The following is a 72,089-nucleotide window of genomic DNA, read 5'->3' on the forward strand; positions in this document are numbered from 1 at the left end:
GTCGCCAACTCACAGTAGTCCGAGAAACTGAGCACTAACACAATAATGGTTCAGCAGGGTCAAAAAAATCTATTACTTTTGACTACACAGCTGCCGCCATGGTAGGGACAAGTTCAGCTTTGATCATAGTATTCTCTCCGAGTCAGTACTGCTGGCCAAGGACAATTTAATCTTCAGGTCGGGAGGGCAGCTGCACAGTTTTGGGCTATATACTGAATATACTTTTTCCTCAATAAAGTATGAAGAGTGGACTTTATTATCAATAATGTATAATTATTGTCCTCTCTGACCGCACATACATTATACCGCCAATACAAATTGCAAAATTATGGTTCATTGAATTTAATCATTGTGCCTAATGATCCAAAAAGCACAATGGTGTCTAAGGGTGAGGAAAGGCCTAAAATAGAAGCCATAGACAGAACCACAGATAAACAGAAATCGGTAATTTATTGTCTGAAAAACTTGTAATTTATACAAGTGATTGGGAGATTGGTTTTTACATTTGTTGAATATAAATTTCAGTTTGTGTTTGTGTCGAATTTAGTGCCCATAACTTAATACTAATACTCGTTTCTGAACAGACATTGTATAGCAGTCCTTGGTTACATACAGTACTCATACAGTGAAGTTTTCACCTATAAATCAAAGCAATATACCAAAGAATATCTAACATATATCTACTAACATATACTGTACCTCCCATATGGGTTGGGTAGAATTTCTTTGATTTGATAACGGAATGACTGCTCAGAATGTAGTCTTTGACACACTTTTCACAAAAGAAATTTCCATTAGGAAGTGACAAAATAATAATAATAATAATAATAATAATAATAATAATAATAATAATAATAATAATATGAATAAACAAAGACATAACAGGAGTGAAACATATCTGTTATGTGATAAATTGGAGGTAAGTCCTATTGACTCACTATATAAAGCAGCTTATGGTACCATATCAGTGTACTGCTAAGATACAGTATGTAACATCAAGCAGGTGCCTAAACTTTTGCCTTGAAGGGGGTTATCCTGTTAGATAAACACATTTTAAATATTTTGTTTATAACAGAAGAACAAATATTGTAGCGGCACTCACCCCATCTTTTCTTCTATTTTTATTGAAGTGCAAACAACATGTAGTGTGTGCCACTCGGCACACAGGTGAGAGAGGACAAACACAACGATACACAGCGTCGGACCGTTTCGTGCGCATGGGCACTTAGTCTACGGCTCAACGGCACTTGTCTATGGCTTGGTGTTAAGTCATATATGTGCGCAGGAAACGGTCCGTTGCTATGTAGCACTGTGTTTGTCCTCCCTCACCTGTGTGCCGACTGGCACGAGCTACATGTTGTTTGCACTTCAATAAAGATAGAAGAAAGGACGGGGTGAGTGCCGCTACTTTATTTGTTCTTCTGTTATAAAGAATTTTGCTGGATTTTCTACTTTTTACATGCTGAGCACCGCCGTGTGTCTCTTGAATACTTGAATACAAGTAATCATGTACAGTGGTGCATTGGATTACGAGCATAATTCGTTCCGGGACTGTGCTTGTAATCCAAATCCACTCTTAAACCAAAGCAAGTTTTCCCATAAGAAATTACTGAAATGCAGACAATTGGTTCCACACCCCAAAAATTGTGAATTTATATTCTGAATAACATGTAAAACAAATGAAACAAACATTTAAAAACAGCTGAATATGTCCCATTATAATTTACTGTACAGTATGGAAATCAGTATGTGGTGTATAATATATTATAGAGTAAGTGCAGAAACCTGAAAAACAGCCGCAATTTGTAGATACAGAATGGAACTGCAGATGCCCATAATGCAGGAGCGTAGTACAACAGGCTCGAATAGAGAAGCAGGGCTGCTGTCAGAGGTCTGTGTGGTTACATGACAGCAATGGGAAAGGGGGTATTTTCAGCGTGGACCAATCAGAGCTGACAGAGACTGCAGGGAGCATGAAGGAATAAGCAGGGCAGCTGTGGGCACATACATGCAGCGCTCTCTGTCCGGGGAGAGAGGGGTTACAGCTATGAAGAGATTACCTCCACAGTCTTGTCCCCTGATGTAAGCCCCAGCCTGAAGTGGATCTGCTATGATTTGGAAGGTGAGGGAGACTTCCTGGGTCAGAGTACAGTGCTGTAGACCCCACTGTGCATGCCAAGCCCCTCCCCCACTCGCCCTCCCGCCCAGTGCAGGGAGCTCTTAAACCAAAACAATGCTCTTAAACCAAGTCACAATTTTGAAAAACTGTGAGCCCTTAAACCAAAAGGCTCTTAAACCAAGTTACTCTTAAACCAAGGTACCACTGTACTGGGAAAGTTGTTTGCCGCGTAGTGAGTATAAGGTCCCCATATTGCACAGGAGACGCAGAGGAGGAAGGTATGTGTCTTACCTTTCTCCTTGGTGCCGATCCTGTGCAGTTAGTTGTGTGTTTCACGGTCCAGTGAAACTGTTAGGAGCCCTGGGGCATCTGTTAGGAACACAACCCGCCCCTCACAGCGTCGATCTGGTCCGCACCTTTCATTATCATTAGAAGGTGGTGGGCAGGCTGGGAGGGGATCAGTGCTATGGGGGCGGGCAGTGCTCCTAATGGGCACCCGAGTTCTCCTAGCCGTCTTACCAGACCATGAAGCCCACAAATAACTGCACCAGAATGGCGCTGAAAAGGAAGGTAAGAGAAGCACATCCTCCTATGCAATAGGAACATATCACCAGGTTAGATTCATCTAACCTCCTCATAGTTCCCCTTTAAGTCCCAGCAATGTGTGGGCAGAGAATTAAACATATGTCAAAGAAACTCATTAGTATGTTAAAGCATCTACTCAACAAGCCAAACAACTATATTAAGTACATATACAAATCAAAGTGACAAGTGCTGACAAGTGTCATAAATAATTTAAATATATGCCATTTCCTGAAATGAGTAGAAATTAATTCAACCAAAGCAGAAAAAGAATTATATAAAAATGTGCTTTCGTGGATCAGTTTATCTAATACAAGATAGTTAAAGGTTACCCATCATGATGTTTACTCACCCAATCGGTGTGCAGTCGCCGAAAGTTTGGGAAACTATGGATCGAAACATTTCCCATTCAGTTCTGTGCACAAGCCCTATTGGATCACAATAGAGCTTGGGCACAGTACCGACCCAGCCTGATCACATCCATAGTTACCCAAACTTCCAGCGGCAGGAGCAACTGTACACTGGGTGTGAGGGAACATCATGACGGGTAACTTTTAAAAAATAAATAAGTCACAGTATAGTTAAGTATATGTTACTAGCACAATACAGAACTATCATATCAAACTCCATATATTGCTTGAGTAAAGGAAAGCTGTGATCACATGTAGAATTTTGATGAGTATTTTGGTCAGTATTTTTAGCCAAAACCAGGAATGGAACTGAGAGAGAAAAAATTTAATGGGAAGGTTATCCCCTTTTTCCTGGTTTTCATTAAAAATGATAAAACTTAAGGGAAATATTCCCAATATAACAGAGAGGTCATGAAATAACAGAAGAACATTTAAAAATGTACAGACCACAGGATGGCTAGATGTAATGTATCCATAGTAATGGGTTTTTACTAGAGATGAGCGAATAGTGAAATATTCGGTTCGATTGGATTCGATTTGAATAGCTCCCGATATTTGACTATTCGATCGAATATCGAATCCCATTATAGTCTATGGGGGAAAAATCCTTGGGACCTGGAAATCAAGATTCGACGAATTGGAGGTCACCAAGTCCAAGACATCTTTAGAAAGTGATGCAAACACCTGAGGAATACATCTGGGAAAGCAGGGAAGCAGTATTACATGAATCGGTATTACCGGGGTTAGCGATCCCCGGCAATAATGCCGATTCCTGTAGTAGTTAATATTTAGTTAATTAAAAAAAGTTTTGTTCTAAAAATGTTATTTTAGTTGTTCAATGGCTTAATTAAAACGAATCCATGCTTTTGCAATTAAATATACTGTTAATTTAAAAAAAAAAGTATATTTATTTATTTATTTACAGTAAATTTAATTGCAAAAGTATGTATTCATTTTAATTAAGCTATTGAACAACGAAAATAACTTTATTAGAACGAAAATGTGTTTTATTAATTAAATATTAACTACTACAGGAAGCTCTATTGCTGGCAATACCTATTGCCGGTAATATACAGTAGCTGAATGTAATAATTAATACAGTACTTTAACTAAAACAGCAAATGTTTCTTCTAATAATGCTATTTTTTTTATCACAATAGCATTATTAGAAGAAACGATTAGAGTCGACATATAAAGAGCCGGTCCCATCACACTAAGCTCAGTGTTCCGGGGACCGGCAAAGAGAGAAGATAGAAGAGAGAAGAGAGAAGATAGAAGATATAAGACATCAGAGGGTGAGAAGAAAGCTCCCCCCCTGCACTATACCCATCCCAGCAAGGAAGGGGGGTCACATAACCCCTTCCTTGCTGGTATGGGTGCAGTCTGACATCAGTCTGGACCCCTAGGGGTCAAGTGGGGACCCTTACCTAACCCCCTGGGGGTCAGATTGTTCAGTATGGCACCCAAAGGTTTAAGGGGAATGCAATGCATCCTCCCTTAACCCCTTGGGTGCCACACTGTAAGCAGCAATCTGTAAATATGCTGCATACTGTAAGGTGCACAACACCGCTCACAATGATTGGTGTTGTGCTCCTGTTTGTGTGTTTTTTGTGTTTTTCTCCCTTTTTGTTTTTCAGATATCGGTATTCTGTGGATTACAGCGGATTCGATGGAATACGCCGATGACTAGCGGTTGTTGGGATTTTTTTTTTTATAAAATGATCAACAAGGGGTGTTTTTATTTGAATAAAAAAAAATTCTCATTTGTGTCGTGTCTTTATTTCTTTACTATATAGACTTAGTAGTGGAAGCCGTTTAATAGACGGAATCCATTATTAAGTCGGGGCTTAGTGTTAGCCGGTATAAAATGGCTAACACTAACCCCCCCCCCCCATTATTACCCCAGTACCCAATGCCACCAGGGGTACTGGGAAGAGCCGGGTGCCAGTGGTCCCGGAGCATCAAAACTGGCGCTCCTGGACTGGGCGGCAGCAGGCTGTTAATATTAAGGCTGGGGAGGGCCAAAAACAATGGCCCTTACCACACTGGTGTTACTAGGCTTCTGTTGCTTGGTTTTTAACCCAGCTGGTTATGAAAATAGGGGGAACCCTACGTGTTTTTTTTTTATTATTATTATTTATTTAAAGAAAAAAACATGTAGGGTTCCCCCTATTTTCATAACCAGCCGGGTTAAAAACCAAGCAACAGCAGCCTAGTAACACCAGGGTGCCATTGTTTTTGGTCCTCCCCAGCCTTAATATTACCAGCCTGCTGCCGCCCCAGTCCAGGAGCGCCAATTTTGACACTCTGGGACCACTGGCACCCGGCTCTTCCCAGTACCCCTGGTGGCATTGGGTACTGGGGTAATATTAGGGGGTTAGTGTTAGCCATTTTATACCAGCTAACACTAAGCCCTGACTTAGTAATGGATTCCGTCTATTAGACAGCTTCCACTACTAAGTCTATATAGTAAAGAAATAAAGACACGACACAAGTGAAAAATATTTTTTATTCAAATAAAAACACTCCCAGACCCCTTGTTGACCATTTTATTAAAAAGATAATCGCTGGTCATTGACGTAGCCCATCGAATCCGCTGTAATCCACAGAAAACTGATATCTGAAAAGCAAAAATGGAGAAACACACAAAAAAAAACACAAACAGGTGCACAACACCCATCATTGTGAGTGTGTTGTGCACCTTACAGTATGCAGATTGCTGCTTACAGTGTGGCACCCAAGAGGTTAAAGGAGGATGCATTGCATCCCCCTTAACCCTTTGGGTGCCATACTGAACAATCTGGCCCCCAGTAGGTTAAGTAAAGGTCCCCACTTAACCCCTTGGGGGCCAGACTGATGTCAGACTGCACCCATACCAGCAAGGAAGGGGTTAAGTGACCCCCCTTCCTTGCTGGGATGGGTGTAGTGCAGGAGGGGGGAGCTTTCTTCTCACCCTCCGATGTCTTCTATCTTCTCTCTTCTTTCTTCTATCTTCTCTCTTCGCTGGTACCCGACACACTGAGCTTAGTGTGACGAGACCGGCTCTTTATACGTTCGCTCAGCCAATCAGCTGAGCGGGCATATAAATCTAAATGTTTCTTCTAATGTTGCTATTGTGATAAAAAAAAATAGCATCATTAAAAGAAACAGTTGCTGTTTTAATTAAAGTAAGGTATTAATTATTACATTCAGCTGTATTACCGGCAATAGGTATTGCCGGCAATAGAGCTTCCTGTAAAAGTTAATATTTAATTAATAAAACACATTTTCATTCTAATAAAGTTATTTTCGTTGTTCAATAGCTTAATTTAAACAAATACATACTTTTGCAATTAAATATACTGTAAATAAATAAATATACATATATATATTTTTTTTTTTATTAACAGCATATTTAATTGCAAAAGCATGGATTCGTTTTAATTAAGCTATTGAACAACTAAAATAACTTTTTTAGAACAAAACTTTTTTTTGTTAATTAAATATTAACTATTACAGGAATCAGCATTATTTCCGGGGATCGCTAACCCCGGTAATACTTATCCCTGTAATTTTGCTTCCCTGCTTTCCCAGGGAGCAGGAAACTTTATTAAAACAGCTAAATTATTGTTTAGCTGTTTTAGTAAAGTTAATTTAGATTTGAATATTCGATCACATATTCGGTCGAACTCGAAACTTTCGAATACTGCAGTATTTGATCAAATAGCTATTCGATCGAATACTATTCGCTCATCTCTAGTTTTTACCCATTGGCCAGCAGGAATTTAAGCACTCATCACTCATCAAGTTATTGGTATAGATTTTCTAAGAATTTCTAAAAATTGGACTAATCCAATTGTTCTTTAAAATTAACAAAAATAACACTGCGCACTGCAAATCACTGCTGTGATTTTTAAAACTGACTGAAAACATCCCTACAGTTTCTGTGTAAAATGATGCCAACCAAGTGCATTTCCTTTGCTTTAGGAGTGTGTGACCTAGTAAACTTAGAAAAACCTAGAAAAGCTAGTCAATAGGATGCTAGTAGGACCCAGCTTGCAGAAGCTGGTATCCAATTGGTTACTATTGTCAATGCTTTGCAGTTGATGCAACAATTTTATGGTGCGTTTACACAGGCAGATTTATCTGACAGATTTTTGCAGCCAAAGCCAGGAACAGACCATAAACAGGGAATGGGTCATAAAGGATAGACTGAGATTTCTGCTCTTTTCAAATCCATCCCTGACTTTGGCTTTCAAAATCTGTCAGACAAATCTGCCGGTGTAAACACACCATTTGTTTCTGGCATCAAGTTTCATGACAGAGAATTTTTTCCAGGTGACCATGATTTTTGGCGAATGCAACTTACAGCGTTATGCATATCCTTAGGATGCTTATACAGTAGAAAGCAGCAGCAGTGCTCTGAAGCTATTGCCCATGTGTCTAATCATTTGTTTTTAAGAACTTAATTGAATTTTTTCACTGATCTCCCCAAGCTCAGTGATTGTTGTGTTTTGTTGGTCTATTTTTCATTGCCCCTGATGGCCAGAACCCTGCTCCACACTGATGAGGGGCAAATACCCCAAAACAGCTGTATTTGGATGGATGCCTGCCTTGGTAAACTCGTCATGTTGTAATACTCACAACTAAGTTAGACTTTGACACAAAAGTGGCCACCCTGGTATTTCCCTATTCATGTTCCAATACTCACAACTGAGTGGGACTTAAGGGGCTATGTATCAGGGTGGTTTGGCTATCTTCCCAACTAGAGGCACCCCCTTGGCAATAGGTTAGGGATATATGGCTATTCCCATGTTTAGAGACTCACAATGGAGGCTCCACAGACCAATTTTTTTGCGCATTTGCTTTTGTAGGCTGCAGTTTGCTATAGCATCTAGGGTACCAAGAGGTAATGATCTAATTGCACCACCTGCAATGTCTTCCAGGCAGCATTGCACTGCTGTGAATAATGTGGGAAAATTGATCTGGTAAATACTGGATTTTATTTATTTATTTATTTATTTATTTTTTCTGCATGCACTCTACTTTTCAGAGCACTAATAATTTTGGGGTCACAGTGGGGACCTTGGCAAAGTTCTTCTGAAGGGCATTCAAGGGAATGTATTGCCTAGATTTTCTTTTACTGATTAGAGTCAAATACTAAAACTTTTATTCTAATCTCACTGTAATTTCTTTTATTTAAATTTTTGTACATTGTTATGGGGGCTGCCATATTGCCTGAGCTGTTTTTAACAGCATTTAGGGACACGCTTTACAGCAAACCTCATGGACATAGATGACAATAGACAGATTATGTCCCTTTGTGATTAATGCTGATATTGTCTCCTCTATCTACTGTTGTCACCTGTTGCTACAGATGTTTTACAGCAACCTTCTCTTATCACCATGGGCAGAACAGGAAGTCTCTGCTTAGTTTTAGCCTCAGTGGTGAGAATAAAACTGCTTTGTATTGACAGGGTATTGCCACAGAAAACAGATTGGCCCTTTTTTGTGGCGTATGCCAGGGGTGCACAATGATAAATCCCCCTCTTAGTGTTTAGAGAATGCTTATAGACACTAGGAGGCCACAGTATCATTAACACACTCTACTCCAGTTGGGAGTCCTCTTCTTGAAATTCAAGGGAACCCCAGTGTTTTTAACCCTCACTTCCATCAGATACTTATCCCCTATCCTGTGCATAGAGAAGAAGGGTCTATGATGGTAAAACACCTTTAATAACTATGAAAACATGTTTTCACTAGATTATTAATACAATCTCATAGCCACTCAGGATCAGGAGGAAAATGTATTCTAATTAGTGGAGAATGGTTTTGCATCCTATGCATTTCCTAACTCTGGATCAACAGAGGGGAAAACAATATTTTACCCATATCTCCCCCCCACCCCTACCCCTTCAGTCACATCTCCCCCATCCCCCCCTCCCTTGGCTGCACATTAGTCTTTTATAAACCTTGCTAATCATGTAACTATGTTGTTGTTTATTTTCCCTGTGACCGGTGCTGTATTCCCGGGATGTTCTCTAGTAATATCTATCCAGGGACATCGGACAGCTGAGCCAGTGCATCTACGTCTTATATTTGAAATATTTGTCTTCCACCTAAGGACAGGAGAGAGGGAGGGAATTCAGTACATATGTTTGAGGCCTGTAACCCTGATCTTTTAAGATACCAGCAATTCCCCCGAGTTTTCTTATTTTAATCTATGCAAAGTCTCCATGACAACTCCAAGCGAGACGGAACTCAGAAGGGGACGTGTTCTCATCAGAACCTTGTAGTGATAAGCCTCGGGCACTCATAGATCACCACAGAAGTTACTTATTAACAAGTAGTTTTCACATTTCTAATATACCATAAAGGTTATTTATATTGTAATGCTAGTCAGTCCCCTTTAACATACTGATTATACAGTCCTGTAAGTTGTGAGGTGCGTCCTTCATAGACAGGGATTTTTAACCAGCACATTCCCTAGATGCCATTCCTTCACAATTTTTAGCTGAAAGAGGGCACTGCCATTAGGGAATACCACTACCATAAATCGGAAACACGCTCCTGCATCAGAACTTCACACAGCAAACAATAAAGCTCAAATCATTCACAATGGAGCCGCTCGCTTCATCGTGTGAACTGACAGGTCTTTCTGCGGTTGCAATTCACTGAATTGCGGCCGCAGAGAACTGACATGTCAGTTCTTTGCGGCGCCGTATGGGAGCCCGGCCAGAGCGTATACTATGTGTATATGCTCCGGCCGGGATCCCATAGCAGATAAGGAAGTGTTCCACACTGTACAAAGTACGGCCGTTGTTGCCGAAGGCACGTAGTGTGAACTTAGCCTTAGATAGGACAACACAAACCTACTGACAGAGTCTCTTTAGTTAAGTGATACAAAAATCCCAGGCCATTCACATGGTGTTAAAGACAAATAACAGTACAAAAATGTATCCCTTCAACACAGCCAATAGGTGGTTAGGGGTCAGAATAAGGCGATTTCAAGTATGTTTAAATTAAAAGAAAAGTTTTTTGTTGTTTTTTTTAAAGTAGTACATGTAACAAACACCATATCACTTTGATATTCTGTGCCACAGAATAAAAATAACATATGATAAAGACAAAACCCCAAAAAGTTGCAAATTTTTTTATTTTTTCACTGCAGAGAATATCTGTTTTTTTAATGTACATTTCATGGTAAAATGGAAGGAATCATTATGAAGTAATATTGGTCCCACAAAAAGCAAGCCCCCATAAGGTTCTGTAGATGGAGAAATAAAGTTATGGCATTTAGAAAATAAGGTGGGAAAAAATGAAAATTGGGTCCTGAAGGGGTTAAAGTGCTGCAGCACACGTGGTACATGACATCAAATTACGTGTATGAGGGGGGTTTTTTTGCACCAAATTAGTCTGCGAGGAAACAGTTCAAAGGACCATAACAATAATTCATTGTGTTTTTCCACCTATGGGCAAGGTTGCATAATCGCAGCTTCTGAGTGCATTGGTACAGTGTTATTGTGCTTCAAAAAGCTTTTAACATTCCAGATCCACACGAAAAGATAACAAGTATGTATTTATAAAGCAATTTAATTTATTTGTCTTTTGTTGCCGAACAACTACGGATTTTTCAGAAGTTTGAACCAAAAGCTTGTGTTTGTATGGACCAAAAAAAAACACCTAAAAGGTGATCTAACTATGATGTGCATATATGGTTGGTACAAAATGTAAAAAAATATGGGGTTCCACCATTACGACCCTCATTGATCATGCTGCAGTATTTTATAGTAGTGTGTATGCTCAGAAGCCACTCCATAGCAGTATGGTGATATTGGTGGTGCTAAATAAAGAACCTCCCAAAAACTTTTATTCTAACAGAAATGTTTACTATGGGGAAATTACCTTTAAAGGGAATCTGTCAGCTCCCGGGCACTACCTAAGGTGCTGACAGTGTGCTGTAGCTGGCAGCCCCCAGTGAGCATGGTGCCTTTTTGGTAATTTTCCGTGCAGCGGATTATGTACAATCTTATGCCACAAAGCAGTTGTTCGTGCCACACTTGACATGCATCCTCCTCCCTCTTCATGAATAATCAATGCTGCCCGGCCTCCTGCTCGATCAGTCCTCTGTAGGCAGTTTATGTCTGAAAGAAACACTCATGTATAATTGAATCTCTTCTCCCTAATGTGTTGGTGCTGTGGTCTAGGGGTAACTCACCTGTCTAGAGACCTGACAGCAGTTCCTTCTCTGGTTCTAATCTCCTGATGGAAATTAAATAAATGTCTGATGTCTTTTTTTTCTCATTATTGTATAATTTTAAGGCATGTTTACACACAGTATTTTTGCTCAGTATTTTGGTCAGTATTTTGCAACCAAAACCAGGAGTGGATTGAGAACACAGAAAGGCTATGTTCTCACACTGTTGAAATTGAGCGGATGGCCGTCATTTATTGGCAAATATTGGATGTTGTTTTAAAATAACAGTAATTATTTGCTATTAAATGACAGCCATCCACTCAATTTCAACAGTGTGAGAACATAGCCTTTGTGTGTTTTCAATCCAGTTCTGATTTTGGTTGCAAAATACTGAGCAAAATTACTGTGTGTGATCATAACCTATAATGAGAATTGTTTTTTTTTTTTTTTTAAAGACATCTATTTAATTTCCATTAGGGGATTTGAACCAGAAAATTAACTGCTGGCAGGTCCCTAGCCAAGCGAGTTATCCCTAGACCACAGCTCTAACACGTTAGGGAGAAGAGATTCAATTATACCTGAGTGTTTCTTTCAGACATAACCTGCCTATAGAGGACTGATCGAGCAGGAGGCTGGGCAGCATTGATTATTCATGAAGAGGGAGGAGGATGCATGTCAAGTGTGGCACGAACAACTGCTCTGTGACATAAGATTGTACATAGAGATGAGCGAACCGGGTTCGGGTTCGATTAGATCTGAACCCGAACGTTCAGTATTTGATTAGCTGGGGCTGCTGAAGTTGGATAAAGCTCTAAGGTTGTCGGGAAAACATGGATACAGCCAATGACTATATCCATGATTTCCACATAGCCTTAGGGCTTTATCCAACTTCAGCAGCCACCGCAAATCAAATGCCGAAAGCTCGGGTTCGGATCAACTCGAGCATGCTCGAGGTTTGCTCATCTCTAATTGTACATAATCCGCTGCACAGAAAATTACCAAAAAGGCACCATGCTCACTGGGGGCTGCCAGCTACAGCACACTGTCAGCACCTTAGGTAGGGCCCCGGAGCTGACAGATTCCCTTAAAAGTGAAAGCAGCGTGCACTAGGGCTTCTTACCCTGAATACTTATATAGCGATAGATAGATAAATAGATAGATAGGAGGAATCATAAAGACATAACTCTTATTTCAATCCGTCGCACCAGTGCTGAGAGATAAGGTTTAAAAAGTTATAATTTTTTATTTTTCAGCCAGAAGGGGCGGGGGTGGGGAACATAATAAGCAATCACTACTTATCTCTCCCTGTGCCCCTGAACCCTGGCTCTGGGACCCCCACCGGAAGGCATTTTACTCCAAGTTTTAATGTCGTCATAACTTAGGGAAAATACCCAATCCTGCTGGTGGGATTGCCCCATGAGCCAATCAGCGACTGCAGCGGTGTCCCATCCCAGTCACTGACTGGCTAAGCAGGCAGTCCATCAACTGGGTTGTGACGGGGTTCCTGGAGCGGCAAGCCAGCCATGTAAGTAGTCATTGTTTATTATGTTACCCCCCCCCCCGCCGGCTAGGTCCTCAGCCTTAATGACTGGCAGAACCGATCATGCTGCAGCCTGTCATTGACCCCTTAAAAGCTTAAGGCTGGGTTCACACACAGTATATTTGAGGCTGTATTTGTGAGGCTGTATAGCAACCAAAACCAGGAGTGGATTGAAAACACAGAAAGGATCTGTTCACATAATGATGAAATTGAGTGGATGGCCGTCATTTAATGGCAAATATTTGCTGTTATTTTAGAACAACGGCTGTTATATTGAAATAATGGCAGTTATTTACCGTTATATGACGGCCATCCACTCAATTTCAACATTGTGTGAACAGAGCCTTTCTGTGTTTTCAATCCACTCCTGGTTTTGGTTGCTATGAGGACCTGACTTGAGGACCAAATACAGCCTGAAATATACGTAGTGTGAACCCAGCCTAAAAGTGTAAGTGACAGGAACAGTTCCTGTCACTTATGGACATGTCAATTCTTTGGGCGGATGGCAAAATTTGCCAGCAAATATCATTAAGTCTATGGGACGGGCGGAACTTCAAGCGGAGGCCGTGCAGTGGAATCCACTTGAACTCTCTGCAACACTCCTATGCCCACAAGTAAAACTCCACTCTTTATTTTCTAATTTAACCTCTAAAGCTTATAGGGAACCTGTCACCCCCCGTGCTGGGGTGACAGGCTCCCGCCCCCCGCTAGAGCCCCCTATACTTACCTGATCCGGTCCGGTGATAGAGATTTCAGCGCCCAAAGCCCGCGCGTGCGCTCCTGAGATAAGTCCGACGCTCATAGAGAATAAATGGTGAGTCCAACGCTCCATTCATTCTCTATGAGCGTTGGATCTCAGGAGCACACGTGCCGGGCTTCGGGCGCTGAAATCTCCGTCACCAGACCGGATCAAGAAGCGGCATCCGGCGCAATAAGGTAAGTATAGGGGGCTCTAGCAGGTGGTCGGGAGCCTATCACCCTGGCAGGGGGGGGGGGGGGGCGTGACAGGTCCTCTTTAAATCTCAGTGCTGAAGCGGGCAACTTGTCACGGTGGGCAGGAGTGGTAATACCCCCCTCCGGACACACAGGCACCTGACATTTGGTAGAACTAGTGTGAGTTGCAGGGTGCGGCAACAGAGATGAAATCTACTAAAATAATGCTTAAACTTTACTTTAAAAATATCTTCAGTGCAATACAAAAATATAACAGTGCTTTGGTGCAATAAACAGTAGATATCTCAACAGTTGCTTGAGGTAAAGATAAAATAGGGGGAAAAACTGTAACAGTAGATAGGGGGCAGATAGTAACCCTTGCCTAAGTAGTACTGTACTCTTGTACTCTGCTGGGGTGCGTGTGAAGTGTATCTTGAAGAACTCCTCGTACTCACGTTTAGGTAAGTCTGGGTTATCTGACCACCTTCTGCGTACACAGTATGGGTGACCACCCTGTGAGGTAGGATGAGTCCCAGGCCTCTGTCTCTGGGTGAAGCTAACTAGCTTTCCAGGAATTTTTCCCACGTAGTCGAGTGTAGTCAGTAGAGAGCGGCTAACTTGCATCTGTGCTCAATTGTGGATCAATCCCTTTGCCTCCCTTTCCTAGGGGGTGACTGTCCTCAAGTGAAGAATCAACAGCATAGGCAAGGGGTGTTCCTATTTGTCCGGTTACCTCAGGTCTAAGTTCAGCTGCTGTGGTCACTTTTTCTCTCTGAAACTAAAACAGGAGGTGTGTGTGTGAGAGAGAGTGTAAAAAAAAAAGAAAAGAAAAGAAGCTAAACCTTCCTTTTTAGGGTACAAACACACACGGCATATACGCTGCGTATTTACTGCTGCGATACGCAGCAGATTAGATCTAAATAACTGAACACAGCATCAAATCTGCTGCGTATCTGCTGCGTATCTGCTGTGTGTGTTTGTACCCTTAGGTTCACACTATGTATATTTGAGGCTGTATTTGTGAGGCTGTATAGCAACCAAAACCAGGAGTGGATTGAAAACACAGAAAGGCTCTGTTCACATAATGTTGTAATTGAGTGGATGGCCATCATTTAATGGCAAATATTTGCTGTTATTTTAAAACAACGGCTGTGGTATTGAAATAATGGCCGTTATTTACTGTTATATGGCGGCCATCCACTCAATTTCAACATTGTGTGAACAGATCCTTTCTGTGTTTTCAATCCACTCCTGGTTTTGGTTGCTATGAGGACCTGACATGAGGACCAAATACAGCCTCAAATATACATAGTGTGAACCCAGCCCCCAACTGTAGCTGTACACAGGGGGAGTGAGACACCTAGTGGCTGAAGTAGGGCACAGCAACTAACTGAGTGAGTGAACTAGTTTTACCTGGTTGTAAAAGACAACGAGAGCCACCCATAGTGGGACACTAAAAATGGACACAATGCCCAAAGTTTTTTACCACAATAGAACAGTCTGGATTCCAGGCTGTTTAGCTCACAGAGCATTGACTGGACTGGATGTAATTGTACCCCCTTCTCAGATGAATACAGACTAGCTATATATATATCCATTTATAGTGTGTAAATGTGAACAGCAGTGTTCTTATTAATTAAAAAACAAACAAATATTTTACCAATGCAATGGCTTTTATGTTATCATTTTTTTTCCAGCTAGCTGGAACTCATTGCAGTGGATCTTGAGTCTATTTATGGCTTAGAATGCAGTAACAAGCGTCTCTGACATTTTATATAATAATGACATCAGATAACAGGACTTGATTAAGCTTGCAGTTGGAGTAAATATTTGATGAAGAAATGAATGAGTGTCGTACAGAAGATAGACGATAAATTACCATAAATTACAATACGTGGATATCAGCCTGGCGGGTTATTAGATTGGACTCCAAGTGTTGGCGGCACAAGGAAAAATTTTTATTGATCCATAGCAGGTCATATTTATATATATTTTTTTTTTATTTACTTTTTTTTATAGCAAAGTATAAACATGTATTTGGAACATAGGGCAAATGTGTGTTCTTTTTCATATATACTATACAATTGTATTATCCTCCAAAGAGTCAAAAAACTTTTACATACTAGATATACATAAGGATGCGCCATCCAGCTGCAGACAAGTGATTCCAGGTTCTTGCTTCTTGTCATTATGGAACTCTCAGCATTTGACTACCTGTGGCTGCAGAAGTTGGATGCAGCCCTAGGAAGTCCAGGAAAACATGGATACAATAGACATGCGCTTAGGTTTGGAGAGTGTGGTCGAACTGGAACAGTTTGACATCTCTGATCAACACTACATTTTGATAATACAAAATTAAAACCAACAAAAAGAAAAACACACTAAACACATAACACAAATACAAATGTATATACCACTTGATTAAGGTATTATTCAAAATATATGTAGAAAACAAACCAAAACAGACAACAAACAAAATAAAGTACGATATAGTAATATATAGTAACCAGGATAAAAGCCCAAAGGCAAATCCAAATACTACAATGAACAAAAAAGAACAGGCACAGAACATTCCAATGAAGAGGTATAACCAGTAAAATGAATTCTAAAATAGACAGTAATCGCAAGGAGTCCCACCGAATCCCACAGGGCGGATTAATTTTACCATAGGCCTCAGGCTGTTAGACAAGTCTGGGCCCCCCCCACCCCACTGTAATTATTGCAGAAATAGCATAGTGTTCATAGTACAGGATGGATAATGTCATGATGTCCTGATTTGTGCAAAAGTGCGGTGAAAAAGCAGCTATTTTTTTTTTTTGCAAATCATGGCAGAACTGTAGCCAGGAGACAATACATCACTGACATTCGGTATTTTTAGGTGGCCATGAGCCCCCCAGAAGCTCAGGGCCCCGGCTACCGCCCGAAACGGACCTATTATAATCCGCTACTGACATCCCATATATACATTTTTCTATGCAGTTTAGTTTGAAGTGCATCGAGTAAGGAGCATGTGAGTCTGATTAAAATGACCCCCTTTTAAGTTCATTGGTTACGTGGTCTATAATGTATAGTTTTTTTTACAGTATTTTACGGGCAGCTTGGGAGAACTGTGACTGTACACGTCCTTTTTCTGTCTTTTTATCTGCCATATTTGAGCTAAATGAGTGGTATTAGAGTGTTCTGAAGCTAAAGGCAGTGACTGTCCCTGAGAATACATCTTAGGATGGAAAACATGTGAAATGACCACAAAATGAGACTATTCATATTCCTCGGCTCTTCCCTAGGGGATCATAATTCACAAATCTTATGCTCTAAGCAAACATGTGGCATTGGTCCATCTTATCGGTGTTATTTTTACTGCTGCAATATTCCTTAGAGATACCATAACCATAAAATAAAGATTATTTAACTGTCCATTCTGGTTCTTTTTTTTTCATTGTAGCTCAATCAATATATTGATTGCTGCAATTAATGAGTCAATGAAAAGTTCCATACACATATAAGCTCCATAATGTCAGAAGATCTGAAAATACCTCCAAATGTAGGCAGACTAATCTGTAAAAGCTTTTTTACACTAGTGTTCCTAGAAATGCTCATTTGTCTGTCAATTGGCCCATGTACGAGTGTCAACAATCGGCACATAAGCAGGAAAACACCCGATCCTCGGCTGAATGGATCTTCTGACCAGTGGTGAAATTTTTATCGGCTGCACCTTGAATGGTAATGGCCGCACAGACTATACACTGCCCCCTCGATAAATCATGCTCTGCAAACAAGAGATGATTTAACAAGACGCCCAAAGAACGCCTGCGCCTCTTAGTGAATCCTGCAGGGGGAAAGAAGGCGGGGCCTAATATAAGATCGGCGTACTTGTACACCAGTCCTTCGTAGAAGGACCTAAACAATGGTTTCATCTACTAGTACTTTTTTAATTTCTTGTTTGCATCCAGGGACAGATTATTTGCATCACAGTGACGGGGGAGTGGGGTAGGTGAGTACAGCATTTTTTTTTATTGCACTGGGAGGAATTAGATTTTAAAAATCCCTCTTAGCCTAGAAAACTCTTTTAATAAATTTACCTTATAAGAAACTTGTTTTGTTTCGTTGTGTGAAGTTGTAAAGTACATGATATTAACATTACCTTATGTAGACCTCAGTTTATCTATTATTGCTTTTATTGTTGCTCTAGATACTTGTCTATACAAGAAAGAAATTCCAGTTATTCTTAGCTGCACGCGCCGGGCTTTTGTATAGTGTCTCCATTAAAATACAAATGTATTATATTCATTTAATTACTTTCTTAGAAGACAAGAATCCTTGAATACATCTTGAGTGCTGAGAAGTGATGTATAGCACGATACCTGGAATGTCTGATTTGCGTATTCTGAACACATTCATCATTGTAGCACAGCCCGTCACACACATTTTACAACTAAATAACTATTTTTACTGTGACATTAGGTTATCGGTGTAGATTTCAAAGTTACTCTGAACCCACAATCTGACCCCCCCCCAGGTGATGCAGTTATTGTCCTAAAAAACAACTTCTAAACTTGCAGCCCTGTGTTAAATTGGCGTGGCCTAGAGTGCCCATGCCCTAGGCTTGTGACACCCCTCCGTCCCTACTTCCCGCCCTCCTTAGAACAATTTCTCCTATTCATCACCTGTGTGAACACTGCACATGTGTTGGATCATTAGGGCACCTGTGTACTCTTCAGACAGGTGATGAATAGGAAAAATCCTGCCTGGGGCATTCCTAATGATGAGGGGGGCGGCTGGAGGGACGGAGGGACGTCGCAGTCCTAGGGCACAGGTACTCTAGGCCACGCCAATTTGACACAGGGCTGCAGGTTTAAAGGTTGTTTTTTAGGACAATAACTGCATCACCTGCCAAACGGACCCCTGGACAGATCTTGGGGTAAAAGTAGATATCTGACGGTACGAGTGGTTTGGGGGGGGGGAGGTCAGATTGTGGGTAAAAAGTCACTTTAACATTCATTTTGATAGTGTCCCCATGCATATAAGGAATGGAGTGCAGGAGTGTGAAGGTTTAATTAAGTAAGAACGCAGAGCAGTGTCTCCCTCTCTAGAGAACCTGACACGACTTTACATTACATTGTCTTTTTTCTAGCCTTGAGCGAACCTGCTAGATGGTTGGCATTTGACTAGATGGTTGGCATTTGACTCCTGCTGCAGACCTAGGGTGTCCTGGAAAACATGGACACAACCATAGGACATAGGCTGTATCCATATCTTCCTAGCAGCCCTAGGGCTAAGTTCACACTACAAAATTTTGCTGCCGTTGCTGACGGTCGTCAAAAAGAGTCCGATATTTGCCATCTTTAATGATCATGATATCCTGTGTCTCTTTGACGGCCATCGGCAGTGACGTCCACAAAATCTCATAGTGTGAACTTAGCCCTGGGGCTGCATCCAACTTCTCCAGCCACCGGGAGACAAATGCAGCTGGGAGGAATTTTTATCTAATGCTTCCAAGTCCAATGAAAAAGAAGCTGCTATACTCACCTGCCCCACTGCCCTGCCACTGTAAGGACCGCTCAAGCCCGGCTGTTCTCGTCCCTGGAATATTTAGATTGAACTGGAACTCTCAGCTCAGATCATTGGCTGACTGGGAAGTTACTGCTGAATGAAACAGAAATAGGATCCTATAGTCAATAACAGTCCTGTCCGAGTCATAACATCCATGTACAGTGCTAGTCAAGTATCTCAGGTCTTCAGATGAATATGAACATTCGACAGGTATTGTTCATAAAATCGTTCAAACGACCTCTCGTTAACGTGGAATAGCTGTAAACGAGCGAACGACAATAGCGAAATCGTTGTTGAGTCATTCACAATTTTTTTTCAACATGTCGAAAAAAAATCGTTGGTCTTTCAACAATAATTCGCTAATCTTTTCGTTGAATAAAAAATCTTTCAGTCGTTCTTAAAATGTCTACCTACATTTCCCCACGTTTTAAACGACCATGTAACGATGTAACGACCGCAAAAATATCGTTACACTACAGAAATCGATAACGTTCCCACACATATTATGCGTTATCATTCGCTTAAAAAAATCGTTAAGTGCTTGTTAACGAGCGGTCGTTGGAACGAGTCTATGAACGATAATCGTTCCGTGAAATAGGGCTATTAGGCATTTGGGAGATACGGAATCATCCCATCATTTTTACTGAACACAATGTAATACTTCATTTTTCCTGTGGGGGTGCTGCAGGGGAATTAAATGCTTGCTGTCAGGATCCACTAAAGGTTCTCAGCAATGGAGCAACTTGCAGTTAGGTAATTTTCAGGTAGCCCTTCTAATAATTGGACAAAGCCTTTAAAAGGGGTTAAAAAAAATCTCTGTAATTCTGGCGACAAAGTTGCAAATTTTGAGGCAAATCACTTGCCTCAAGTGACCCTTTACAATGGCCCTTTACAGGGGTTGTTCACTAAATTTTTTCTTTCAAATCAACCACGACCAGAAAGTGCCAGAGATTTGTAATTTACTTCTATTAAAAAATCTCCAGTCTTTCAGTACTTATCAGTTGCTGTATGTCCTGCAGAAAGTGGTGTATTCTTTCCAGTCTGTAGAGCAGGAGTGGTTTCTATGGGGATTTGCTCCTGCTCTGAACAGTTCCTGACATGGACAGAGGTGGCAGCAGAGAGCACTGTGTCAGACTGGAGAGAATACACCACTTACTTTTTTAATACAAGTAAATTACAAATCTCTATCTCTACCACTCTCTGCCACCAGTTAATTTGAAAGAAAAAAAAAATTGGTGAACAACCCCTTTAAGTTAAAATTGGCGTACGAAGCTCTGGTCTTTATAACTTCCCCCTTTATTCCAGTGAAAATTATAGATGTCTTTAGATTTCTTTACTGCTGCATTAATGTGTGTTGGGGGAACAGTGAGTTTTTCTATATAATCAGTTGGTTTGAACATTAAGATGAAAAGATCTTCTGGCTGCTTTGAGATGAGCGGCCGGGCTGGTCAGCTCAGGGAATTCTCACATAGCTATAGGGAACCAAGGGGAAAGCACACAATTATAGAATGCATTATCCTCCATTAGTGGAGTGAAAGACTGACTTATTCTTTCATCCAGTTCTAAGTGTATGGAAACATGCAAGTTAGTGATGATCACTCTACGTGTTTACAGAGTGGTAAAGAATATTTTCCATAAAGGCCGGTATTCTCCAGTGACTGCAGCTTGTTCAAAGTACATGTCAATTATTATATAGTACTAGAAAATGAACCCGGCGCTGCCCGGGTATAAAGTGTCAGTGTGTTAATTAGATTTGTTCTAAGGTGCCCAGGAGGCAAAGCTTAAGGTATTGTTTCATCTAAGTTTTAATCAGTGGAATTAGTGTATACCTGTAGTGCATAGTTGGAGGGGTTCTGTATACCCACAATGTATAGTTTTTAGGGGTCTCGCATATCTGTAGTGCATAGTTGGGGGGGGCTGTATACCTATAGTGTATAGTTGGGGGGTCCTGTATACCTGTGGTGTCTAGTTGGGGGGGCTGTATACCGGTAGTGTATAGTTGAGGGAGGTCCTGTATACCTGCAGTGTACCGTTGGTGAAGGTCCTGTATACCTGTACTGTATAGTTCGGGGGTCCTGTATACCTGTAGTATATAGTTGGTCCTGTATACCTGTAATGTATAGTTGGTGAAGGTCTTGTATACCTGTAGTTTATAGTTTGAGGGTCCTGGATACCTGTAGTGTATAATTGGTGGAGGTCCTGTATACCTGTAGTATATAGTTCGGGGGTCCTGTATACCTGTAGCGCATAGTTTGAGGGTCCTGTATAACTGTAGTATAGAGTTGGTGGAGGTCCTGTATACCTGTAGTGTATAGTTTAGGGTCCTATATACCTGTAGTATATAGTTGGTGGAGTTCCTGTATACCTGTAGTATATAGCTTTGGGGTCCTGTATACCTGTAGTGTATAGTTTGGGGTCCTGTATACCTGTAGTATATAGTTGGTGGAGTTCCTGTATACCTGTAGTATATAGCTTTGGGGTCCTGTATACCTGTAGTAAAGAGTTGGTGAAGATGCTGTATACCTGTAGTATAGAGTTGGTGTAGGTCCTGTATACCTGTAGTGTATAGTTTTGAGGTCTTGTATACGTGTAGTGTATACTTTGGGGTCCTATATACCTGTAGTATATAGTTGGTGGAGCTTCTGTATACCTGTAGTGTATAGTTTTGGGGTCCTGTATAACTGTAGTGTATAGTTTGGGGTCCTGTATACCTGTAGTAAATAGTTGGTGGAGGTCCTGTATACCTGAAGTATATAGTTGGTGGAGGTCCTGTATACCTGTAGTGTATAGATTTGGGGTCCTGTTTACCTGTAGTGTAAAGTTTGGGGTCCTGTATACCTGTAGTATATAGTTAGTGGAGGCCCCGTGCACCTGTAGTGTATAGTTTTGGGGTCCTGTATACCTGTAGTGTCCTGTATACCTGCAGGGTCGTATTTACCATTAGGCACCCATGGTCTGGTGCGTAGGGTAGCACCTTGCAGAGGGGCAGTACCCTCCCATTCAGACTTGCCAGAAAATCTTTGGTCAGGTCTTGTATAGCGGTGTTATCCAGTCACAGTATGGCGGTATTGGTCAGGTCTGGTATGGCAGTGTTATTCAGTCACAGTGTGTCGGTATTGGTCATGTCTGGTATGGCGGTGTTATCCAGTCACAGTATGGCGGTATTGGTCAGGTCTGGTATGGCAGTGTTATTCAGTCACAGTGTGTCGGTATTGGTCATGTCTGGTATGGCAGTGTTATCCAGTCACAGTATGGCGGTATTGGTCAGGTCTGGTGTGGCGGTGTTCTCCAGTCACAGTGTGGTGGTATTGGTCAGGTCTGGTATAGTGGTGTTATCCAGTCACAGCATGGCGGTATTGGTCAGGTCTGGTATGGCAGTGTTATCCAGTCACAGTATGGCGGTATTGGTCAGGTGTGGTATGACAGTGTTATCCAGTTACAGTATGGCGGTATTGGTCAGGTCTGGTATAGCAGTTTTTTTGAGTCATAGTATGGTGGTATTGGTCAGGTGTGTTATGACAGTGTTATCCAGTCACAGTATGGTGGTATTGGTCAGGTCTGGTATAGCGGTGTTATCCAGTCACAGTATGGCGGTATTGGTCAGGTCTGATATGATGGTGTTATCCAGTCACAGTATGGCGGTATTGGTCAGGTCTGGTATGGCAGTGTTACCCAGTCACAGTTTGGTGGTATTGGTCTGGTCTGGTATGGCAGTGTTATCCAGTCACAGTATAGCGGTATTGGTCAGGTCTGGTATGGCAGTGTTATCCAGTCACAGTATGGTGGTATTGGTCAGGTCTGGTATGACAGTGTTATCCAGCACAGTATGGCGGTTTTGGTCAGGTCTGGTGTGGCAGTGTTATCCAGTCACAGTATATGGCAGTATTGATCAGGTCTGGTATGGCAGTGTTATCCAGTCACAGTATGGTGGTATTGGTCAGGTCTGGTGTGGCAGTGTTACCCAGTCACAGTTTGGTATACCTGTAGTGCCCTGTATATACATGTACTGTATAGATGGAGTAGGAGGCCCTGTATACCTGTATAGATGGAGTAGGGGGTCCTGTATATACATGTACTGTATAGATGGAGTAGGGGGCCCTGTATATACATGTACTGTATAGATGGAGTAGGGGCTCCTGTATACATGTACTGTATAGATGGAGTAGGGGGTCCTGTATATACATGTACTGTATAGATGGAGTAGGGGCTCCTGTATATACATGTACTGTATAGATGGAGTAGGGGATCCTGTATATACATGTATTGTATACAGGGGCGGTCTTGGCATTTCTGGGGCCCCAAGCGAAGTCATGTCTGGGGCCCCCCCATGCCCCCCCCCCCCCAGTAGTCCTCTTATAACCCTCCTACCACCATACAGAGATTACATATCACCTCAAAACTGCTCTGAACAAAACAGGAAGATATTACCAATGATGCCATAACATAATACTGCCACACCATGACCCCTATCACTACAGTACCTATAACAGAGTGCAGTTACATCCAGTGACTTACAGGAGGCGTCTTCCCTGATCAGCGTCTTTTACTTTTTTTTCTTTCTCTCTCCATCCAGCGTGAGCCACCTTGAAGTCTTCTCCCGGCTGGTAATCTTCCCTCCAGAATCTGTCAGAGAAATATTTTAGGCTCCAACACATACAGTAGTTAGGTCCCCTCTAAGTCTATATAGTAGTTACGCCCCTCTGTGCCCCCACAGATTAAAGGTGTCCCTGTGCCCCCACTTAATAATTAGGTATGTTCTGTACCCCAGTATAGTAGTAAGGCATATAGGCACTTCTGTGCAGTCCCAATGTAATAAAGACCGCTATGTGCTGCCCCCAGTTATATAGACCCCTTGTGCAGTGCCGACTGTAGTAAATACCATTTGTGTGCTGCCCCCAGTAGTATATACCTCTTGTGTGCTGTCCCCAGTGGTATATAGACCCCCCTGTGTGCTCCCCCAGTTATATATAGACCTGTGTGATCCCCCAGTTATACATAGCCCCCCTGTGTGCTCCCCCAGTATACTATATAGCCCCCCTGTGTGCTCCCCCAGTATACTATATAGACCTTCTGTGTGCTCCCCCAGTATACTATATAGACCCCCCCCTGTGCTGCTCCCAGTTGTATATACCCTGTGTGCTCCCCCCAGTTGTATATACCCCCTGTGTGCCCCCTAGTTGTATATACCCACTGTGTGCTCCCCCACTAATATATAGCCCCCTGTTTGTTGCCCCCACTTGTATATAGCCCCCTGTGTGCTCCCGTTTATATATCCCCCTGTGCGCTCCCCCCATTTATATAGCCCCCCCGTGCGCTCCCCCACTTGTATAGAGCTCCCCTGTGTGCTCCCCTGTTTATAAAGCCCCCCTGTGCGCTCCCCCGTTTATATAGACCCCCAATGTGCGCTCCCCCCGTTTATATAGCCTTCCGTGCGCTCCCCCACTTGTATAGAGCCCCCCTGTGTGCTCCCCTGTTTATATAGCCCCCCTGTACGCTCCCCCGTTTATATAGACCCCCACTGTGTGCTCCCCCATTTATATAGCCCCCCTGTGCGCTCCCCCATTTATATAGCCAACCTGTGCGCTCCCCCCGTTTATATAGCCCCCCTGTGCGCTCCCCCCGTTTATATAGCCTCCTGTGCGCTCCCCCCGTTTATATAGCCCCCCTGTACGCTCCCCCCGTTTATATAGCCCCCCTGTGCGCTCCTCCCGTTTTATTTAGGCCCCCACTGTGTGCTCTACCTCCTATATAGTATATAACATAACAAAAAAAAAAACATTTTTACTCACCTGGGTCCGGCGTCTCCTCTTCTCTTCTCTTCCCTCTTGTGGCCGCGGGAAGTGTTCCTGCGGCCACAAGAGTGACTGACAGGGAGGGAGCCAATGGCTCCTGCCCTGTCAGTGCCGCTGCTGGCTGTAACTATGTGCGCTCGTTACGAGCGCACATAGTTAGCCGCAGCGGTCTTGGGCACCAGAGCAGGGCCCCCCTGGATGTCGGGGCCCCACGCATTTGCGTGGGATGCGTGGTGCCCAAGACCGCTACTGACTGTATAGATGGAGTAGGGGGACCTGTATATACATGTACTGTATAGATGAAGTAGGGGGTCCTGTATATACATGTACTGTATAGATGGAGTAGGGGGCCCTGTATATACATGTACTGTATAAATGGAGTAGGGGGTCTACCAGTTATTACTGTGGATGTTGTGAGGCAGCTCCCCTAGCAACCATTGCTCCCTGTGAAAATGAAAGCAGTAATCCTATTGGTTGCTAAGGCTCCAACTGCCGTGTCTGCTGCAGCTAATTATATCACCTGTGTTTGCAGTGAGGAGATTTTCCCATTCATCTCTATGGGGCGCTCTTCCCCCTCCCCCTCCTCTCCTGTACATCTGATAGGGACGGGACCTTCGCAAAAACCTTCCCGGGCACCCAATGTATCTGTGTGCCAAATTTGGGGTCAAAAGGTTCAGGCGTTTGGAAGTCTATTTGGGACAGACAGACAGACAGACAGACTTTGATTTTTATTATATAGATTATAGAAAATGTACCCGGCGCTGCCCGGGTATAAAGTGTCAGTGTGTTAATTAGATTTGTTCTAAGGTGCCCAGGAGGCCAAGCTAAAGGTATTGTTTCATCTGAGTTAATCAGTGGAATTAGTGTATACCTGTAGTGCATAATTGGAGGGGTTCTGTATACCCACAATGTATAGTTTTTAGGGGTCTCGCATATCTGTAGTGCATAGTTCGTGGGGCTGTATACCTATAGTGTACAGTTGGTGAAGGTCCTGTATACCTGTACTGTATAGTTCGGGGGTCCTGTATACCTGTAGTATACAGTTGGTGCAGTATACCTGTGATGTATAGTTGGTGGAGGTCTTGTATACCTGTAGTTTATAGTTTGAGGGTCCTGGATACCTGTAGTGTATAATTGGTGGAGGTCTTGTATACCTGTAGTATATAGTTCGGGGGTCCTGTATACCTGTAGTAAATAGTTTGAGGGTCCTGTATAACTATAGTATAGAGTTGGTGGAGGTCCTGTATACCTGTAGTGTATGGTTTGGGGTCCTATATACCTTTAGTATATAGCTGGTGGAGTTCCTGTATACCTGTAGTATATTTGGGGTCCTGTATACTTGTAGTATAGAGTTGGTGAAGGTGCTGTATACCTGTATTATAGAGTTGGTGTAGGTCCTGTATACCTGTAGTGTATAGTTTTGAGGTCCTGTATACCTGTAGTGTATAGTTCGGGGTCCTATATACCTGTAGTATATAGTTGGTGGAGTTCCTGTATACCTGTAGTGTATAGTTTTGGGGTCCTGTATACCTGTAGTGTATAGTTTGAGGTCCTGTATACCTGTAGTATATAGTTGGTGGAGGTCCTGTATACCTGAAGTATATAGTTGGTGGAGGTCCTGTATACCTGTAGTATATAGTTTTGGGGTCCTGTATACCTGTAGTGTAAAGTTTGGGGTCCTGTATACCTGTAGTGTCCTGTATACCTGCAGAGTTGTATTTACCCGTATGGCAGTGTTATTCAGTCACAGTGTGTTGGTATTGGTCATGTCTGGTATGGGGGTGTTATCCAGTCACAGTATGGCGGTATTGGTCAGGTCTGGTGTGGCGGTGTTATTCAGTCACGGTATGGTGGTATTGGTCAGGTCTGGTATAGCTGTGTTATCCAGTCACAGTATGGCAGTATTGGTCAGGTCTGATATGATGGTGTTATCCAGTCACAGTATGGCGGTATTGGTCAGGTCTGGTGTGGCGGTGTTACCCAGTCAGTTTGCCGATATTGGTCAGGTCTACTATGGCAGTGTTATCCAGTCACAGTATGGTGGTATTGGTCAGGTCTGGTATGACAGTGTTATCCAGCACAGTATGGCGGTATTGGTCAGGTCTGGTATGGCAGTGTTATCCAGTCACAGTATGGCGGTATTGGTCAGGTCTGGTATGACAGTGTTATCCAGCACAGTATAGCGGTATTGGTCAGGTCTGGTGTGGCGGTGTTATCCATTCACAGTATGGCGGTATTGGTCAGGTCTTATATGACAGTGTTATCCAGTCACAGTATGGCGGTATTGGTCAGGTCTGGTATGACAGTGTTATCCAGTCACAGTATGGCGGTATTGGTCAGGTCTGGTATGACAGTGTTATCCAGTCACAGTATGGCGGTATTGGTCAGGTCTGGTGTGGCAGTGTTATCCAGTCACAGTATGGCGGTATTGGTCAGGTCTGGAGGTGTTATCCAGTCACAGTATGGCGGTATTGGTCAGGTCTGGTGTGGCAGTGTTATCCAGTCACAGTTTGGTATACCTGTTGTGCCCTGTGTATACATGTACTGTATGGATGGAGTAGGGGGCCCTGTATATACATGTACTGTATAGATGGAGTAGGGGGCCCTGTATATACATGTACTGTATGGATGAAGTAGGGGGCCCTGTATATACATGTACTGTATAGATGGAGTAGGGGGTCCTGTATATACATGTACTGTATAGATGGAGTAGGGGGTCCTGTATATACATGTACTGTATAGATGGAGTAGGGGATCCTGTATATACATGTACTGTATAGATGGAGTAGGGGGCCCTGTATACATATACTGTATAGATGGAGTATGGGGCCCTGTATATACATGTACTGTATAGATGGAGTAGGGGGTCCTGTATACATGTACTGTATAGATAGTAATCCTATTGGTTGCTAAGGCTCCAACTGCCGTGTCTGCTGCAGCTAATTATATCACCTGTGTTTGCAGTGAGGAGATTTTCCCATTCTTCTCTATGGGGCGCTCTTTCCCCTCCCCCTCCCCTCCTGTACATCTGGCGGGGACGGGACCTTCGCAATTACCTTCCCGGGCACCCAATGTATCTGTGTGCCAAATTTGGGGTCAAACGGTTCAGGTGTTTGGAAGTCTATAGAGGACAGACAGACAGACAGACAGACAGAAGGACAGACAGACTTTGATTTTTATGATATAGATAACATTAGAGGCAATAGGGGGAGATTTATTAACACTCTCTGCTGAATAGAGACAGCACAGGACAAGACGACTGGTACATCTAAAATATATAATAATAAATTTTATATATATATATATATATATATATATATATATATATATACATATGTAGCACACATCATACTGTCCTAGGAATTGCAGTTTTGTCCTATTCAAGTGAATGGGGTGCAGCAGGAATGCCTAGCATTAGTATGGAATGCGAATATAAGATCTAGTGTAATTTTTGTTTATTTTTTAATTTCATATCCTTGTTTCAAAATTATTTAATTTTTTTCATTAATGTAAGTATATAGGAGCGTCTTTGTTGTAGAACTAGACGGCAGAGTTTAGGGGTACATGACGTATAATGATGTACAATTTTATTTAAAAATCTCAGGCTTTCCAGTACTTATCAGCTGCTGTATGTTCTGCAGGAAGTGGTGTATTCTTTCCAGTCTGACACAGTACTCTTTGCTGCCATCTCTGTTTGTGACAGGAACTGTCCAGAGCAGTAGAGGTTTTCTATAAGGATTTCCTACTGCTCTGGACAGTTTCTGCCTGGGACAGAAGGGGCAGCAGAGAGCACTGTGTTAGACTGGAAAGAATACACCACTTCCTACAGGACATACAGCAGCTTATAAGTACTGGAAGACTAGAGATTTTCCAATGGAAGAAAATTACAAATCTTTATAACTTTCTGACACCAGTTGACTTTAAAGTAAAAAAAAAAAAATGCCAGAGAACCCTTTTAACCCCTTCCCGCACGAGGATGTAACTGTACATCCTCACGCAGGCGGGGGAGTTCAGAGCGGGGCCGCGCGGCAACCCCGCTCTGAACTGCCGCACTCCCGGGTGCCGCATGTAGCCCAGGGCCGCGGCTATTAGTGGGCATGGTCAAAGTTGACAGCTGCATCTGAGAACTTACTGCAGCCGATTTCCTGGTGTCTAGTGGGTAGATCGCCCCCTGTGACGTTGTCATGGAGGAGTGATCTCCATGTCTGGTTCCGGTCTGGGTTTGCGCCATAATGGCGCTGATCCTGACTCGGCATTCTATTGTCTTTGGCTGCAGCAGCAAAGAGCAATAGAACCCTGATCAGAGCGATAAGTGTGCATATACTAGAAGTCCCCCCTGGGGGCTTCTAGTATATGAGTACAAAAAAAAAAAAAAAAAGTGTTGTTAATAAAAATCACCCTCCCCTAATAAGAGTCAGAATCACCCCCCTTTTCCCATTTTATAAATAAAAATAAATAAATAAACATGTTTCGTATCGCCGAGTGCGTAATCGCCCGAACTATTAAATAATCACATTCCTGATCTCGCATGGTAAATGGCGCAAGCGCAAAAAAAAAGAAAGTGCAAAATTGCACATTTTTGGTCGCATCCAATCCAGAAAAATTGTAATAAAAAGCAATCAAAAAGTTGCATATGCACCATCAAGGTACCCATAGAAAGAAGACATCATAGCGCAAAAAATGACACCTCACACAGCCCCATAGACCAAAGGATAAAAGCGCTATAAGCCTGGGAATAGAGGGATTTTAACCCCTTAGCGACCCATGACGTATCTGACACGTCATGGTGCCGCGGGGGGTGTTCAGAGCTGGGTCCCGCCGGGACCCCGCTCTGAACGGCGCTGATCCCGGCTGACACGTGCAGCCGGGCAGTGCCTCTGTTAGCCGGCGCGGGTCCCGTTGCCGCGCCAGCTAATTAAGCACTTCAATGCAGCTGTCAAACCTGACAGCTGCATTGAAGTGCTTTATGCACAACATCCCTGGTGTCTAGTGGGTCGGATCTCCCCCCGCGATGCGATCGCGGGGGGGAGATCCGTTCTTCTGCCCGTGCCGGGCCTCAGCGTCGGAATGACGCTGATCCCGGCTCGGCAATAGATTGCTATGGCCTGCAGCAGGCCATAGCAATCTATGACCGATCTCATGGATCTTTGCTGTGTATATACACAGCAATGATCTCTATGAGAGATCAGTGCTGTCTATATACAAGTCCCCCAGGGGGGCTTCTAGTCCATGTAAAAAAAAAAGTAAAAAAGTGTTTTTATTAATAAAAAATCCCCTCCCCTAATAAAAGTCCAAATCACCCCCCTTTTCCCATTTTATAAATATAAATTAATAAACAAATAAATAAACATATTTAGTATCGCCGCACACGTAATCGCCCGAACTATTAATTAATCACATTCCTGATCTCGCACGGTAAACGGCGTCAGCGCAAAAAAATTCCAAAGTGCAAAATTGCGCATTTTTGGTCGCATCAAATCCAGAAAAAATGTAATAAAAAGTGATCAAAAAGTTGTATATGCGCAATCAAGGTACCAATAGAAAGAACGCATCATGGCGCAAAAAATGACACCTCACACAGCCCCATAGACTAAAGGATAAAAGCGCTATAAGCCTGGGAATGGAGCGATTTTAAGGAACGTATATTTGTTAACAACGGTTTGAATTTTTTACAGGCCATCCGATACAATATAAGTTATACATGTTATGTATCATAGTAATCGTAACGACTTGAGGAACATGCATAACAAGTCAGTTTTACCATGGGACGAACGGCGTAAATGCAAAACTCCCCGAAATCAAAACAAATTAGTTTTTTTTTTCAATTTGACAGCGCAAATGATTTTTTTCCGGTTTCGCAGCATATGTTATGGAAAAATAATGCCTGTCATTACAAAGTACAATTGGTTTCGCAAAAAATAAGCACTCATATACGTCTCTAGGTGAAAAAATGCAAGCGCTGTTGACTTTTAAACTTAAAATGGAATAAGCAAAAGCGCAAAAACGAAAATTGGCTTTGACCTTAAGGGGTTAAGGAACATCTATTTGTTGACAACGGTTTGAATCTTTTACAAGCCATCACATAAAATAAGATCTATGCAATTTACATATTGTTGTAATCGTACCAACTTGAGGAACATATATAACATGTCAGTTTTTCCATAGGACACACGGCCTAAAAATGAAGCCCCCCCCCAAAGAAAAAGGATAGCTTCTTTTTTTTTTTTTCAATTTCGTTGTGCATATAATTTTTTTTCTGCTTTCGCAGCATATTTTATGCCAAAATTCAGCCTGTCATTGCAAAGTACAATTAGTAACGCAAAAAATAAGGGCTCATGTGGGTCTGTAGGTGTAAAAATGCAAGTGCACAAGGAGGAAAAAATTAAAACGCAAAAACAAAAATTAGCCAAGTCCAGAAAGGGTTAAATAAGGGTGTCAGCTACATAATGCAGTTTATATAATATACAGCTGTATATTGTAGAAGTCACCACATCTGTGACCCATACTAGTATATCAGTTTGAAGAAGGGGTAAAAATATGTTGTAAAATACGGGAAAGTCTACATACACACATTTCTTATTTTTAGCTTTTAAGCTTTTGTAGTGTTTTTGGAGGGTCTGTGGCATATATAACAAAGCAAACTCTAGGCATGTTGGGGTGTTTTTTTTAGGCTTTCATGGCCTAACTTTCCATGGCTGAAAGCAGAGTGAGCAGATTCCAACCTTAGCCCATGTTCACATACTGTCAAAATGATGTGCTTTTTTATTGCCATATGAAGTTGAACAGCGGCCAGTACAAATGTTCCTATAGAGCATGGGGCAGCGATGATGAAGGTAATTTTCTTACTTAGTCCCGATGCGATTTGTGGAAACTTTGTAGTTTATTGAATATGTGAAAAAAGTTGATTTGGTGCACAGGGGGCGGGATTATGAACCTCAGTGCACCGATCTGCCCAGGCCTGCCTTCTAACCAATAGTCATCTAGCACTCTGGGGTGATAAGCATCGGAGTTAGGTCACTGCTGAATGCTGGATAAATATTAACTAGAAGAATGGAGCGGGCCAGGGTGGATCGGTGCCCTGAAGGTGGTAGGTCCCCCCCCCACCAGTGCACCAAACAACATAGTTTACATATCTCATAAACTACAAAGTTCACAAAAGAAGCACAGAGGATAAAGTTAAGAAACTTGCCTTACCCTCAGCACCCCCTGCTCTATAGGGATGCTGGTTAGACACTTCTAACCTGCGGATAGTTTCCCTTTAATAGATAGATAACAAGGTCCATCATCTTCCCAGTTACAATAACCAGGTGCTATGTTGGCTTTTCACTAAAACCCAGCATAGAGAATCAAGAAACAAACTGGTTTTATCACATTTTTGTAAGAAAAATATTCACAGAATAAATCAGCCTCCTTGTTGTAGGTATATAAGCTGGTTAACCTATATTAAAACGTAATATTCCTGCTTTTGCCCATGTATGATAACAAGTGAAATAATGTAAGATGTTATAACAACCGGATACATATAAAATATATAGATTGGTGACACTAGCGTCATTATGACCCTCATGGACGTGTAATTCTGAATAGTACTAAATCCTATGCATGGATTATTTCCTCTAACGTATCTTCAAAAAGCTTGAGTTAATATGCTAGAAAATAGCTTGTCCATGACTAATATCATGTGTAGCTATAGCTTCAGTTCTATAACTGTTCCTATATTAATCCATGCTGTGGATTTTAATCCCTGTAAAGAGACATTAGTCATGTTAGAAACGATTCTGCATACACATAGTGATTTATCTATTATGTTTAGTATATCTAAGAAATTAAATGCATGAACCTGTGTGGGCCGAGTGCCCAGCCGACTGTGGAGCTCAACTTTTGAAGGTACTGAGTATAAAACTGAAATTGAAAAAAAAAAAAAAGAGAGAGATACTTTAGAGGATGTCATTTTTTTTTTTAACTACCATTGAGTAATCACTTAACCCTTAGAGGACCGGGCCAATTTAAACTTTAGCGTTTTCATTTTTTCCTCCTTGTGCTTAAAAGGCCATAGCACTTGCATTTTTTCACCTAGAAACCCACATGAGCCCTTATTTTTTGCACCACTAATTGAACTTTTTTTTTTTTATAAACTTTTATTTTTCATTATATCAAATACAAGAAAAAATCTTAAATAACAAAATAAGACAATCAACATTTCACATATCATTTTTTTTTTTTTTTTTTTTCTTTCTCTTTACCCATCCCCTTCCACCCATCCCACCCAGAGAAGAGAGAGGAAAAAAAAAAAAAAAAAAAAAAAAAAAACCTCCTCCTTAGTTATGATAATACCTTTCGCAAGTTCTCATACAGCCTTCCCATTCATGATATGAGGGGACATTAGTTGACATCCACTTCCTTGTTATAACCAATCTTCCGTAGAACAGGAGCCTACTCACTTTCTTCCGTATTATTTTAGATGACTCTATCGAGGATACCTCCCCCAATATTGTTGCTACCGGGCTACTGGGAATCTCCATCCCCGTTGTATTTTTTATATTTAACAGGATTGCCTCCCAGAAACCCCCCAACTTCCGACACGACCATACCATATGTAAAAACCCCGCCTCCCTCATCCCACACCTAGGGCAGCTATTAATGTTTCCATGTCTAATTCTTCCTAAGAATGAGGGGGTGTAGTACAACTTTAGCGTTTTCATTTTTTCCTCCTTGTGCTTAAAAGGCCATAGCACTTGCATTTTTTCACCTAGAAACCCACATGAGCCCTTATTTTTTGCACCACTAATTGAACTTTGCAATGACAGGCTGAAATTGTTAATTAAGTACACTGAAAAGCAGGAAAAAAATTAAATGTGTTATGAAATTGAAAAAAAAAAAATTTTTTTTTTTATTTGGAGAGTTTCTGTTTTTACGCTGTTCACCCTGGGGTAAAACTGTCTTGTTATATATGTTCCTTAAGTCGTTACGATTACAACGATATATAACATGTATAACTTTTCTTTGATTTGATGGCTTGTAAAAAAAATTCAAACCATTGTTTATAAACATATGTTCCTTAAAATCGCTCCATTCCCAGGCTTATAGCACTTTTATCCTTTGGTCTATGGGGCTGTGTGAGGTGTCATTTTTTGCGCCATGATCTTTACTTTCTATCGTTACCTTGATGGCGCATATGCGACTTTTTGATCGCTTTTTATTACAAATTTTCTGGATTTTATATGACCAAAAATGCTTTGGCTTCAATGCATTGCCACCCCTGCAGTAAAGGATGGACGCTGATTCCATTGGAATCAGTGTCCGTTCTTTACATAAAAATTACGTTGTGTGTAGAGATGAGCGAACCTGGAGCATGCTCGAGTCGATCCGAACCCGAACTTTTGGCATTTCATTAGCGGTGGCTGCTGACCTTGGATAAAGCCCTAAGGCTATGTGGAAATCATGGATATAGTCATTTGCTGTATCCATGTTTTCCAGACAACCTTAGAGCTTTATCCAAGTTCTATAGTCCCCACTAATCAAATACCGAACGTTCGGGTTCGGATCGACTCGAACCCGAACCCGGTTCGCTCATCTCTAGTTGTGTGAACATAGCCTTTAACCCCTTCCCGCACGAGGACGTAGCGGCGACCCCGCTCTGAACCACCGCGGTCCCAGGTGCCGCATGTAGCCCGGGGCCGCGGCTATTAGCGGGCATGGTCCGATCGCCGTGCCCGCTAATTAAGTCTTCAGATGCAGCTGTCAAAGTTGACAGCTGCATCTGAAAACTTCATTGCAGCTTTTCCCTGGTGTCTAGTGGGGAGATTGCTCCCCCCGTGAGGATCTCCATGTCTGGTGCCGGCCGGGGTCTGCGCCGTAATGGAGCTGATCCCGGCTCTGCATTCTATTGCTTTTGGCTCCAGCAGCCAAAAGCAATAGAACACTGATCTCATCGATCTATGCTGTATATCTATACAGCATAGATGTTAAAGAGAGATCAGAGTGCTTATACTAGAAGTCCCCCAGGGGGGCTTCTAGTATAAGTGTAAAAAAAAAAAAAAAAAGTGTGGTTGTTTATAAAAAAGCCCCCTCCCCTAATAAACGTTTGAATCACGCCCCTTTTCCCATGTTATAAATAAAAATAAATAAATAAACATGTTTAGTATTGCCGCGTGCGTAATCGCCCGAACTATTAATTTATCACATTCCCAATCTGGCACGGTAAACGGCTTAAGCACAAAAAAATCCCAAAGTGCAAAATTGCGCATTTTTGGTCGCATCAAATCCAGAAAATTTGCAACAAAAAGCGATCAAAAAGTTGCATATGCGCAATCAAGGTACCGATAGAAAGAACACATCATGGCGCATAAAATGACTTCTCACACCGCCCCACAGACCAAAGGATAAAAGCGTTATAAGCCTGGGAATAGAGCGATTTTAAGGAACATATATTTGTTAATAATGGTTTGAATTTTTTATAAGCCATCACAAAATATAAAAGTTATACATGTTACATATCATTGTAATCGTAACGACTGGGGAACATATATAACAAGTCCGTTTTTTCATAGGACACACGGTGTAAAAATGAAGCCCCCCCAAAAGAAAAAGAATTGTGGGTTTTTTTTCAATTCCACTGCTATGGCCTTTTAAGCACGAGAAGGAAAAACAAAAACGCAAAAACGAAAATTAGCCTGGTCCTGAAGGGGTTAAGAGTACAGTCAGGATTTCCAGCCTAGACATAAATAAGTGGGTTTACATTTAGAAAGTTATATAACGTTTCATAATACAGTGACTATGCATTAATGACATGAAACTGGATCATAAAGCTTTGAGTATGAATAGCGGCTGAGCAGGCAATTGTAATTGAAAATGGAATTTGCACAACAAATATATTGTTCACAAAAATAGCCGAAATTTGATCTCAATTTTATGGTCATATATGTCAGGAGAGTTACCAGATCAGAGATCATATTCTAAAGGCTACATATTCTGCAGAAGAATAAGGCTGTGTTCAGACATTGAGTATGTGCTGTTGCAATTACAGAGAATGGCTGTGTTCCCACAAAATCATTTTTTGACTGTCATTTTTTCAGACAGCCATCATTTTGGCACCAAAACCAGCCGTGTTTTAGTGCCGAAGAGAATGGACAACATTACTGCAAACAGCCCAAAAATATGTTATTGGAACATGGCCCATAGCTGTAATACCAGTTTTAAAGAAAAAATGTTTTTTGAAAGTGATAAGTTTTAGAATTGGCCCACTTCTTCCCTCCTGGCTTGGCTTTATTGGCAAGTTTCTCCCTAACACAGATAGACAGTCAGAGCAACTCCACTCAAAATGCAATTGCATATCTTAAATGGTACCTGTCACAAAGAATCTCTGTGCAGGCCACTATGCAGCCGCAGTTTACACCAGCTGAGTTCCATGCACAAGCCCTCTTAATTAGAATACACAGAAAGTCTTTGAGACAGGTACCCTTTAACAATATACCGTCACTTTAAGCGATACTGTAGGAAAGCCTATTTAAATGACAATCTCAGCTCTGTAAATGGTCAATTGATATACACCAAGGTCAATACGTGGGAGAACTTCTAGAAATTCTAATAAAGGCGAATGAGAAATTCAACAGAGAGCGAAAAATTAATGAATAATAATAATGAATTATAAAAAAAAATCCCAGGACCCAAACTTTTAAGAAGAGACCTCATTTCAATCCATTAAATGTACTTCAAACACAGCAAAATCCATATTGGTCAAAATACTTAATGAGGATGTTCTGAAGCTTTATTCAATCTCCTCTTGTTAACATTGATAGAATGTGATCTTTGTGTCTCTAATAACAAAGAGACTTTACCATGGTGACTGTGTCCTCATCATGACTCTCACTCGTTTAGCAGCTAATTAGGAGGCTCTTCAAGATATTCACACACTTACACCAGGCCAACAAGCAATAATCATCCATATCCCACTGTTCAAGGCAACCACTTAAAAGGAGAGATCATTAGGTTATTTTGGCTCAATAAGCCAGACTAGGTAATTCTGAAGAAGAGGTGAATAGTTCCCTTGTATTTTAATAGAATGTCTTGATGTGAGAGGGGGCTTATTGCAAACATAAAAATGAGACCCCCCCCACCCCCTCTAGATGTATTTTACAGTGCCCAATGTGCCGTACCAACAAAAGAGGGCCTGAGTCCAGTATACCTTACCATGAATTTATGACTATTTTTATCATTATGGAATGCTATCTTTCAGTAGGTGGCACCAGAAAACAAACTATATTCTTAAAGGGGACAATTAAGTTGCATATCCTTTTTCCTATCATTCCCAATGGAGCATGAATAGCCTATAGGTCTCTACACTCCCTTTAATTCTCTCCATAAAATGAGACAGTCATCCAGTTTCAGATACTTACCTGGCCGCACTCCAGTAGACGTCGACAAGCCTACTCTATCGGGGTCACAGTGAGAACACTGCTGGAGTCCGCTCTGGATCCTCGCTGCCTCATTCCCAGCCGGAGATTTAAATCTCTGCCATTACTGTGTTGACTGGCAGGTCTTTCTGCCAGTCAGTTAAGCATATTACAGGTGTGTGTGGTTGGAAATCAGGGGGCTGATCCAATTACATTCTGTATACATGCTCTATATTCCCCGCTGACTATTAGTCTTACTCTAAGCGTGCTAAGTGAACCCCTGTTTCTTTGCACTGTGTTTTCTATACTTGTTTTTCTGTTGATCTCAGCTTTTGGTGTGTTTGACTACTTACTCAGATTGTGCCTTTGTACAATGTTGTGAGTTTGGATTTTGATCTCAGCCTGTATGACTACTCTTGGTGTTTGCTTGTCTCTGTTGTTGCAGGTTAGGGACTGTCGTCCAGTTGCCCACATTCACCAAGGGCTGTCCGAGGCATGTAAACAGGGAAGGCTGGAGGGGGTAAGTTCATGGTTTACAGTACAGTCTGTGTCCACCCTGTCCCTTCCCTGACTGATTCCTAACTGCGGTTGTATGATCCAACCAATGTTTACCTACGTAACATTATGAGGTGCAGTGGGGTGCAAGAAGTGTGAGGGATATTGTTGAATCAAGAGATGATATTCTTAGAAATAATGGCCATTAGAATGTGGAATAAAATAAGAATGTGATATTATTGTGTTATTATGCACTGTTTTCTCTGTCTAACATTATACATATTTATAGAATAGTCCTCTGCCCTTCCTATACACACCTTGGCATGCTATGTCACCTGGAATAGTTCAGAGGATCTGCGGGGATCAAGAAAGTTCATTTTCATCCAGCCTCTTCATCCAGGGCACTTTTGAGAGTTTCATTATGTTTGGCAGCCAGAAGATGGAAAAGGTTAGAAACAATGAAGTCTGCGGAGTGTCTATAAGTTGCTGAGTGTTAATGACATATAGATTTCTGTATGTGCAATAGGTATCCTATTCTTGGCCCATTAATGATAGCTACACGACTGTCAGCTTACATTTAACCAGACTATTTGAAGTTGATTTTCATTGACAGCCCCACTTCTCCATAAATCAATAAAGATGGTAGTCTGTCCAGCAGGATAGATATTTATCACCTATTTTCTTGGAGATTCACTGTCAGCATTTCTATTGGGAACTCTGAGATTTATAAGGCAATCATTGACAGTGAAGGTATGAGTTCTGGGCAGCCTGCTGGGCACCACAATTCGGACTGATTTCATATTGAAGCTGGCAGCACCTGACGCTAGATCCCTAGAGTATCATTTCTACAGAGATATCACTGCACTGGTTCATTTACTGTAAAGCCATAGCTATTAGGAATACGTCTATTTCAATGTTATTATAATAGATGCAATTTAATATTTCCATGTTAACATAGGCAATTGTATTAAGAGAACAATATCTCATAAGCCGATCCATTTGTCCTTATTAAATATTGAACGCCGATGATAAGGATGAATTTGTATTCATTTAAATAACAACACAACAAATGATCCACTAGAATACAATGGACGCCCTTCTTCAATGAGAAAAATACCATAACTAATGGCAACATTATATTAAGGTCAATTAAGTCATACAGTCACATGACTAAACTCAGGACTTAGTCCTGTCATGAAGCAATACTGCAGCAATGGTGCACTGCTTTACATTCATCCTTTGTTGCTGTGGAATGATAGACTGTTCTATAATGATTCAGGGTCTGGTCTGATAGAAATTTGGAATATTATTTGCCTAAATAGATTGTGCTTTCAGGACTATAAATGAAATGAAATACAGTAAAATCTCTATAAGCCAGCCCCCCAAATTTGAGCAAAAATGGTCTTTTATGGAGTGCACAGAAGTAGACAAAACAAGGGTTAAATTGTCTATTGAAGTCAAAGAGTATGTATGGCACACACCTAAACACAACCAATTATGAAATAGTCCAAAAATCATGGTTTTCATAACATTCTGCATTACTGGTCCCCAGCATGGTTCTTCCTCTCATTCCTTGTCCCCAGAATTACTAACCATTTTATTCCTATTCCACAGCAAGGCCCTCAGCAAGACTCCATATCTTTTTCCTAGTCCATAACAAGGCTTCCAGTTGCATTCCTTGTTCCTAATATGGCTTTCCAAATTATTCCTGTATCCAGCATGTTTCCCCATATCATTCTTAGTCTTTAGCATGACTCACCATCTTAGCATATGGTCCTATGCATGGTTTCCTTATACCTATTCAGTTATACCTGTTACACCTATTTTTTATTCAAATTTTTGTATATTTTGTCCCTTAGAGGGATGTTTACATTAAATATACAAAATATAGAACAAAACCATGTAATAGGTATCTGCAAGACACATTAAAACTCCGGTGGTATGTCGGCAACTGACTGCATACTGCCGAAGTTCTAATGTGTCTTGAAGTAACTGATAATTTTTTTTTCATTCTAATTTTTGTATATTTTATTCAAACATCCCTCCAAGGGACTAAATACACAAAAATCAGAAAAAAAAAATAGGTGTAACTGAATAGCTATAAGGGAACCATGCGTAGGACCATCTGCTGAGATGGTGAGGTATACATCTATTTAAGGGACAAAATATACAATATGCAGACAATTGCTTCCACACTCAAAAATAATTATTTTTTATTCTGAATAGCATGTTAAACAGATTAAACGAACAATGAGAAACAGCTGAATATGTGATATTATAAGTTACTGTACAGTATAGCGATCAGCATGTGGAGTATAATGTATAGTAACTGCATAATCCTGGAAAAACAGCAGTAGTTTGTAGATACAGGATGGAACATTATTTGCCTAAATAGATTGTGCTTTCAGGACTATAAATGAAATGAAATACAGTAAAACCTCTATAAGCCAGCCCCCCAAATTTGAGCAAAAAATGGTCTTTTATGGAGTGCACAGAAGTAGACAAAACAAGGGTTAAATTGTCTATTAAAGTCAAAGAGTATGTATGGCACACACCTAAACACAACCAATTATGAAATAGTCGAAAAATCATGGTTTTCATAACATTCTGCATTACTGGTCCCCAGCATGGTTCTTCCTCTCATTCCTTGTCCCCAGAATTACTAACCATTTTATTCCTATTCCACAGCAAGGCCCTCAGCAAGACTCCATATCTTTTTCCTAGTCCATAACAAGGCTTCCAGTTGCATTCCTTGTTCCTAATATGGCTTTCCAAATTATTCCTGTATCCAGCATGTTTCCCCATATCATTCTTAGTCTTTAGCATGACTCACCATCTTAGCATATGGTCCTATGCATGGTTTCCTTATACCTATTCAGTTATACTTGTTACACCTATTTTTTATTCAAATTTTTGTATATTTTGTCCCTTAGAGGGATGTTTACATTAAATATACAAAATATAGAACAAAACCATGTAATAGGTATCTGCAAGACACATTAAAACTCCGGTGGTATGTCGGCAACTGACTGCATACTGCCGAAGTTCTAATGTGTCTTGAAGTAACTGATAAATTTTTTTCATTCTAATTTTTGTATATTTTATTCAAACATCCCTCCAAGGGACTAAATACACAAAAATCTGAATAAAAAATAGGTGTAACTGAATAGCTATAAGGGAACCATGCGTAGGACCATCTGCTGAGATGGTGAGGTATACATCTATTTAAGGGACAAAATATACAATATGCAGACAATTGCTTCCACACTCAAAAATAATTATTTTTTTATTCTGAATAGCATGTTAAACAGATTAAACGAACAATGAGAAACAGCTGAATATGTGATATTATAAGTTACTGTACAGTATAGCGATCAGCATGTGGAGTATAATGTATAGTAACTGCATAATCCTGGAAAAACAGCAGTAGTTTGTAGATACAGGATGGAACAGCAGATATGCATAATGCAGTAGCGTAATACAACAGGCTAGAATAGAGAAGCAGGGCTGCTGTCAGGGGACTGTGTGGTCACATGACAGCAATGTGGAAGGGGTGTGTGTTCAGCATGGACCAATCAGAAAATGAGAAACCAAGTGCCCCCCCCCCCCCCCACACACACACACACACGCACACACAGAGCTCTGCAGGAGGACAGTGACAGAAACTTTTCTATACAGCAGCGTGTGTAGCCCAGTTTGAGTGCAGGCACATTATAGAAGCAGTGTATAGCTTAGTGTAAGTGATTGCACATTATGGCAGGAATGCAGAGGATGGGAAACACAAGCGCTGACAGAGACTGCAGGGAGTATGAAGGAATGAGCAGGGCAGATGTGGGCACATAAATGCAGCACTTTCAGTTTGGCGAGAGAGGGGTTACAGCTATGAAGAGATTAACTCCACAGCCCTGTCCCCTTATGTATGAAAGGTGAGGGAGACTTCCTGGGTCAGAGTTCAGTGCTGTAGACCCCGATATGCAGACCATGCCCCTCCCCCACTCGCTCTTCCACCCAGTACAGGGAGCTCTTAAACCAAAGCAATGGTCTTAAACCAAGTTACAATTTTGGAAAACTGTGAGCTCTTCTTGCAAAACACTCTTAATCCAAGTTACTCTTAAACCAAGGTACTAATGTTGTGACTATGAAGGAAAGTGAAATAAAGCAGTGTAACCTGTAAAATGAAAAATCCTGTTAGACGGAACTGTATCCATCTAGTTCCATATGAATGCTATCTCTCATTCGTTATGTCTATTTCCAGTATTCTCTTTTTTATACGCTTATCATACATCTTCTTTAATTCACCAATAATGGAAAGAAGCCGAATATATTTTCATATATTCATATTTTTCATTTGCAATTAAAATTATGCAAACTGGGACCTGGACATGAAACAAGTAGAGTTTATGCTGATGGATTTTTTTTATACAGGGAAAGAAAGGGACAGGAAAATGTTTAATTCACGACACATGAAACATTTGTCTTCTATTTGCCTTTCACTGTGTCAGTAAACAAGAGGGGACGAAACCACCGTAATCTGTGTATTCCAATCTGCAGCCTTATAAGGATTGCTAATGTAAGAAAGAGTCTCAGTGGGAGCTGCGGCATAAGCCTTATAAATGGTGCTTGTATTTTGTAAATATCTTGAGTATAAATAGGAAGCAAATAATGAGCCACCCATTGATATAGACTATGCTGCCAGTTATTCCCCAACTTTGTGGCTTGGAAAAACGACTAGCTGAATAAGCCCTACATCAGCCCCCAGACCCCTTCATCAGAGTCTAAAATTCTATGAGATCTTAGACATTAGACCCAACAATGAACTAATGTTCCTCAAAAGACTTACAAAAAGTTCCTCATACAACCTTTTTTTTTTTTCCCGTAGGGAAAAGGCCGACTGTCTAATGTGCACTAGGGGCTTCCACTTCCACCCCAACAGATGCTGTAAGGTGAGAGGATTGACCTTGTTGGATTTCAACTGCCCCAGCCTTTTTGGAGGGGGAAAAAGCCCCCTTCCACCCCAACAGATGCTGTAAGGTGAGAGGATTGACCTTGTTGGATTTCAACTGCCCCAGCCTTTTTGGAGGGGGAAAAAGACCCCCCCCCCCCCCCCCGAAGATTCTTGCTAGTTGGGATTCTTGTAGTTCTGGGGTCACTTGTGTCCTTAGAGCACCCATTGACTTGGATAGTATGTGGTTTAATCAATAGTCAATGGTTGTTGAGGCTAACAATGGCAGGTGGAGGCAACCCAAGGGGTTCAGCACTGGGAGCTAAAGTAATAGATACATTTTAAGTCAGATGTTAAATGATAAACTGCACCCATAGCTTACTGTATCTTACAGCTGACACTTGCACCAATCTAACTGGTTATGGGTATATGCACACTGAGCAATTCTTGGAGAATTTTAAGTGGATTGTGAATTCAAAATGCGCGGAATCTACTTGAAATTCTGCCCATTAAATATGAACATTTCTATTTTCTATTGTGTATAATAGGCTTTCATGCCTACAGAAAAAATTCCGTCCGAAATCCTTAAGGAATCCTATACCAGTCAATGGGGCTTGAATTCTGCTTGAATTCCGTTTGCATTCTGCTCAAATTCAGCTCCTATTCTGGGGAGGAATTTCAAGCAGAAAACTTTTCTCTTCAATTCCTCGCCTATTCCTCAGTGTGCACGTACCCTCAATAGCAATAACAATGATCAGTATAAACAATCTATTTAATAGCAATAATGTTTTTAAAATTATAAAATAAAAACCTCCCCCAATAAAAGTTCCAATCACCACACCGTCTTTTCAAAAGATGTAAAAAGGAAAAAAAAACTAAATAAAAATATTCAGTATCACTGATTGTGGAATCATCAGAACTATCAAAATAAAACATGGTTGATCTGGCACAGTGATTGTCGTAAACACAAAATAACACCAAATGGCAAACCATACTGAACTGCAGAATGAAGATAACATATCAGTTTTGCTGCAAAGTGAACAGCAAAATGTAAAATTTTTTACTTTTATTTATTTATTTTTTTACTGTTCATTTTATGGTCTTTAAAAAGTACTATTTGTCCGACAAAAAACAAGCCCTTATATGGCTCTGCATATGGAAAATTAAGAGAGTTAGTAATACAAGAGTGACGAGTTGCAAATTTGCTAAACATCTCCAACAGAGGAAGTGGTTAAAAAAATCCTCCTTAGAGAATACATTGTATTCTGACCTCTATGGTGGCTCTTTAACATGCACATACACACAGAAACATTCATCAACAGATCAAGGCTCCATGGCAAGGCTTACATCATTAATTCTAGAATCTACCTGATACGCGTTGCTGAACTTTGCTGTTTTCTCCCACTATGTCCAGGCTAGTTGATGTTTATAAACTATAAATATAGATTTTTTTTTATTCTCATTATTTTCTTTGTGTGTTATGGTATTAGATATTCCTGTTTTAATAAGATGCCCTGGGTATTTACACAAGCATCAAAATGATCTCATTAACATAGAAATACATAACACTTGCACTTAGTGTTCATAAGTTCTAAGCAGGGCTATAGGAGGTCTTTAGCTGACCATAAACTAGTACATTATTGCCTTTAAAAACCACTGTTTATGACCCCTTACTGTCACTACTGTTGTGAAATAAACGTCATTTGGGTCAGACAGATGTATACCTATATATAGACACCCTGCTCAAGACACACATCAAGGCAGAGCTAGAGCAAGGATTTATCATTATAAGTTATGCCACTGTTGTCAAACAACATTGCTTTATAGATCAGCATCAGAGAATGTATGACAATTTAAAAAAAAAAAATTTAGGCTATGTTCACACAACGTAAGTTTAGTATCAATCATGGACATTGTTGCCGATTTTGCAACAACAGCCGTGATTAATACAAAACTTACGTTGTACTGCAGTCAGAGGGAATCCCGGCCGGAGTGTATACACATAGAGGGACATGTATCATCCGGCGTACGAATGATTTTCGGCGGAAAGTGCCGATTTGTGCATTATTTTATTCGAAAATGGCCGATTTGCGAATAAAATATTTGCAAATTGCCACTTTCCGCCGAGTACGCCGGGGGGCGGGTGTGAAGGGGGCGGAACGGAGGGCGCAGACTACGCCGAAAACCTACTCCAGTCCTCAGGTTTTCGGATGAGCGCATGGGATTTATGTAGAGGCAGTCTGCCTCTACATAAATCCCCGTAGCGCTGGAGATACGGGGACATTTTTAAGTCCGGCGTAAAAAATGCCGGACTTAATAAATGTCACCCATAGTATTTGGCCGGCCAGGATCCCTAGCTGCCCCATGAAAATCTGACATGTCAGTTTTGTGCGGCTACTATTCATTGAATAGCAGCCGCATAAGCCTGGCAAGTCTTACAATGGAAATGGCAGCTTTGGCTCTCTATTGTATTTATTGGTGAATTGGGACGCGGCCGCACACAGATGCCCCCACATGCCTATTCTATAGAATTGAAGTTTATCCAGACGGTACTTTACTGACACTGGCCTTTCTGTGTCACGGCCAGGTCACAGAACGTCCGGTATCATGCGTAGTGTGAACCCGGCCTTAAATACACTGTGATCAGGGACCCTTTGCCTCCTTTTTTTTTTTATTTCATATAATGTCGTTGTGCACTAAACAGAATCCAGTGTTAGTGAAGAATGCGGTTATAGCATTAGATTTTAGCAAGTAGAGATGTAAACTAGTACTGTGATATCATTCTTGACTTGCTATCTCAACAAGCTTTGTCCTTTAAAAGGGTTGTCCCGATGATTATTTCTTTGTTTGAAGTTAGTTGTGCTTAGAGTGAAACAGACAATGAATTGTACTCACCTGCAGCCCATCCCCCACTAGTGCAATACTGGTGGTGTCCCAGTATCTAACTTTTGACTTCCTTTAATATCGCAAGTCCAAAAATCTGTGTGTGGGGGGGGGGGGAGTTCTTTAAAAGTTTAGTTTCTTAAGGATTTAGAATTTGTTTGTTTGTTTGTTTTTTTGCACTCCCTGGAAGAGCTATTCTGTTTGTCCTGCAAATATAATTATAAGTAATTACCAGAGCACCATTGCTAGAAACTTGTTAAACAGCTGTCCCCATGCACAATCTTATGTACAGAGCCATGATACAACACCCCTATTACTTCCATATGTTTCTGAAGTCATGGCAGTTTTTTAATTGTAAATCAAAGTTTTGATTAGACAAGATCTAAGTGCCCCCAAAACAGTCTTATAGATCTACATTGGACGTTTGTCTGATGTGGCACAGAGCTAGAAGAGGACACACTTAGCACACTTCTCCACCTCATTCTACGTATCAGTTAGGGTCTGAACACCCAGGCAATGACCCTTTGACATGACATGAGAGTTTTTTTAACATGCAGTTTTTTTTTAAGTTTTTTCAAACATGACATAGACACAAAAGTGGGAAACATGTAAAAGGTTTTATTTGAAAAAGAATAAAAACCTTTGCAGAAATCAATAGGACAAGCAAATGTAAGAAACTTTCCAATATACAGTATCTTATCAGAGAAAATTGCCTATTTGTCTCTGGCTCCATACCTGGTAAATGTCCCTCTTTATAAACTTTGATAGACTTAAAGGACAAGTGCCATGAAAAACTTTTTCCCAGTAATTGAAGCACATTACAAAGTTATATAACTCTGTAATATGCTTCAATCACCTATCTGCCTCCCTTCCTTGTCTTTTCCCCCCTGCACCCCCCACCAGGAAGTGTCCTCACTCACACAGACCTGATTACTGTCGTCACCATCACCAGGCAGCTCCTTCTTGTGAGGATGAGTCATCAGCAGGAGGGCTGCTCTAGGTCCTGTTACACCAGCCTCCCCCTCCCCCTCCTTGTCAGGTGACTCTGCTTGCTCAGCTTATCTTCTCTAGTGACATGACTCCTTCACTGAGTCCACGGCAGCAGGAGAGAGGGTATGAGGGGAGGGGGGAGCTGCCTATGTGCTGGAGTCAGTCTGAGGGAAGATAAGCAAGTGACATGTGACAAGTGATGGCTTGCAGTTGTTCAGCCAATGGGAGCTGAGCAAGCCTGTCACCTGACAAGGCAGGGGAGGGGGGAGGCTAGTGTAACAGGAGAAGGAGCTGAGAGAAGAGCTTGGTGACGGTGACGACAGTAATCAGGTCTGTGTGAGTCAGGACACTTCCTGGTGGGGGGTGGAGGGGGGAAAAGACAGGGAAGGGAGGCAGATAGGGGATTGAAGCATATTACAGAGTTATATAACTTTGTAATGTGCTTCAATTACTGGGAAAACGTTTTTCATGGCACTTGTCCTTTAATAAATCAGCTCACAAAGGGGCTGGGTTCAATGCTGCCCATAGGAGTCTGAGGAGAGGGATGGGGGCAAGATAAAAAGTGAAAGAGAGGTAGGAAGAGACACAGAGAAGTGGTCGTATCAGCTTGTAGTAAGTGTTATATCTCAGCGCTTGATTCACCTATACTGCTTAGTACTGCTCTATAATGTCATCAAAGGTGTATCTAAAGGTGTGCAATAGAGATATAGCAGGATTTTCTTTTCTGGATATGTTGGGGAGACACCATTGCAGCAAGTCTTAACCTACTAATTATTTGGATTGTAGTTGGCATTAACTGCTACAATCAACCATTCTAGCGCGGCTGGGGAGGAACCGGGATATTGAAGTTGGCTTCGTTCCAACTGGAATATTTGGATTTTGAATTATGCTTTATTATTGACGAATTATACCACTAACTCAATGTACCTTACTATTAAGGCCGACAAATGAATATGTATAACAACCCTTTGTTTTGATTTAAAAAAAATTTAATCAAGACGAGACAAGTACCAGTAATTATTACCATTCCAGTACAAACAACAAATGCCTGACACAATGCGAAGTTCTTAGGGAAATAGGGAATGTTTATTGACTGTTTAGCAGTAAGGAAGGTAAATTCCTCTTGTAATCAGGACCCGGTGCATGAGATTTGCTTTGTTGTTTTCATTCTCCATAATATAATAAGTATGCAGAACAAATGAGCCGTAATCTCATTACAAAGAAACATTTGGGGATTTTTTGAATTTTAAGTTGTTTATCCAAATGTCGCTGCCTGAAATGTGTTAATTAGTTAATTACCGGCCAATACATATTGTAAACATGTCTGGATCACACGGCGCTGCCACTTACTAACTGGAGAGGTCATATATTGTAGCTCTAGGACCATTGGTGACACTATTGAGAAGTTATACATATACTCAGGGGCATAAGCAAGTACCATAGGCAGCGTCATGCTTTTAAATGCCCCTTGTGCCCCTTTCAACCGAATACTATGGCAACTGCCAGCTCCCTGCTCTACTACACACTCTTGTCGGTATAAGCATATGTTTATACTACGGAATTGGCGAGGCACTTCAAGCGGAGTTCGTGCTGTGGGCTCCACTTGAAATTCTGCCTGTCCCATTGATTCAGTGGGATTTTTCAAGCACAGTTCGCCATCTGCCTAAAGAATTGACATGTCAGTTCTTTGGGTGGATGTAGACTATGCTTGAGAAATCCCACTGAATTAATTGGACAGGCAGAATTTCAAGCGGAGTCTGCAGTGCAAACTCTGCTTGAAATTCCTCACCAATTTCATAGTGTGTACATGCCCTTAAGGTGGGTTCAGACTGAGGAATTCTCGCGGAAAATGTCCCTGGAATTCCGTCAGCTGTCCGCCCACACGGGCATGCGCTTTTCCGCCGGCCCCATAGACACCATTTTATGGGCCGGCGTATTCCGCGATCCGCTGAAAGAAGCGACATGACACTTTCAGCGTATAGCAGAATACGCCAGCCCATAGAATGGTGTCTATGGGGCCGGCAGAAAGGCGCCCAGATGTGCTGGCGGACAGTTGACGGAATTACGCGGACATTGTCCGCGAGAATTCCGTAGTGTGAACCCGCCCTTAGGGGGCACATTGTGTGGGGGCACTAAAGGCTTACTATGTAACAATAATAATAATAATTTTTTTCCTGGTTTTATTATATTTCATCTGCTCATGTACAAAATCAATAAAAAAAAATTCTAATTAAACTTTGGTTTTGTGACAATGGTTTACGCTAGTATCGTATTTATTGAGATGTAACACGAAATGTTGGCTTGTGTCTGTGTTTAATCATAGAAATGATGAACGTTTCACTTCAAACATGCTGTTATGAAACTAAACAAATGCGGCGTATAACAGCTTAAAAAAAATGAGCATATTTTCTGGATTTACGACTCTACTGGAAATCACTGGCAGGAATCAGCCCCCAAATATAGTCTCCCATCATGTTCCGGTTATTCTGTCCTGGTGAAAGCGCTCACCTTGCTCCTCTTAATAAGCTCCCATGTTCTCTTTGAATTTATCAAGATGGGCATCAAGGATATGGACTTTGAGTGACGTCCGCCTGCCCATTGCAGCATAGTTATTTATCATAGTCTAAACCAGGTGTGCATACAGTAGTTTTCAGTCTTGTAATTGCTTAGGAAGCCATGAACCACTGCAATAGAACTGTTCCAAGCCGCCTTCTGCTTCCTGCAGTGCTTTTTTCTTCTTGCAGTGCTTTCACGTGAAATGAGGTGCCCGTGATTTGTCCCCAAATGGTCCGCCAATATATCCTTCGTAGGCCGCATACATCTTGGCAGATGCTTTCACAGAGTACTTTTTCACTCTTATCTTTATAAATTGTCTGCAGACATAGCAAAATATGTCTGCTGGATGTGTGCAACCTCCGGGTGCCATCTAAACTAGCAATTAGCTGTGTACATTAATAATAATAATAATAATAATAATAATAATAATAAATTTATTTGTATAGTGCCAACAGATTCCGCAGCGCTACATTAGTTATAATCCGCAAAACATCAAATGAATTGCTTAGTTCAGATTAATTGTATTTATACAGCTACTGTATGTGCACTTGTGGGGAAGTCCCAGAAAATTCTTGAAGGTTCTAGAAGCTTCTGGATAGGTCTTACAGTTCCAGAAGCTTCTAAAATGCTTTACTCAGCACTGAATTTCACAAATATTATTAAAAATATATAATACATATGTCAGGCTGGGACCCAGGAACACAGGACAAGTGAAGCCCTAACACTGGCACCCGCCCTGCTACCCCTTGCTTTTGGAGTGGTCGGCTCCTTAGCAGGCCGGCCCCAAACTATAGACTGGTCGCTGTTCTAAAATAAGTGGAACAAAGAGACAAGGACAAGACAAAACAAACACAATATTTACAGGGTCAGCTATCCAGGTCCGAATCGGTAGTTGCAGTACAAAATCCGTAGTCACGAGAATACTCAAAAAGTGAAGCCAAAATCTAGGAACCAGGGAATAAGAATCAGGATACAACGCTAGCTTAGTCAAACTCAAGGAGGCTCTATCGCTGGCAAGGAGACATAAAAAGGGTAGTAGTTTTATGGAGGCTGGAGTCCCAGCCCCAGGGCATGATTAGGGCAGAGACTCCAGCCCCCAACAATACACAGAGCTGACTGGCGGTGCCGGCCACCAGTCAGCAACACATTATTTCAGACACCTGTGCCAATCGGCCTCTGCCATGGCAAGGCCAAGGAACACCTTTGCCGGAGCGCCCCTAGCAACTGTCCGGCCAGTCGCTAGGGATGCCATTGTGCTCCCCTCAACCAGCCGGACCAGTTGCCAGGCATATGGTCGGCATTAACAGAAGGCCGGCTGCACGCTCCAGCTCTGACCACAAAAGCAAAGTTTATAGGGAGTAATAACCTTTTCCTACTAATTTCAGTCACAAACGATTAGGAAAACACATAACACATGGGAACTAAACATTTTACATAGTGTTATTTATTTAGAGGACTAAGGGGGCACTTTGGGTGAGGTGGGGCTCTAAAGGAGCACTTTGTGTGGGGGGGTAGTAAGGAAAGCAATTTTTGTGTGAAGGGCACTATAGAGCTACTTTGGTTGAGAAAGTGCACTTTGTAGGAGCACCAAGAGGGCAGTTTGTGTGTGTAAGCACTATGGTTGAACTGTGTGGGGACCCCGAAGGGGGAACTGTGTGTGTGTGTGTGTGTGTGTATGTGCGTGAAGAGGCATTAAGAACTGTATGCAGTCAAAATGAGGGCACTGTGGAGCCACAAAGGAGGGCTGTTACTATGTTGGACCGGTAGGCTCTTAGTATATTCTTGGTAGGCACTCAGTATGTCTCCGTCCTATAGAATCATTACCAGTGGTAGGGATCAATCACACTTCTGCATTTTGGATCCATATTACAGTACTTCAGTTTTTTAATCTAAAAAACTTTCTACCTACAATTATGTGTGTGTGTGTGGGGGGGGGGTAATCATTTTTGGGTATGTTTTTACACAAATAACAGTTTTTTAACACATATTAGGAAAGATTTATCAAAGGGTATAAAATATACACTGGTATAAACTGCCCACAGCAACCAATCACAGCTCAGCTTTCGGCTGGGCAGTTTACACCAGTGTATATTTTACACCCTTTGATAAATCTGGGCCATCATGTTTAATTGTCTCTGTATTAGTACTGCGTCCAGAGCAGTAGTAAATCCCCATAGAAAACCTTCTACCATGCTGAATGTATGTTACCACAATTTTATATCTATATAATATACCGAATGTTATTACTGTTGTTTCTATATTCTTTGTTAACCCATATGTTAGCTTGTTGTACAAACATGTTAACTTTACTGTTAGCACTAAAGTCAGTGCTTAAAGATTTTCTCTTTTGTAATATGTTCTTAAAAAAACTAATAAAAACATTGAACCAGAAACCCTCTCCTGCTCTGGATATGCCCTGTCTCAGACAGAGGTGGCAGCAGAGAGCACTGTGTCAGACTGGAAAGAATACACCACTTCCTGCAGAAAATACAGCAGCTGATAAGTATGGGATGACTTAGTATTTTTAAATAGAAGTAAATTACAAACTTTTATAATTTTCTGAAACCAGTTGATTTAAAAGAAAAAGATTTTCACTGGAGAACCCATTTAATGTTTAATAAAATTGCAATTTTTTGCTACTAAATTTTTACATGATTGTCAATATAGGCCTATCTATTGTCATTACTCCAAAGCAATATAAAAGCTCTTTAGACTATGAAATTCCCTGTGAATCCTGCATGATATGATATCAGCAGACACTCGATCATACTAAGTATAAGCAGCCAAGACTAGCGGCATACTTTACTGCTAGTGTAACCCTATTCAGAGACACATGAGGGACGAGACAAAACACTGGGGATATCTTGTTGTTGCTAGAGATCTCTATAGGAATTTTCCCCTTCAAAATTCTCTCATGTTCTTCGAAGTCACACAAGTCGTGTCTGTCTCTAACCCTACACAACCGTGATACGTATTCTTCATGTTGACGGCATATATCTATTTCCCGTTATGCATAGTTCCATATGGACTATTAAATACTGAAAAGGTCACGACTGACTTATAAGAGGACGTGTGCAAAGACAGAACAGACGTATGTTGGACACAAGGGAATAAAAGTTGTGCTCCTCACAGAATGAATTATGCCAGAAGGCGACATCTGTCCTGTGAGTCAGGGGACCTCAGCCTCAGTGACAGGGACCAAGTTTATTTTTTTCACCCCCGTTTCTGCTAACAATGTCTGTCACCAAAGCTGTAATGAGTGTAGAGCCGGGATGAGTGTAAAGAAGTAGTCAGCAGAGGAGCTGTGAGGAGCCGTCACTAACCTAATGATGCTAATGTCTAAGACAAGGTCCTCACCTTGCCTAATGGAAAGAACATTATGATAATGCAAATAATATTCCTGTCACATTTAACTTGTTCCAGTAACATCAGTGATGCACATGGATTCACACTAATTCTGTTACCACTGTCTTCAGCAAAGTTGGGTCTGTCATTTTCTTAACTTTTCTAGATGGCGGGGATGGCAGGTTTTGTCTGTTTTCGGGAAAGTTAAAAACCAAATAGAACAGATGTGTTATATAGTTGTTGTTTGGTTGGCGCCCTGTGCAGTACCCTTATTGGGTACCATATAGTGACAATACAGCCATATAGTGCCCAAATATAACCAGGAAGGGTAGATTGTCGGATGGGTTCGTTTTTGAAGTAAAAGACAAGTACAGAGCAGTACAATTCATTGAGACCATCGACCATTGAGACTATTTACAGACCTTCAACCTTAAAAAAAGGGGTGTTCTGCGTTGAAATGATTGACACCTATCCTTAGGATAAGCCATGAATCATTGAACTGTGGGGTAATGAAAACCTATACACCCACTGATGAGTTGTTTAGAAGAGCCGCGGTACCTGAACTACACAAAGAACAGGGGAAGAAGTTGTTTGGCACTCAGTGCATAGTAGTGGCAGCGAGTTACTGCAGCAGCCACCTAGCACCAACACTACATAATGTACGGAGCCGTCTGTAGCAAATGCAGCTGTTCTCTCTTGAGCAGGTAGCCGGTTGAGAATAGGCCATCAATTATTTCTGTCTGGAAAACCCCTTTAAAGTGACACAATAGTTTGATCCAAACAATAGTTTGATCCAAAGTTTTCAGTGTCCCACATAATAACTTGGGTTAAGACCTTAGGTGTTGAAAAGGTTATCCAGTGTTACAAAAACATGGCCACTTTTCCCCCTCTCTTGTCTCCAGATTGGGTGGGGTTTCAAACTCAGTTCCATTGAAGTAAATGGAGCTTAATTGCTAAGCACTTTGCCTCTCTGGCATTTTGTCTCGCACCCCCTCCTAATAGTGTGTAAGCTCATACATGCGAGCAGGGCCCTCACTCCTCATGTATGGATAATTATATGTAGATCTCTGTAATGTCTATTTTTGTCTATGTATGTACCCCCAGAATTGTAAAGTGCTGCGGATACTGTTGGCGCTATATAAATAAAAATTATTATTATTATTATTATTATTATTTAACCATACCTGACCTGGAGACAAGAGAGTTGGAAAAGTGGCCATGCTTTTGTAGTACTGGATAACCCCTTTAACTTAGTAGAAGGTTTATGCCCCACCTTCCTAGACTGCAACTACATGCATAGACTGTCAAGTAGCACACTATTTGAAATTCTATTCAAGCATTCGATCAAAAACATAGTAAAAATTGCAAAAGGCACTAGGAGCACACAAGCAGTGAAAAAAAATCACCGACATTCATTGGCTGGCTAAACCATGTGACCTTCACAGTAATCGACTAGTGCATTTGAGATTCGTTTTCAGTTGCTACTTGGAGCTAGACAGGGAGACAGTGTGTAGCAGAGTGAGTTAGGTATTAGGTGATTTTAGGCAGGAGAGACCCCCAAAAGCCATTTTTAGGGCTAAAGCTATAGAAAAAACACATTTACCTAAATATATACTGCTATTAAAGCGACTGTGTACCCACAATCTGAGCCCCCCAAACTACTTGTACCTTCGGATAGCTGCTTTTAATCCAAGATCTGTCCGTTTGGCAGGTGATGCAGTTATTGTCCTAAAAAACAACTTTAAAACTTGCAGCCCTGCGCCAAACGACCAGGGCTTAGACTATCTGTGCCCTAACTTTGCACCACCCCTCTGTCCCTCCTCCACACCCTCTTCATCATTAGGAATGCCACTGAAACATTTACTCCTGTCTGAACATTGCAAACATGCTTAATGATCCAGCCCATGTGCCAGGCTGACACAGGTGGGGAATAGGAGACAATCTGCCTGGAGCATTCCTAATGTTAAGGAGAATGGGGAGGAGGGACAGAGAGGTTGTGCCAGCCTAATGCATACACAATCTAGGCCATGCCAGTTGGGCACGGGGCTGTCAGTTTAAAAGTTGTGTTTTAGGACAATAACTGCATCACCTGCCGAACAGACCCCAGGACAGATCTTGGATTTAAAGCAGCTATCTGACGGTACAAGCGGTTTGGGGGGGGACAGCTTGTGGGTATAGAGTCGCTTTAAAACAGCGAGCAGCTCATAGGTCACATAGGTGTGTTCAGACAGGTAGCTGGAGTGTATTCCCTGTGAGGAATAGGCTGCAGTGTATCTTTCTATATAGTATATACTGTATACTGTATACTGTATACTGTATGCGTACAAAGGCAAAAAAATAAAAGCTTAATACTTCTCTTTTGCATGCTGTGCGCAACATAAGAATGTTGAGCGCCTGTTGCATGCTGCCTGCTGTTGGGCATATGGAAGTGGCGGATGACTTTGAAATTTAAAGAGGACGCGTCTGACCACATCACACTCACACACACACACAATGACAGTTAGAGGTGGGTGCTGTTTGATTTCCCCCTTGCCTATGCCATCTGTGGTTGTCATAGGCAACATGATTTAAAGGGTGCATGAAAATGTTTTTTTGACTTAAAACGTGGCTTTCTGTCCATACTACTGTAAAGCAAAGAAGTTTTCAGTGTATTTTTCCACTTGACATAAAGTTTATATTGTTTTTGGAGTGTATAGTGGCGAATTTGGCTTGTGAGATGCACCCAGGCATGCTTCCCTTGCTGTCCCAATTGCATTCCAGAGGTATTGGCATCGCTTTTAATCCAAGATCTGTCCTGGGGTCCGTTCGGCAGGTGATGCAGTTATTGTCCTAAAAAACAACTTTTAAACTGGCAGCCCCGTGCCCAACTGCTGTGGCCTGGATTGTGTATGCATTAGGCTGGTAGACCCTCTCTGTCCCTCCTCCCCATTCTCCTTAACATTAGGAATGCTCCAGGCAAATTGTCTCCTATTCCCCACCTGTGTCAGCCCGGCACATGGGCTGGATCGTTAAGCAGCTGTGCAATGTTCAGACAGGAGTAAATGTTTCAGTGGCATTCCTAATGATGAAGAGGGTGGGGAGGAGGGACGGAGGGGTGGTGCAAAGTTAGGGCACAGATAGTCTAAGCCCCGGCCGTTTGGCGCAGGGCTGCAAGTTTTAAAGTTGTTTTTTAGGACAATAACTGCATTACCTGCCAAACGGACAGATCTTGGATTAAAAGCAGCTATCCGAAGGTACAAGTAGTTTGGGGGGGGGGGGGGTCAGATTGTGGGTACAAAGTCACTTTAATGACTAAGCAGCGACGACCAATATAGCCTTGTATAGACTCCACTATGAGTTCTCCCCAGTGAGGCATTGTATTGTCTCTTAAAAGTTGGAGCATGTCACAAATTCTTTTTTTACTAAATCCATGAAAAAAAAATCAGTGTATGTAAAATTGAAGGAACACATTGAAGCCCACACTGGGCTGTATTTGTTTTCTTGTGTGTTTTTTTTTATCTTTTTTTTGTTTTGTTTTGTTTTATTTTGCTTGGCTACAATATTCTGTAGCTGTATAAAGGAAGCAATTACCAACTAATTTTTTTTAACATGTCCCTATAATACTATACATGTAGAAGCATTTTTATCTACTTAATTCCCATTTGGGGACACCACGTGTATTCATGAATATAGGTGTCAGATTCCTTTTGTGCTCCCTCTATGACAGTTAATAGTGTCTATATACATAACAGAACTGTCAGGAAGGGAATGGAAAAGACACAGAGACAAGTGCAGTCCTTGTCTGGCACCCGCCCCAACTGTCCCTACCTACTTGCCTCGAACAGTACTAAGAATTACTGCAGACAACTGGTCAACAAACCTTACACTGAAATAAGTGCAATACAAAAACAAAACAAGACAAACAAACACAATATAGAATGGTAAGGGAACAAGGTCAACAAGAAGGTACAAAATCAGAATCCAGAAGGCAAGGTCAGGGTACAAAATCCAAAATGTTAGAACAACAACAATAGTAAGTTAGGAGAATGCTAGGTCAAGGCACAAGGCGCTATCACAGGCGGTGGAATGAGAACAGGGGCTGAGATTTATAGTAAACAGGAACCTAGGTGCTGACAGCTAATTGGCTAGGTCAGCTGTGAGTCACCATCAAGGGTACACCTGAAACCAATCGACCGGGGGTGGCGAGTCCCCGGACGCTGCAATACACAAAAGAGAAAATAAACACAGCAGGCTGGTTGCCGGGGACGCTATGGGCGGGCCCCCAGCAACCAGTCCCGCTCAACAGCAGAGCATGATAACATCAGAGCGCAGCCCAAGATCTGAAAGTGCAGGGCGGCTGCTAAGGACGCCGTCGGTGCGCCCCCCCAGCAACCGTTCCTGCTCGTTGCGAAGGACGCCGTCGGCATCATTCTTAGCCGAGAGGCAGAGACTAAGCGCACGGTTCGGTTCCTGACAAGAACATGCTGCTGGACTCCTTTAATAAAGGAAAAAAACAAACTTTAATAGCTATTGTGCATTTTTGAACAGTATAGAAATTCTTAATGAGGGCATTTAAGGGTGAAGTTACCCCACTAATCATTGCCGAGTTTCTCAAAGAATGTCAGAATGTCCTCATAGTTTCCATGGTAGCCAGACCATATCCTGATAACTACAAGAATGCAGTGAAGACACCTTTAATTACCTGTTCCATTATTTAAGAAAAAATAATTCTTACAGTCGGGATTTTTCAATCATATTACAAAAGCTGTTGGCGGTGTCAGAGCTAATTGTGTTCTGTTTCTTTTCATTTCATTTTCCCATAAGCCTTCAGTGTTACGTCCACATTTTCTGTCGGGAGAGGATCAGTTTGTTCTCGTCTGCTAAAATTCTTTTTTATCTCTTCTCATGCATTCAACTTGCCGTATGGGAAAGTATTATGAACACATGACAACTTGATTATGGGCAAATAGATGGAATCTGCCATGCAATGATATAGAGAATGGTTCCTAATATTATTCCTCTAGCAGACTAAGCTGACACTGAAAGCTCCCAATTTCTCAAGTTAAGTCACATCGATAGTTTATCTCCCAAGTGCACATTGTGTGACTCCGGCTTCTGACAACTTTTTCTCAAAACAGCACGAAACTTATCTGATTTGAGATATGAACAGACTTGTTTGTCTTCTGAGAAGTTTCAGCAAGTTTTAGACTATATGGCATTACAAGCACCGACAGACGATCCCACTTGGGGGTCTACAATGCTTATAGTTCTTTATTGTGTTTAAATAAAATTTTCCTCTAATTATGCTTTAGTGAAAAGAATTATTCTGTTTAAAGAGTCACTGTCATTAAAAATTACTATTGACAATTTGAAATGTACTGATCGTAGCCTGACCAGTTGTGAACAGGAGATAAAGCAGAGGAAAGAGTGTGGCAAATGTGCAATCCACCCCCGGTCGCTTGCTAATTCCAGTAATTTACCCTCATAGATTTACATTGGTGGAATCATCCATTATGGATATACAGCCAGAAAATGGATTGTGCTGTTATTGTGCTCTCTCTCCAGCTATATCTCCTGATCGCAGGGGGGATCAAGCTTGCAGGCGTTTAGCTTTTTATCTCATAAAACTTACCTTCCCTCGATCTCCCGTTGTCCATCTTTTCCGGTGACAGTCACAGACAGGGACAGGGCAACACGGTGGCCAGTGATTGGCTGAGTGAGCCATTACCCCTGAAAAAATGACAACCCGCTCAGCCAATCACTGGCTAACTAGGATGGGACAGCACCCACGGCCAGTGATTGGCTGAGGGGGCTATGACTCTTGTTTAAGGAGTGACAGCCCATTTATCCAATCACAGACTGACTGGGACAGGACAGCACCGCAAGAAGTGATTGGCTGAGTGGCCTGTCACTCTTATCTCTAGAGTGATAGCCCCCTCAGCCAATCACTGGCCGTGAATGCTGTCCCGTCCCAGTTAGACAGTGATTGGCTGAGCAGGTTGTCATTTTTGTTTCTGGAGTGACAACCAGCTTCCAGAGTGTTGGGCTTGGGCTGACTGGTTGTTGAATTATGGGAGTGCAGGAAAGAAGCCTAGTAAATGGAGAAAATCACTTTTTTTCTAATAAAATACATAATAATGTTTCTTATATTTTCTTGTATTATATAAAGTATCATTCAGTACCTCACCCAGACCTTTGCTTCTCAATTCCAGTCCCATGGTCCACCAACAGGTCATGTTTTCAGTATACCAAGAACCAAGACCTGATGCATATAATTATATCATGTGTGAAATACTAAGGAAATCCCCCACACATGACCCGTTGGTGGACATGAGGACGGGAATTGAGAAGCACTGACCCAGTTCATACAGCAAAGCCCTCTTTTATCAAATAAAAATTTATTGTAAGGGACGTTTGACGTTGTAGGGTGTACAAGTCTGCTTAGTCACACAGTACATAGAAGTAAGGATATCTGTAAGAGGGGGAAAAACGTATTGATTACCTTATTGGCTGCATATTTAGGGGGGAACCTGGTTTGTTGTGTTGCTTTGCCAGTTTGAGGTGACTTGTAGGTTGTATGGACAATTATTCAAAAAGCATCCAGTCATCTCTTTATAGCACATGTAACTTTTGAGGCTCCCTAAATCCTTTCTCAAATCTTTCAACATTACCTGAACCGTAAATCACATCAAGATGAATTATTGGGGTCAGGGACTTTTGATGAGATGTTATCCAAATTTTGTTCTTTTCATGTAATTTCCAGAGCAAGTATGCAGCGTTGTATCACATATTACTAAGCTGCAATCTCCAACCTAGGGCTCTCCGACATATTTGAAACTAGTGCTACCATCATGCCCTGGAAAATTAAGATTTACAAGTGTTTTTGAAGAGTCCCTAAAGTCTGTTACATAGTTTTTTTTACCCTTTCTTTCCTGGAAATCCGAAAGTCCAAAGCAGTAATACTCAGCATGGAACCTAACCCTAGGCTTCTACCGAAGATAGAACAAACTCATGAACCAGACCAGAAATCAGTTAAAGGAGAAGTCCGATGATTTAAAAAAAAAATGACAGCTGGCAGGGGCAGGGAGGAACATAACAAACAATCTTTACTTACCTCTCTCTGGGCCTCTCTAGCGCTGCCACTCCAGGACCCCTGCCAGGCTACTGGATCTCTTGCTGCTCCAATGTCACAACCCGGTTGATAGCCTGCCGCTCAGCCAGTCAGTGACTGGCGTGGTATGCCGTTCCAGTCACGATCACGTCGCAGGGGGCGATCACCCTACTAGACCCCAGGTATGGGGGAAATAGCATTTTAAATGCAGCTGTCAACTATAACAGCTGCATTTAAAAAGCTAATTAGCGGGCACAGCGATCGGCCCATGGCCACTAATAGTCGCGGTTATGGGCTGCAGAAAGCGCCCAGGATCACGGCGGTTCAGAGGGGGGGTCGCTGCGCGGCCCGCCTCTGAAGACCCTTAACGACGCCAGGGTGTATATTTACGCCCTTGGTCGTTAAGGGGTTAAAGAGGTAATCCAGTAAAAATTCACTTTTCCCCTATCTACAGGAGCCGACGGAAAGAGCCGAGTACAGCACTCTTCCGGCGTTCCATAGGAATTAAGAGAGCTGTGGGTCATTTGCCATACCTGCGGCTCTATTTGTAACTGAGTCGACGGGGCCTGATACAGAGGTCGGCGGGGGGTTAAAGATGTTGGACCCCCCGCAATTTCCTACATTTCCCCTATCTTGAAATACCCCTTTAATGATAAAACTTATTCCCACTTGGCCCTTATAGGTGTACTCTGATTCTGAGATAAGAAAATGAGGTATTTCACCTTCAAGTGGCTTGGAAGTGATCTTTACTGTTCACTATATTAGTCAACCAGCTGTGCAGGTGCTTCTAGATATACTGGTTGGAGATAGTTGCTTCCTCCAAATAAATTGCTGAGCACCAAATTGTATAGTCATTTGTCCCGGACACAATTAGATTACTTGTACATTGTGCTTTTCTTTTTTTTTTTTTTTCTTTCCAAAGGATTCATTGACGTGTGATGCATCAGCTCATTTCACCGTTTCAGTTTATTGCTCTCAATTCAGCGAGCAGCTGTCTGTGTGCCATGCGGGTCCTCGGATCTGTACAGAAAAGTGACAACTTTACATCATACGCATTCAGATGTGGCTGACATGCAGGAAATTCTGTTGAGCGGAGTATATTACCGCTGTTCTCTTCATGTTTATTGATTCGGTTCACAAGAGGAAAGTTTCAAAAACCATCTCTTTCCAGTGAAAAGCTAAAACTAAAGTTTATGTATGCATTCACAGTCATACTATACATGTATAGATAAACAAGTCACACCATAGATGTAATGGCCCTTGGGGTCTGCCGAGGGCTGAAGTCAGCAGAAGGTAAACTTGGGCAGGTAGGAACAGCAGAGAGAGGGAACTGGTCACATACTCATTGCTTATGTTTTTATATGATTAAGAACAGCATTTTAGGTTTAAAAGAACATTGGGGGGAATTTATTAAGGTGCGCCCAGACATAGTCCGCAAAAAAAACCTCACCCGGCCTGCAAAAAGAACAGTGTCTTTTCCCTGACCCTGACATACCCAAAAAAGTGGTCGACCACATTTTTGCATACACAAAAAAACGGATGCGTTTTGATCCCTTTTATATGATGGAAGTCAATGGAAAAATGGATAAAAACGGATGCACACAAATGCATCCATTTTTCTATCCGTTTTTTGGGAAAAAAAACATAGTGTGACCCCAGCCTAATGGGTCTATTCCACGGAACGATAATCGGCCGAATCGGTCTGTGGAATAAATACAACGATCAACCGATGATAACGATCGGCGCATCGCTAAGTGTAATAGCGGTGCGCAGCCGGCGACTGACGATTTACATTACCTATCCAGGCTGCAGGGCTCCTCTTGCGGTCTTTTTCTCCCCGTGTCCTGCGTGCTCCACCTTCAGAGCAGCCTGTCTGAGCTGACAGGCTGCTCAGCCAACCACTGTTCGGGACTGCCGCGGCCAGTGATTGGCTGAGCGGCCTGTCAGCAGAGACAGGCCCCTCTGAAGCTGCAGCGCACGGGACCCGGGGAGAAGAAGACCGCAAGAGGAGCCCTGCAGCCTGAATAGGTAATATATAAAGTTTAAGCAAGGGCTGCAAGGACATTGGTAACAATGTCCATGCAGCCCTAATTAAACGATAATCAGGCCGTGGAAAAGTGTGAACAGGTGAAAAAAATGTCCATCTTTTAAAAAATCTAATTGTAATTTATAAGCAGGTTCATTATTTTTACACCTGTACATAATAACAGATAACCAGTCTGGGTAAAAGTGACAGTGATAAACTGAGTGCAGGGAAAACACTTGTTCCTAGGACAAGTTTTAAAATTTATCGTCAGCCGCACATCTTCCTGTGTAAAGGGAAGATAACGATAAAGGGATATGTGTAAAGGGATAACAATAAAAGGAAAACTGACAGCACAGTTATGTATGTAGCTGTGCTGTCAGTTTCCAGATCACAAACAGCACTGCTTGTAATCTGGCACATCTCCTCCAATCCTCAGGCCCTGCCTCCTTTAGAATGATTGACAGCCGAAGGATGCAGGCAGCGTCGGACTGGGCCACCGGGGAGCCGGGGGATTCCCCGGTGGGCCCCACCCTCTCCTCCCTCTTGCAGGGCCCTTCCCCTAAGCCAGAGAGGGGCTTCCCGTTTGGAAGCTGCCTAGTGTCGGGAGCTCAAGGGGCCCCCTGCTGGCTCCCACACTGCTGGGGTGAGTTCAGCACGGCATCAGGGCCCGTTCTTTGTATAATGATTGGCCCTCCCCTCCCCTCCCCCCTGCTCACCTGACTCCCTTACATCACCTCTGGGCCTCAGCGCTGACCTCTTCCTGCCTGTCAGGAGAGCGGCAGCAGCAGCAGCAGGGCCTCCTCCATCCCCCCTTCCCTCTGCAATCATGTGACTGTCTCCTGTTGCTGTGTGCAGTCGGTGCACAGGAGATGGGGAGAGGCTGCAGGCTGCCCGGCCTGGCTGGGAGAAGATGGAGACAAGAAGACTGAAGCTTCCTGCCCTGCTGAACATGTAAGTGTGTGAGTATATACTTGTCTATCTGTCATCAGTGTGTGTCTGTACATGTGTCATGTGTTTATGCATGTGAGTAATATATAGTGTGTTTTCTATCATGTATATAGTGTATATTATGTAATGTAGTTCTATAGATGGTTTATATGTGTAATCTGCATGCTTTTGTATCTGTGTATCTATGTTGGTGAGTCTGTGTGTGTTAGTATGATTAGATGTATATATGTAAGGTGTGTTGTGTCTGCATGTTTGTGTATGTCTGCAGTAATTCTATATGAGTATATATGTATACTGTATGTATGGCTGCAGTATGTCTGTGTATATATGTATACAGTGTGTATGTCTGCAGTATGTCTATTTGTGTATATATGTATACTGTATGTATGTCTGCAGTATGTCTATTTGTGTATATATGTATACTGTATGTATGTCTGCAGTATGTCTATTTGTGTATTTATGTATACAGTGTGTATGGCTGCAGTATGTCTATTTGTGTGTATATATGTATACTGTATGTATGTGATGAGAAGTTCACACTTTGGAGGTCCAGTTGTGCCGGAGATCCGTGAGGCTTGGGCTCTGATCAGCTGAGGATTCTCACATCACAGATGATAGGTGTTGTAGTACATATAACAGTAATGCTTTAATCAATGGATGACGGGTTTCATCAGATGAGATCATCAGATCTATTGAGGATTCCCTTAGAAATGCCTCATCCATTGATTTAAATCTTACTCCTACGTCTACTACAACTCCTATCATCTGTGAGAATCTGGACTCAGCTGATCAGCGCCCAAGCCTCACGGATCTCCTGCACAACTGGGACCTCCAGAGTGCAAACTTCTTCTCAACTATTGTACCGACTCAAAAATAAAGATATAAGCAGCAGACACAAGTGGGATAATGCCCCCTCACCAGACTGCACCCCCTCTGGAGCAGCAGCAGCAGTATCAGTGATAGGTAGGATAATGCCCCCTCACTAGACTGCACCCCCTCCGGAGCAGCAGCAGTAGTATCAGTGATAGGTAGGATTATGCCCCCTCACCAGACTGCACCCCCTCCGGAGCAGCAGTATCAGTGATAGGTAGGATTATGCCCCCTCACCAGACTGCACCCCCTCCGGAGCAGCAGTATCAGTGATAGGTAGGATTATGCTCCCTCACCAGACTGCACCCCCTCCGGAGCAGCAGCAGTAGTATCAGTGATAGGTAGGATTATGCCCCCTAACCAGACTGCACCCCCTCCGGAGCAGTAGTATCAGTGATAGGTAGGATAATACCCCCCCTCACCAGACTGCACCCCCTCCGGAGCAGTAGTATCAGTGATAGGTAGGATTATGCCCCCTAACCAGACTGCACCCCCTCCGGAGCAGTAGTATCAGTGATAGGTAGGATTATGCCCCCCCCTCACCAGACTGCACCCCCTCCGGAGCAGTAGTATCAGTGATAGGTAGGATTATGCCCCCTAACCAGACTGCACCCCCTCCGGAGCAGTAGTATCAGTGATAGGTAGGATTATGCCCCCTCATCTGACTGCACCCCCTCCGGAGCAGTAGTATCAGTGATAGGTAGGATTATGCCCCCTCACCAGACTGCACCTCCTCCGGAGCAGCAGTATCAGTGATAGGTAGGATAATACCCCCTCACCAGACTGCACCCCTCCGGAGCAGCAGTATCAGTGATAGGTAGGATTATGCACCCCTCATCTGACTGCACCCCTCCGGAGCAGCAGTATTAGTATCAGTGATAGGTAGGATTATGCCCCCTCACCAGACTGCACCCCTCCTGAGCAGCAGCAGAGGCAGCACTAAAGTAGTAAAAATTCTTCGTTTTAGCTCTGAGAAAGGCAAAACATTGCACAAGAGGGAGTGAATAAAGTCACAAGACTTTTGACTACTTTGGTGCTGTCTTCGCTGCTGAATTATTGTCCAAGTCTCCTGGTTCCGTTGAAAGGGCTGCAAGCGGCATCAAGGTGTACAAACCACCGCTAAAGTGACTGGCGGTGTTGGGCTTGTAGCATGACCGCCCAAGGTGAGCAGTAAGTTTAGCCACTTGCACACATTTGTTCTGCAGTAATACGCTATGTGCGCCGCATGGTGTTCTCTCTCTTCTACTAGTAGATGTATAAAATGGCAGATTACATCTTAAAGCCATGTTCACACAACATATGTTTTGCATAAATCTTAGCTGTTGTTGCAATTTGCAATAACAGCCGCGATTTATGCAAAACATACGTTGTATTGGAATGAATGGAATCCCAGACGGAGCGTATACACATAGTATACGCTCCAGCCGCACGAAAAACTGACATGTCATTTTTCTGCGGCTGTACAGACATGGCAGTTCACACAATGGAGTGTGCGGCTCCGGCCACACGCTCCGTTGTGTGCAGTGGTGAATTCGGATGCGGCCGCACACTGGTGCACCTGCATCCGAATTCAGCAGAAATGAAGATCATCCGGCCAGTACTACAGTACTATCCGGGATGATCTCCAGTAACACCGGCTGCTCTGTGACCCGGCTGCGTCACAAAACAGCCGCTGTTATATGTGGTGTGAACCCAGCCTAAATCTAGGTTCACACACAGTATTTTTGCTCAGTATTTTGCAACCAAAACCAGAAGTAGATTGAAAACACAGAAAGGCTATGTTCCCACACTGTAGAAATTTAGTGGATGGCCGCCATTTAATGGCAAATAATTGGCGTTATTTTAAATTTCAACAGCGTGTGAACAGAGCCTTTCTGTGTTTCAGATCCACTCCCGGTTTTGGTTACAAAAAAAATGACCAAAATACCGTGTGAACCCAGCTGTGTGACACCATGCTTACCGCTTTCTTTCCACTGGTGCACTCCTGCTGCTTCTACTGGTCCTGACTCGCTGACAACCCGCTCAGCCAATCACTGCAATGACCTGCTGCAGCCATTGATTGTGAATATTTGCAGTCTTTAAAGTGTTAACTGTTATTTGAATGAACTTTTGACATATGAGAGGTTTAGCTTGGTTGGGGTCTCTCTGATAGTAACAGCCAGGTGAAGCATCACTCCCAGACCTTGTGCGCAGTCCGGCTGATTACAGGTCACTGTCTCCACTATATTATATAAAGTTTGTTTCCTGTAATCAGCCGGACCCCTAAGAAATACATGTTATTAAATGGCCCAGATTGCAGCCGGGCTGCATAGACTTGGGCAGCGTGCGGTTATGGACGGTGCATTTATGGAGGCATACACGGATGTGTGCAAGAGCCTGGACTGTCATTATAAAAACTTTTGACATCATGCAGACGTGTGAAATGTTTCGATCAGTCGGGGTGTCAGTGCTGAGACCTCATCTGGGGGCTAGATCATCACTCCATCAGTCATGTTACACATGACGGGCCCATAGACTATAATGGAACCCATCTCCTATAATGAGTGCTCAGCCCCTCACTTGCATTATGATGGACTGAGTGACATTCTGGCCATTGTTGGGTGTCTCACCCCTAAGACAGATTAAACTTTTAATCACGTCTGTCTGACATTTTGTATTGACCTTAAAGGGGTACTCCGGTGAAAAATATTTTTTTAAACTAACTGGTGTGAGGAAGTTATACGAATTTGTTTATTACTTCTAATTAAAAATCTCCAGTCTTCCCGTACTTATCAGCTGCTGTATGTCTTGCAGGAAGTGGTGTATTGTTTCCAGTCTGACACAGTGCTTTCTGCTGCCACCTCTGTCCATGTCAGGAACTGTCCAGAGCAGGAGAGGTTTTCTATGGGGATTTGCTGCTGCTCTGGACAGTTCCTGACACGGACAGAGGTGGCAGCAGAGAGCACTGTGTCAGATTAATAAGAATACACCACTTCCTGCAGGACATACAGTAGCTGATAAGTACTGAAAGACTGAAGATTTTTAATTAGAAGTAATTTACTAATCTGTAACTTCTGACATCAGATTTTAAATTTTTTTTTTTTATCAGAGTACCCCTTTAACGCTTTAATGACCACTGATGTGCTTTTCATGATGGTCCTTTAAAGTCTTATTCCAGCCCAACAGCTTGTGGTGAGGCTAGAATAAACCGTCATGGGTCTCCTCTGCTGGAGATTGTAATAGAGGAGCAGACTAGATGGTCATTTTTTCCTTCATCTTCTGAGGCTGTGTTCACACATGACATTTTTGATGTGTTTTTACAGCAATATTGTTGGAATTTCATTAAAGTTTCTACATAAATGGTGCAGTTTTACCACAATTGCATAAATCAGTAACAACTGTATAAGTGACTGGCAGTGCACTAGTATCACTGCTCACATACACAGCTCTATGCAAAGTCGCTGTACTAACGTGAAAGGTTTGGCGCTGATTATGTCTTTTTATGTTGGGTGGGCCCCAAGAATCAATTTCCCTGGTGGGCCAAGGTACCCCAGTCCGACACTGGATGCAGGGCCTGAAGATCCAGCAGGCAGCCAGAGGACTGGAAAGACCGGATCACAAGCAGCACAGATGGTAAGTAAACACTGCTGCTTGTGATCTGGAAACATATACATATCTGTACTGTCATCTTCCGGGGCTGCATGAGCGACACAAGGATCGTTCCTGCGACCCGCCAGTTTGGTATGTTGCCCTCTGTAAAGTCACTGCAAACAATCGCTGACAATTCGCGCCATCTAAAAGGACCTTAAGGGCCACCGGACGATTATCGTTTGCATAATCGTTAATTATTAACAATCTCAAACGACCGCTATTGCAAAAGACCTGAAAACGTTCACTCATTTCCATGGAACGATAATCGTTACTTATGATCGTAATTGCGATAGTTTTTTCTTCGCTATTTCTTCACTATTGCGTTCGTATCTATTACGAACGACTGAACGATGTCTTATTCAATGCGAACGATTTGCGAACGAGCAACGATAAAAATAGGTCCAGGTCTTATAAAGCGATCAACGATTTCTCGTTCGGTTGTTAATCGTTAACTGCATTTCAACCGAACAATTATCGTTTAGATTCGAATGATTTAACAATAATCTGAACGATAATTGTTCGGTGGAACAGGGCCCTAAGGCTGTTGAACCTGTTAGGTACCAAATTACACAATTTCTGTGTATAGTGAAGAAAGAAACAATATTATGGGACACCTAAAATATTTTTGCGCATCAGTAGATCTGGTCTTCTATATCGCCAGGCATGGGCAACCTTCAGCCCTCCAGGGGTTACAAAACTAACCATTATACCTGAACAGTAAGAGCCAAAGCTTTGGCTGTCCAGGCATGATGGGAATTGTAGTTTTGCCACAGAGGGCAGAAGGTTCTCCATTCCTGATTTACACTCTGTACAACTACAGTACATCTCTGTTTCCTAATTTTTAACATGATGTCAGATTTCTCCCCATGAAGTGAACTCCAGACCCATTGTGCCGTTTTTGGCTAATAATAAGTATGATAAATATTTTCTTGTGGTGGATTATAAGAGTTTGTAATTTTTACAATGCTGTTTTACAGTTTTATTACATGATGGATTTCCTGTCACAGCAGTATTGCAAGTTTTCCAAGGATGTATTTATAGCACGGTCTAAATATGTCAGATAATCTGTTATGTATCAGACTCCAGTTTGTTTAAAGTCCCTCAAACTCCCTCAAAGCATCTTTTATATTTAACACATTTGCTATAGGGTGACTGGAATATGTATGTGACATCGGTATACAGTGTCCTTCAGGTTTTATCCATTTCTGTGACATCACTTTTTACAGATCCATTATAGTTATTGGTAGAATGGATTTGTCTGGTTTAACTCCTTCATGACGCCGTAAATTTTTGTTTTTGCACTTTCGTTTTTAGATTTTTTTTTAATTTCAGGTGGGTTTCATGTTCACACAGTTCGCCATGTGGTATATCTGACATCTTATCTATATTCCTCAAGTTAGTCCAATTACAACGATAAACAATTTATGTAACTTTTTTAGTTTTATCGGCACCTCAATTATGACTTTTCGATTACTTTTATACAAGCCGTCTCTATAACCCATCACCGACACCACAGCATAACTGTACTCCATGGTCCAAGTGAGGGTTAGGGTCCGCAATAAATCAGAGTGATTAACATTTTGAAAAATCAATTGAAAAGAGAAATTTTAAAGATTTTTTCATCTCGCAACTATTTTTTACTTTTTAATTGAGGTCAATGAGAGATGAAACCGAATAACAGATATCAACTTGTCACTTCCAAGCGAAAAAAAAGTGTCATAACAATCTTAGAACATTCTAAAGGCCTATTGATTGATTCTGAGGCCTATTGATTGTCGGAAGTTTGGAGTGACTATTTCTTTTTGTTCTTTTAAGAAAACAAGTTTTTGTTTTTTTGTTTTTAACATCTTTACTTGTTCAATATCGAATGTGAGTGAGAAAATAACACATCTTTATGACATTAAAAAAAAATTATATTACAAAAACATCTGTTATATCCCCTGCTGCCATAGACAGGAAGAGCAGCTAAAAGCCACAGCTTGTACACAGCATAAAATGCATAAACAATTACAAATATTTAAAGCAAATGTACTACTTCTCCAAATATTTTTTTTTTTACATAACCTGGACGGCGTCGGTGGTAGATCCCACTGATCGCCGGTGACAGACCAACAATGCCTATATAAATAAAATTAAATGTGCAATTCTTTTGTACCTGACTTTTTCTTCTTTTCGGTTAGTATTCCTTCATGTGTGCTAGCACTCCATGGGGGACATTTATTATCATGCCTGAAATGTACACCAGGAAGAAAGGCCCCTTTTCCCTGACGTACGCATGCCATAATCGCTACCAGCTGGTCTTCACAAATCCCCCCCCCATGTGTTTATCTCTAAAGGTGCCCGCTCATGCTTTGTCTTTGGTTGTCCAAGCATAATGGAAATTGTAGTTCGGGGGGGGGGGGGCAGGTTCCCCTCACTGGTTTAGTGTATGAAAGGAATTTGATTATGATATTGAGCATTAAAGAGCTTCCTAGGCTGTGTTTCAACAATATAATATATCTGAGACTGGACAGGAAAAGGCTGTTTACACGGGCCAGGAGCGTTGCTAGAAATGTTTCTTCGGCCAATAAACGGCCCGTGTAAAAGTCACAGCGATCCGCTGAGGAGCAAGAAAGTGCCGAACTGGATCTTTTGTGCTGCTTTGAAAATTTATCTTTATCAGCCGAACATTGCATACTGTAAAAGGATGCTAGGAGTAAACTATTAAAAGGGTAGAGAGAGACAGAGGTAGAACCATTGAAGAAAATTTCTGAACAGAAAAATCTAAATTTTCAGCATTTGGATCACATAGAACAAGAACATTTGTGAGACATAAAACAAAGATCCTAGAAGACAGCCTGGTGAGCTCCGTCAAGTTATGACTCCATGACATACCCCCTGGACTGTGATTGGAGCCATTTTCATTCCCCACAGGACAATGACCTGAAGTATTGCTCCACACTACACAATCAGCTGGAATTCTGTCTCTAAGGTATCATCCGGAGCCGTCACCAGTTCTCACCTCTGTCGAGCAGTTGTCAGAGCAGCTCAATCGTATGGCATGGGGTTGAAATGTTTGCAGATTATCTCAACAAGCTGACAGCTTGAATATCAAAGGTCTGCAAGGCTGAAATCTGGCAAATGAGAGATTTTTTTAATGAAAGTTTTTCTTTTTTATTAAGCAGTAATATTTTAACCCTTTTACTCCATCAGTTTTTGTCATGTTTCCATTTTTTTTTGTTCCTCACCATCTTAAAGGACAGCGACCAGCCAATCAGTTTCATAAGCTAATCGTTGTCTTTATTATACAGATTGACCATCTGCTGAACCAGCCTAATGTGGCAGATTTTTTGTTCCCTGTAATAGAGCCCGTAAACCAATGTTTTGTTTGTGTACTGTTCCTGTGTTATATTCTACTAAGGAGCTTAAATAAAGATCAGTAAAAGTTGGTGACTGACAGAGATTATATATTTAATACCTGGAATATATGTTAGATTTCAGCCTGTCTGATGTTTTCTACCCCAGGTGGATCACCTGAGGTCAAGTTGTTTTTTAGGTTACCACCACCTGTCAACTCTTTCCTAAAACTCTTTCTTGTTTTCAGCATCTCAGGTTCTATCTTCTATTTATTTCTTTACTCTTTTGGTAGATCTTTCAGTGTACTGGTGCAAGCTGTTTGACTTGTTGTCCATGACCTTAACCACCTTTTTGGGATTCAAGAACTGAAGTTTTAAGTCTGGAGATTAAGGGTAAATTCACACGGGTGGATCCGCCGGGAGCCTCACGCACGAAATCCGCAGCTAATCCGCAATACACGTATTAATAATAAAAAGATTAATGCGTGTATTGCGGATTAGCTGCGTGAGACTCCCGGCGGATCCGCCCGTGTGAATTTACCCTTAGGGGGACATTCATCAAGAATGGCGTACTCGTACTCAATAAAGACCTGCCCTCTTTTTCCCAGACAGATCCCCTAAGAGGCTCACACCTCTTACAAAAGCCAACCGGCCCTTCACAACAAATCTACACCTGCTTTCAGCAAGTGTAGTTTTGCATCATGATTTATGCCTACGAGCAGGTGTAAATCAGGATAAATCAGGTACAGGAGGAGGCCACACTTCCTCCCCACCTTGCTGCACCCCCCAGCTAGCCCATCAGGTGACCGGGGTATGTGGCTGGCAAGTGCCACGGTAAATGGGGGAAATCTGCACCTTTTCTGGGGCATACGCCAGGGGCACACATTGATAACTTCCCCCCCTTAGTGTGCAGTGCTGACTATTCCTCTGTAGAATTAGGACTTTGCTACATGGGATTTGTAGGTTGCAAGCCTTCATCAATCTTTTCTTTAGCCCCTATTACACAGGGCGATGTGGAGAGCAAGCAAACGCTGACCTGTCAGCGCCTCGTTTCCCCGCCATCTGCTGGAGCTATTACACGCCCCGACAGCAAGCGGGAAAGAGCCTGCCCAGGTTGCCCGGGCGATCGTCAGATTGGAGACAACGGCGGTCTGCTGCCACCGCTCCTATTACCCAGAGCAACGGCAGCAGATCAGTGCCTGGCTGATCGTTGGCATTTCAGCCTGTTCATTGGCTATTTTGTGGACATCGTTGTCTCCTATTACACAAAACGATTATCAGCCATAACGACCTATATCAGTCGAATACAGATGATAATCGATTTGTGTAATAGGGCCTTTCAGATCAGAGTTGGAAGATCTACCAGTCAATGGTAGATCAAATATCCCATTCAGGAAAGGTCTAAAGGTGTCATGAGATAATTCTCGGTTTATTCAGCCAACAGCTATTCCTCTCAACTTCCCCCTATGCACAATACTTTTAATT

This window comes from Dendropsophus ebraccatus, chromosome 4 (assembly GCF_027789765.1).
Source record: "Dendropsophus ebraccatus isolate aDenEbr1 chromosome 4, aDenEbr1.pat, whole genome shotgun sequence".
Classification (NCBI taxonomy): domain Eukaryota; kingdom Metazoa; phylum Chordata; class Amphibia; order Anura; family Hylidae; genus Dendropsophus; species Dendropsophus ebraccatus.